The sequence below is a fragment of the Triturus cristatus genome, chromosome 7, assembly GCF_964204655.1.
Source record: "Triturus cristatus chromosome 7, aTriCri1.1, whole genome shotgun sequence".
In the NCBI taxonomy this organism is placed as follows: domain Eukaryota; kingdom Metazoa; phylum Chordata; class Amphibia; order Caudata; family Salamandridae; genus Triturus; species Triturus cristatus.
Window position 1 is genome coordinate 1,068,817,455 of NC_140590.1, and position 72,089 is coordinate 1,068,889,543.

Here is a 72,089-nt window from a genome sequence, read left to right on the forward strand (position 1 = left end):
CCAATGGCATTAAGTCCTTGTACATATGCCCCAAGGGGCGGTGTCAGAAGGGAGTCAGCTTATGGTCTGTCAGTATATTCATTACACTTTATAAACTTGACTCACAAAGAAATTGAAAAGAAGAAACGTGATAGTAAATTTGTTCTGACTTAAGTTGCCGGCTACCGGCGGATTACATTTTAAGTAGCTTGGGAACGTTAGGCCACTTGCCGCAGAGATCTGTGCATATCCTTTAAGTCTCAGAGTATACAATGCGGATAAGATCATTCAGTTGGTAAATTGACTTGCCACTTATATCTGTATGCAGTGCTCTGTTCACAAGTATGATTTATACTAAAATAGCTAAGAAGGTTAATTTGAATGACATAAAGCACTGCCTTTACATTTAGGTCATAGGTTTGTAACATAGCAAGATGTCAATCTTACAGCGTGTCAATGGCTTTAACGCTTGTGAGCTGCTGGTTACAAGTCTTAATCTTGGTTAAGTAGCTCAGTGCTTTATCAACATGCTAAAAACATCTGCATGTGATCTATCAGACATGTTTGAGTTTTTGAAGGATTTACCACAATCTTTTGTCATCTTTCATAATAAAGCGGCTGACGAAAGGAATTCCTCTGAGCTTAGTATTCATTGACAATTAATGGTAAGTGTCAAAAAAGAGACCAGTTTGTATTTTGTCCTACATGAATTGTTATTGGTGGTATATGTTCTGTCCAGTAGCGGTCCAGGGAGGGAGTTCGGTGGGGCAGTAAGGCGGGGCGGGGGAGGGGTAGGGTGGGGAAATGTAAACACCGGAATATGGATGAACGGAGGTAAGTACACATTTAAATAAATAAAACGAATTCCTTTGCGCGTGCTGATTCGTTTTATTTATTTAAATGTTATCAAACCCGGCGGGTGCTCACACGCTTAGAGTGGCTCAGTGTGTTCGGGAGGCCATGGGGGAGTGGGGACTGGTGGATGTCTGGCGGTTGAGGAATGAACGGACATGTCTAGGCACGCACATCACACCGGCCCACAATAGCTGGTCCCGACTGGATTATTGGTTATTGGGAGAGGAAACTAACAGATGGGTGCTCGATGTCCGCAACCTACCACGCACGCTGTCAGATCACAACCCCGTATATCTGCACCTGCGGATTCCGGCGTGCCCCCACCGTCCCTTCACATGGCGCTTTCGCGCGGAGGCACTGCGGGACCCGATATACGCAGACACTATTAGGGAGGCCATCGTCAATTATTTTGCTGAAAACACGGGCTCCGTGGCTAGCCAGGCGTCTCTCTGGGAGGCGTTCAAAGTGACGATCCGGGGGGTCTGCATTGGCACCACCGCGGGCATTCTGAAGGACATACGGGGGCAGCTTGCTAAAATTGAGACTGCTCTTGCTGGGTTGGAGAGGGCCTATGCCGCGGCGCCGTCTGCTGTCACGCTGGCGCGTATACAGGAGCTGCTTGTGGAATATGACAAATGGGCGGACACGGAAGTCAAATACAAGGGGAAGCGACATGTGGCTAGGGCATACGGAGAGGGTGGGCGACCTGGCAGGAATCTGGCCGCTAAATTACAATTTCATGCGCATCATCAACACATAGATAAAATTGTGGATGCTGCTGGCATAGAACACTTCACACCGCAGGCCATTGTAGACCAATTTAAGGATTGTTATCAGACACTTTACACGACGCAGGGGGAGGTGGACGGGTCGGCTCTGGCGGACTACTTGTCGGACATAGCGTGTGCGTGGCTCTGTGACTCCCACCGGGAATATCTATCACTTCCAATAGATGTGCAGGATGTCCGAGAAGCTATTCTTTCTCTTCCCAACAAAAAGGCTCCCGGGCCTGACGGCCTGTCGGCCGAATTCTACAAGACTTATGTCGACCTACTTGCCCCGCATCTACTAGAACTTTACGCTGAGGCGCATGAGGTTGGCGTACTGCCCCCGACTCTGCACCAGGCCATGATTATCACTCTCCTTAAAAAGGATAAGCCGCCCTCCAGTTGCGACTCCTATCGTCCCCTATCGCTGATTAATCTGGACGCAAAAATATTTGCTAAAATTCTGGCCACAAAACTACAGCCGCTAATGACCCGACTGGTGCTCCCCGATCAATCTGGGTTTATACCGGAGCGATCCACCTCTCACAATCTGCGGACTATTTTCTCCATGTTCCATATCCTTAATCCTGAGCTGCCGGCGGCTGCTGTCATGCTGGACGCGGCTAAAGCCTTTGACTCCGTTGAATGGCACTATATGTTTTACATACTGCGTAAGATGGGTTTCCCGGAGGTCATGCTGCAGTGGATTCGGCTTTTGTACACGGACATATCGGCGGTGGTGCGCGTGGGTAACCACACGTCTGGGCCGTTCCGCATTGCGAGGGGTACGAGGCAGGGGTGCCCGCTGTCCCCTTTACTGTTCGCTCTCGTTCTTGAACCGCTGGCTTGTAAGATTCGGCAATGTCACAGGGAGTCTGCCCTCAACTTTAACCATCGGCCAGTTGGAATATCACTATACGCGGATGATATGGTCTTGTTCACCAGGCACCCACAGACACACTTAGCCCCGGTCCTCCGGGAATACATTAAATTTGGTCTGTACTCGGGGCTCACGATAAACTGGGACAAGTCGGTCGTCATTCCACTCACGACGATTACGTCCCAGCCTCACCTGGAATACCCTCTGATCTGGACGTCCGACCCAGTAAAATATCTTGGAGTGTGGGTCCATCGTGATCCCGAGGTAGTGATCAGGGAAAATTACGGTAGGGCTTATGACGCGCTGGTGCAGCAGGTGGACGGTTGGCTGCGTCTCCCCTTGTCCCTAGTGATAAAAATGGTCGTCCTTCCGCGCTTTCTATACTTATATTGCAATATACCGATTAAACTGACTCAGCAATTTTTCACACTGCTGAGTGCCCAACTCCTGCGCTTAATTTGGGGGGGACGACACCCTAGAATTAGCTGGAAAACACTGACCTTGTCGTACGAAAGAGGGGGATTCGCGGCGCCAGACTTCTACGTGTATTATCTCTGCGCACAGGCGCAATACGCGTACTATTGGTATGGACCACATAACTTTATTCCACATGTGGCGGTGGAAGATGGGGATGCCCATCCCACCCCGCTTCGAGGTATGCTCACGCACACTGCCCGACACATGCCACGCGCTGAGATTAACACGCTGGACATGACAATTGCGGCCTGGCAGGCGATAGGCCGTAGGACGCAAAGACTGCCGCTGTATGCGCCGGCCCTGCCATTGGCACACCACGCTGCTCTGTCGGTCACACGAGAGGCGGGTCCTCTAACATCGCTTAAAGAAGCTGGTATCACTCATATGCAAGACTTGTACCCGCAGGGACATTATCTAGAGCAGAATGATCTAGCCTACATACAAAACCCCACGCCGCTATTTGTGTATACATGTCACCGTCTCAAACAGGCCATGAAAGCTCATTACCCCTGTTTCCCAGCAGAGCCCCCCACACTCAAGGCACTGCAATTGCTGTTGGTAGCTCCGTCTAAGAAGAAACTACTTACTAAATTGTACAAAGCTGTACAGGAGGAGACGGTTAACGGCCCTGATACTAGTCTTGCCAAATGGAATGCTATTCTAGATCCCCAGCTCGAGGATGCGGATTGGGAGCGGATTTGCCAGCTGACGGGTCGCCTCACCCCCAATGGCAACCTGCGAATTATCCACTTTAAATTCTTGCACCAAGTATATTACACCCCGGCCCGACTGCACAGAATGGGGTTGAGGGAATCGGCTCAGTGTAGACGATGTGGTCAGGTAGATGCGGATTTTCTACACCTAGCGTGGAGCTGTGGGCCAGTATTTGAGTATTGGGGAGAGGTGCTGACTCACATTCATAAAATGACGGGGGCTTTGCTTCCATGTGTGCCGGCGGTGTGTCTGTTGGCTCATGTACCTCAGCTGAAGGGCGTGGTGGGCAGATTTGTGAGGATCACCCTTCTGCTGGCTAAACGGCGCACTCTGTTTACATGGGACGGTGTGGCCAAACCAACGTTAAGTAAGTGGCTGTCAGACATGGTATATTGCAGGGAAAACTTGGAACTGTATGCAAAGGAGCTGCCCGCCTCATCCCAACCGAAAGATATCTGGGGGCCGCTCAGACACTTCCTTGCTGAGATAACGTTGGCTGATGCTGAGTGAGTGCGGTTGTGTCACGTCTATTTAAAGGGGTAATGCTGTGCTGCTGTTCGTATGGCGGGCCCGCAGTAGGGCGCACGCCGTGTCTCCAAAGTGCACACTGTGATTTATGACTCTGTCCGGAACTGTACTGTTGTTATACTGTTTTGTTCTTCTGTATGCTGCTCACTGATGACTGTGAAACGTACTTTATTTTACCTAATAAACAGATTTAAAAAAAAAAAAAAAAAAAAAAATATTTAAATGTGTTCTTACCTCCGTTCATCCATATTCCGATGTTTACATTTCCCCATCCTGCCCCTCCCCTGCCCCGCCTCACTGCCCCACCGAACTCCCTCCACGGACCGCTACTGGTTCTGTCATAGAACTACATTCCTACATTACACTACATATAATGGCCCGATTCATAAAGGAAAGTCATACATCTGCACACTTACTCGCAGTCTCAGTTTTTCAGGTGTAGTTCTGGCAAAGTCATGTGCTTTTACTGCATATTTATATTTCCTTAATGTGGAATTGTACGCTTAGTACAATTGCAGGTTGGGGTAAGCAGACGCCTATGTGCAATTGCACATTTGTTTTCGTTACCTTCTGTTTATTACAGTGAAAATATTTTTCCTGTGGGGCAACACCTTTCCGTAAACCCAAATAAAATTGTGGGGTTATTCCCTTATGTCAGATTCACTGTTAACTGGTTCCTTCAAAACCCTTGCCATCCATGCACATATCAAGGTAACAACATAGTCATAGTAGGAACCAGTAAAAAACAGGGAAATAGGTGTAAAAAGACATGATTGTGCCCTATGTAAAGGTTTGTCCTAGTCCCAGGGAGTACTATTTGGAGCAGAACAGCTTTGTTCAAGGGAAAATCAGGCTCATCAATGTAACTGATGAATGCTGCTGTACCGAGCACCCAATACAGGGGTGTCGCTTGCATTGGTGCAGCGTGTGAACTGTCGCTGGGCTCAAGAGGCCTGAGGGGCCCTTGAAAATGAGTTATTGCAGTATTTCACCGCGTCCAAAGGGGCCATTTCCTTCCTTGCACTATGGCCCATGGCACACTGTCAATGGCAAGATCCTTGGAACGCCACAAACTCTTGTTGTACCAGAGCTGAGGAGATAAACCGAAAGCAGGATACCCAAATGTATCAGGCATAAGCAACATAAATAGGATAGGGAAGTTAAAGGGAGCCCTAAGCATGAGATGAAAGTGAGAAAACGCTAAACATGGGGGAATGGAAATACTGGGTGCAATCTGCTACAAAGTGGGAACCAATAAGCAACCAAATAAACATTCTCGGACATCTGATCTATGTTGAACTGGCCTTAAATACTAGCTCTACCCACTATGTCTCGCAAGTGCACTATTAACTGAGTAGTGAGTGAGCAACTGCCCATGTCTGTTTTGTTGTCTAGGGTTTGTATGTTTTGAATGTTCACTGCTCTCTTCTCCCTGATTTACATACCCTTCCAGCCCTGTGCATAACCAGATGCCTCTATCATGCATGAGTCCTTACAGGATCCTTTCCTAAAAGTACTAGACCAGGAAGAAGAAGCCAGACCCTGCTTCAGAAGGAGGCATCTTTGAAACCTCCACACCAGGCGAGGGGCATAGACAAAATCAGCAGGTTCCTAAGTTCTCTTTGATGTATTGCCGCCCTTCCAGGAACCAGATACTGCCCCTGAATTCTATGTACTCTGAGAATCCATTATTAGCTTAACTTCACACTCAGGAGTAATGTTCTCCTACTCTCTGGCCTGCAGTATCTTAACATTGAAATTACTGATGTCGTTTTAAACTTGTCATTAGAAAAGCAACCTAATATTGTAGGGCTTAAGTTCTGTTACAGATCATCTCGAATGCGTTAAACCTGTTAGCACTACTAACAATGATGAGAAGAGTGTGTGTAAGTTTTGGGATGCTGAATACATTTTATTAAAGAATTTAATGAGACAAAAGTGAAAAAGAGCAGAAACTCAGATGAAACTAGAGTGGTTGTGTTGCATGAAGAGGCTCAAGAGAAATTTAGACATTCAAAGGTACATCCTAGACAAGAAAGAAAGGAAAGTGAGTGTATGATGTGTGAGAAATATCTTGGTTTGTAAACAAATGAAATGGTTGGAGAGAGTGAACTTAGCTATAACGTTGTGGTTTTTGCAGGGTACATAAATGATATATAGCGGATGTAATTATGTTTGTGATAGAATGGCTTATTTTAACCTAACACAAAATTGAGATGCTAGCTGCTATCTTGCTTTAGTGTTCCCTAGAGTGAACCATGTAAATGCAATGAGTGAAAATTGAATTAAAAAAGTGATTGTGAATATTCCTGGTGTGTTGATACCTCCTTATGGTGTTGCTTTGAATAATGTGAAAATCTAAAAGTTGTCGACTTTGGAAGATTGACCTATGACTAATGCTGCTAAAGCACTAACCAAGATTAACAAAGCAATTATTGCTTTTCTTGCCATTGGGCTTTAACTTTAGATATTCTTCTTGCAAAAGAAGGCAGTGTGTACCTTAAGTTGAAATTGAGACAGTGTTGCACATATATTCATTTTAATAGCAGGCGTATTAATCAGTTTTTTGTTAACATTCCTAATGTTTCACTTGAGGCAAGGGCTCTCAATGAGATTGATGCATGAGAAATGGTTGGTTCATAGTTTAGTATGATTGGGGATGGAACTTCAAAGGGTGGTGAATGACTTGGTGATTTATGTGGTGGAATGTTAAAAAAGGGTCCTAATCTCAATAATTATAATCGTATTTTGAATAGTAGGTTAATCACTTATTCTTAAATTCTTTGGAGTAATATTTTGTAGAAAAGAGTTTCATTGTGGGCCTAAGAAAGAGAGTAGAAATGACATCGGTAAGAAAAGCAAAATGAGTCCATACAAAATGAAGGACATTAAAGCCAAAATGTTTGATGAACTGTGGATATTGGAGAATTCCAGACATGCAGATCAACGTGAATTATGATGTGGTTTTTGTAGTGTGTCTTGTGATGATGATTATCATCTGACAAAGAAAGCATGGGTGCATATACCACAATAAATAATTATGCATTTTTAATTAATACTAGAGAGTCACAAATGGATTTTTTAAAACTGTTTTTCATTATAATGAACATGCTATGCCTGACATTGGTAGGCTTAAGCCTACTTGTGTTTTCAGAATTGCAAATTTCTAATGCGTGCAAGGTGCATTGACTGACAATAACTTTTTTATTTATACGAAATTCAGTTTGCTTTCCACTTTTGCTTGTACTGTAATATTTATTAAAATGTATTATTTTCTGTTCATGATTTCCCTGGAGATCATAACAAACCTTGAGGGGGACCCCCTGCAAAGTACATGGAGGGCCCTCCATGCTGGGCTGGGCACCTGGGAAGCTCTAGGGCCAGGTGCCTGCAGCCTGTGCACAGAGCCGGATTGGGGCCCCCTGGAACTTGGGGGCCCCAGCGTCACAGCTGGGGTTGCGGGGGCTTTAGTTACACCACTGTTGAAGGCCTCTTCCTTAGGTCAAATGGAAGTGTTGTTTATATTTTAGAAGGTGCTTTTGTTTTCTGTTGTAGAGCATAAATTAGTATATAATTATTCAGTAGATGGAGAATACATGTTATTACACCGTTTGATGCGTTTTCTGATTTACAATTGGATGCAGCAATGTTACTTTCTTCATCGTACATCAGTGACTTTACAGTTTCTCTCTCTAAAAGTGTATAAAAAACTGGTAATTTGGAAAACAAACAAGAGTTCTTTCCTGAACTCCTTTGAGGCAGACTTCATGGCAAGCATTTCTCTGATCTAAACGTAGACCAATTTCTATGTTACTGCTCTTCTGGCTTTACTGAGCAGTCTTTGTGACACATATTCCTTGATTTTTACTAGCCTTGTGCTAGACCGTAACTTGGGCTGGCTATGAATTAGATTGATATCTTACAATTATTTAGCATTTTACATATTTTCAATTGACCAATGCCTTTTTGCCGTCTGTGCTAATTTCTAACTTTTAAATAAACCTCCATGGATTGGACTTTCTACCTTGTCCTGTGTGGATTTTCCTGTGTGGGATTTCTTATGTGGTTTCTCAGGGTTTAGATGACTTATGTATAGGGCTCTCATTTTTAAAGACTAACACATAGCCTTGATCCATCAATTGGCCCTTTTAATGCTAAAAAGTGCTGAGATTAACCACAACAATTTACCCAAATATTCCCTCTATTTCGGGGTTTTTACTAGGGGTGGGCGGAATTTGCAAAATTCACTTTCGCAAATTATCGCAAAAATGTTAAAAATCTCCGCAAACATGCGGAAATATCGCGAAGATGCGGAAGTTTTTTTCCCGCCCGTTCGCGGTATTTTCTGCGTGGTCGCGGCTCGCCAACTTACCCATGCGGTTGTTCGCGGGCGCGGCCATCTTGATTTCACTTGTCTCGAGGTGCGTGATCGCGAGAAGAAAGATGTGATCGCGCGACGCATGACGTTACTGCGGGCGCGAACTGTCGCCAGACAGCGCAAATGGCTACCAACAATCCAACATCTCGTGGAGAGCGCGACCGGATCGGGAAAACTTGTCGGCGAACGCGGGGATTCAGGTAAGGCGATCGCACGCACGCGAGAATGTATTATTTTACAGCGCGAGCAAGAAACAAATTATCGCTAAGCTGCGGAATGCGGAAATTTTGACATTTTCGCGCTTTCCGCGGAACGCGAAAATGCCAAATTATCGCAATTTCCGCGAACGGAACGGAATTTTGGCCCAGGCCTAGTTTTTACTCACCCTGGAGTCACCTTTACTAACCCAATTAGCCAAATGTGTCACAACTCACAAGGGCTTTTGTGAGATGACTGACTGCAAACTTTCCTTGCCCTCCAATACAATATTCAACTCCTGTGACTTAAGTGAGATCACTTTTCACAAAACATGGCTTGATCCCTCTCAAAGACCTAACAGATTATGATGTTTGACAAAATTTGAAACAAATCTTCAACAAAACCTCCACCGCACCCATTTGCACACACCGGGCCCCAGGACACAGCAGGCCTTCTTCTAATATCCTCTGTTCCCTGCCTTATGTCACCAACTGCAGAAAATTACCACATTGTAAATACACAGTGCACAAAATGGCCCCTGCCTTGGCTCAAAAGGTTTGCTGCACTATGGTTCGCTCTTGCCATACTATGTTAACAATTGCAGGCAACGATAAACACATACAAAAAAATATGCAAATATAAACACATCCGAAAAAATATGGCTATCTCCTTGACTGGCACCACCTCACTTCCCTTTCCTAATCCCATAAAGTGCAGAAAAAGAAGGCACATTATTAAGAAAAAAACTGGGACACTCTCCCCAGTTCCAAAGCCTACCCACTTTCCCAATTCAGGTCAACAAGCGCAGAAAATGACAAAAAGGTTTTTAAGAATGTGAGCGCCCCAATCCTGTCACAGTCTCACACCATCCCATATCATCAGCTGCAGAATATGAGACAACATACCGTAGGCCACATGCTGCCCATTGTCCTTGCTTCATGTCGCCAGTTCATGATAACACAAAGATCTGTGTTATTGTCAAAGCAGGTAAGCTCTTTTTGATAATTAACACATTTTTCGTGGGGATGTTACCACATAATAAGATATCCTTTTGCACATTAAGGCACTTTTTCTATGTTTTGTTGATGTTTTGCTGTTGGCGAAATTCTGCATTGTGACTGTGGGGCTAGTGCAGTCTAGTGACACCCTTTATTATGGAATGGCAGGAAATCGTATATGTCCTAGTAATCAATGAGAACTAGCTCTGGTTTAAATTGTTTGTATGTCTGCGGGTGGAAAAAAAACTATTAGGTTTTTCATGAAGGCCCTCACCCACCAACCTAGTTGGTGGCATGCTTCATCATTGGGCCCCACCCGAGGTACCGAGTGTACCTCAGGTGTGCTTCGACCCCAGATTACTGCGGAGCGGGTTTTTTGGGTTCGTGAGGGTGCTGTGAGTGTGCTCTGAGTGAGGTTTAAAATACTGTCCTGGGTGTCCCAAAGACTGTTTTAATGGTGGGCCCCAGGCAGTCGATAAAAACAAAGGCTGTGGGACGTGCACGGTTGGCTTATGGCCTCCGACGTCCTGTGCGGTCAACTAGTTTCAGCCAGGCCTTTTCTTCTACTGGCTTTCGTCAGGACCTTATATGTGTGGGGTGTTGCAGGGGTAGTTATGAGTTTGTCAGTGCCCTGTGTGTAAAGCACACGCTACGGTGCTTATATGTGCAAGAGGTGTTTTCTCTCTGGTTGTACACCTGATTGTAGTGAACAACTCAGCATGGAGCTCAGCCTGGGGCCAGGACCATGTGCACTTGCGCGATGTCGCTGGACCCTCAATAAACCTGTTACCGGGCAGAGGCTCCAACATCACAAAACAAGAAAACAGATATAGCAAGTGCTAAACAAAACAAATTCTTCTGCTGTCCATAAACATATGAGTTTGCACTAAACTGCGTTAACACATCAATTTTTCACTGCTGATATTAATATGATATATAAGGAATTTTAAAAAGGATTAACATAGAATGTTGGTTGCCCCTGACATCTTTGTCAATTGACAGTGCCTTGTGGCTGTTTCTGAATTGTTTAGCAATGCCTTTAAGGCTACTACAACTTCAAAGTGTGTTTACAAGCAACTGCCTTAAAGAGATTTGAAGTGCAAGTGAAGCACAGCATACCACAGTGATAGAAACATTTGAAAGAACAATGTGGATCTCATTCTGCAACCATAGGATGTCGAGTTAATTATGAGGGCTCCACAGTTTGTGATGAGTGAATGAATGCAGGAGGATTGCTCTTGTCAAGTGATCAACCCTCCTGCCAAGAAGCAACATGGCGAGAACCTTGTTGTTTATGCCAATCACAAGAAGGTTGGCCTGTATTCTTAGGAAGTGGACCTAAGTAAGTTCAATACCAAACAAAACAATGGTTCCCAAGGACGTTTTTCAATTGATCAAGATTGTGTAATGCATCATCGAACACATAAAGTTCCAGCTAAATAAATTCACTTGTTTAGAATGAAGAAGAATAGAGACAGAAGGGAACTAGTGCTGAAACTTTTTTTTATCAAGAGTAAAACAGATATTGCAATTTTATATAATGTGCGTAGAATTTGTATATTGCATTACTACGTATTAATTAGTATCATACTGTTAGAAATGAGGGTCTCTTGTTGGCAATGGCTGGCCACTGTCCAAGTAGGGACCCTTCTTCCTAAGTCAGAGTAAGCAGACTACACCCTTTGATAACCCCTGCTCAACCCTGTGGTAACTTAGCACGAGCAGCTAGGCTTATCTCAGAGGCAGTGTGTGAAGCATTTATGACCATGCACAGTAACACAGTGAAGAACACTACAAAGGGACACCACACAAGTAGGTATACAAAATAAGTATCTTTATATATAGGCTTAACACAAGACTAATAACAGTAAAAATCCACAATACTAGAAAATTAGGGTTACTCTTAAAATGCTGCAAAAATAGTTCAAGGTGTGCAAAGAGGAGTTCAGTTCAAGGCAGTGGTCTCTGCAACCCTTTTACTCACAAGATACCTGGATTCTGTAGCAAAGCAACCAAAATGTCGCTAAGGAGTTGTAGGGATGATTTTCCTTACGCTAACCAGCGATGCGTTGAATCCTTGCCGCAAGGGAGGATGATGCGCTGATTTGTGCAGGACAAAGCGACAAACTTCTGCACGCTAAGCCAGCGATGCGATGAAATCCTTGCCGCGAAGGGAGGATGATGCGCCGAGCCTGTGGCGTGTGCGATCTTGTTGCGGTGAAAAGAAATGGCGCTCCGCGAGGGAGCGATGATCCTGAGGTGATGCGATGAAAATGGCGATCGCTCGGCGTCCGCGCTGCGATGTTATGAAGCGATGAACTCGATGCGATGATCTTTAGTTAGCGAGCACTTTGAGGCCCGCAAACATGCACTGCGATAATCTTCGGGTTAGCGAGCATTTGGCAGCCCGCAAACGTGTGATGCGATGATCTCCAGTAGCGAGCACTCAGCGGCAGCAGCGTGAAGATTTTCCTTACGCTCTTCAGCTGCGGCGGCTCGCTAACGGGCGTTAGCGACGCTTTTCAGCACTCTCGTCTCCCCAGTAGAACTAGAGGCCCTGGAACTCACAGGAGCCTCACCTGCAGATAGAAATCCTTGCTGGGAGGAAACAGGAGGCTGGTGGTGGAGTCTGATGTGCCTGAGACTCCTGCAGGAGGCTAGCTCTCTTCTAGCCCTTGGGTGATTGCTTAAGCAAAAATAAAAGTTCCTTCAAAGTCCTTTTCCTCTTCTTCCAAATCCAGTAGTAACCACTGCAGGCCAGTCCAAGAAACAGCACACAAGCACAAGGACAGTCCTCTCCTGCAGATTCCTTCAGTTACACGGACAGAGGTTCTTCTTGTTGTCCAGGAGCAATACAAATTGGAGGGGTTTCAGCACAGATATTTATACCCCTAAAGTCTTTGTTCTCAGAAGCTACAAGTCACTGAACCCAGCCAGAACCAGTTCTGCCCAGCCCTGGAGCACTTTGTTTACCAGGCTGCATCCTTCCTTTCAGAAAGAGGTGCTCTGCCATCAGACGCACAGTGGGAGGTGGAGCCAGCATTCACCTTGCAAGGCACAGCCCTATTCAGGTCCAGGAGCTACCCCTCCCTATACTCCAATGCAGATCTCTCTATTCAACCCAGGTCTGACTCAGCCTGCCCTGTCCCCCCAAAACCAGACAGCCAATACACATAACAGCAGAGCATACTGGAAGGTTTAGGCAAGAAAATACCTAATTTCTAAAAGTGGTATTTTCAAACACAGAATATGAAAATAAACTTCACTAAAAGATGTATTTTAATATTCTGAGCTCAGGCATACTAAATTTGATTTTTCTACCATGTTCTGTGGGTCAGTTAGGACTATAGAATGTAATAGCCAAACCTCCCATTCTGGCCTATGGAGAACAGGTAGCCTTACAGTAGTGAAAAACGAAATTAGGTGTAATTCACTACCAGGACATGCTACACACATCAGAGCATGTCCTACCTACACATACAATGCACCCTAACATAGGGGTGGCTTACATGATGCCAAGGGAAGGTTCAGGGGCTGGGAAGTGGGTGCACTTCACAGCCAAGATGGCAGTTCTAGACTGCACACAGACACTGCAGTGGCAGGTCTGAGACACACTTTACAAGCTGCTTCTGTGGGTGGCGCAAACCAGCGCTGCAGGCCCACCAGCAGCATTTGGTTTACCAGCCCTGGGCACACACAGGCCACGCTACTAGGGACTAACAGGCAAACCAAATAAGCCAATCATGGATATGCCAATTCACATGTCATCTTTACACAGGGAGCTTTCGCGCTGTGGCACTAAATGGCAGTGGCACAGCACCCAGAGCATCTATTACCAGCAAAAACAGAGGAGAAAACAGCGTAAAATGGAAGGGAGACCCACGCGAATGGTGACAGGTCTAACACGCGTCCCCTCCAGCTGAAATGTGGAGAGAACTACCCATTCCCTTGGAAGCTCTCATCACTAAGGCGTAAAAATCTGGACAGACCATCAGCATTGGCGTGTTCTGTACCAGGGCGATGTTCCACCGTGAAGTCCATACCCTGTAGGGAAATGGACCACCTCAACAACTTGGGATTCTCACCCCTCATATGCATCAACCATCTGAGTGGCCTGTGGTCTGTCTGAACCCGGAAGTGAGTCCCAAACAGGTATGGTCTCAGCTTCTTCAGTGCCCAGACCACAGCAAATGCCTCACGCTCAATTGCACTCCACCTTTGTTCCTGTGGAAGTAGCCTCCTACTGATGAAGGCTACAGCTTGGTCTAGTCCCTCCTTATTCATCTGTGACAGAACAGCACCCGACCCGTGCTTTGAAGCGTTTGTCTGGACAATAAATTCCTTAGCAAAATTGGGGGCATGGAGTACGGGTGCTGTACACATGGCAGTCTTGAGGGCATCAAAAGCTTTCTGACAGGTGTCAGTCCAGTTCACAATCTTTGGCCGCTTCTTGGAAGTCAGCTCAGTCAAGGGTGCAACAATGTTGCCATACCCCTTGACAAACCTCCTGTAGTAACCTGTGAGTCCTAAGAAGGCCCTCACCTGGGTCTGGGTCCTTGGGGGCTCCCAAGCCAGGATGGTTTCAATCCAGGGCTGCAGGGGTGCCACCTGGCCACTCCCCACCTGATGTCCCAAGTGCACCACAGAACCTTGCCCAATCTGGCACTTACTGGCCTTGATTGTGAGGCCTGCTCTGCGCAGCACCATCAACACTTCCCAGAGGTGGTGCAAGTGGTCCTCCTAGGAGGAACTAAACACTGCAATGTCATCCAGGTAGGCGGCACTGAAATCCTACAGCCCAGCCAACACCTGGTTGACCAACCACTTAAAGGTGGTAGGGGCATTCTTCATCCCAAAGGGCATCACATGGAACTGGTAGTGCCCATCTGGTGTGGAAAATGCTGACCTCTCCTTTGCCCCATCAGTTAAGGCGATCTGCCAGTACCCAGATGTTAGATCAAACGTGCTGAGGTACCGGGCAGCCCCTAACCGATCTATGAGCTCATCAGCTCTGGGGATGGGGTGCGCGTCGGTCCTCGTGATAGCATTGAGACCTCGGTAGTCCACACAGAACCTAAGTTCAGGAGTGTCACCAGGCGCTGCAAGTTTTGGTACCAAGACCACGGGGCAGGACCAAGGGCTGCTAGAGGACTCAATCACCCCTAGGGCAAACATTTTAGAGACCTCCTCCTTAATGTAGGCCCTGACCCTGTCAGTCACTCTGTACGCCTTGTGCTTGACAGGAGGACTGTCCCCGGTGTCTACCTCATGGACGCACCAATCGGTGACACCAGTCACCAGGGAAAACAAATCAGGAAATTGCCCCAACAGCTGGTGACAATCTTTCTGCTGCTCAGGGGTCAGTGTGGGGGAGAGGACCACACCCTCCACTGACCCATCCTTCTCTCCTGCACACAGCAGGTCAGGAAGAGGCTCACTCTCCTCCTCCATCCAAGCATCTGTGTAAATAAGCATGCCCACTTCAGACTTCTCAAAGTGGGGCTTCAGGCGGTTCACATGCAGGACCGACTGGGGGTTCCTGGGAGACTTAAAGTCCACCAAGTAGGTAACTGGACTTTTGCGCTCCACCACCTCAAATGGACCGGTCCACTTATCTTGGAGCGCACAAGGCTCCACTGGGGCCAATACCCAAACCTTCTGACCAGGTTGAAACTCGACCAGAGTGGCATTCTGGTCGTGCCAATGTTTCATCTCCTCCTGGCTGGCTTCCAGATTTGCCTCAGCAATTTTTCTGAAATGCCGAGTCTGGTTCCTGAAGGCCAACATGTAGCTAAATACATCTTGGGGAGGTTTCCTGGGAAATTGCTCCCAGCCTTCCTTGACCAGAATCAGAGGCCCTCTTACCAGATGGCCATAGAACAGTTCAAAGTGACTGAACCCTAAGGACTTCTGTGGCACCTCACGGTATGCACACAACAGGCATGGTAAGAGGACGTCCCACTTACGCCTCAGGGGCTCTTCTAGGCCCATGATCATGCCCTTCAAGGTCCGGTTGAACCTTTCAACCAGACCATTACCTTGGGGGTGGTAAGGAGTGGTGAACTTATAAGTTACCCCACACTCCTTCCACAGAGACTTCATTTACTGGGAGATGAAGTTGGTTCCCCTGTCGGACACCACCCCTCTGGGGAACCCCACACGGGAGAAGATCCCCATCAGTGCACGTCCCACCACGGGGGCTGTCACTGTCCTGAACGGGATGGCTTCAGGGTACCGGGTGGCATGGTCCACCAAGACCAGGATGTACCTGTTGCCCATGGCTGTCTTGGGGTCCAGAGGCCCCACAATGTCAATGCCCACTCGCTCGAATGGGGTACTAACAACTGGAAAGGGCTGGAGTGGGGCTTTGATCTTCCCCCCCACTCTTCCCACTTGCCTGGCAAGTCACACAGGTTCTTCAATAAGTATCTGAGCTCTTGCGCATCTGGGGCCAATAAAAGTGGGTTGTCAGCCTCTGAAAGGTCTTGGTCCGCCCATGGAATGTCATGAGCCAACCCCAGTAGGAAGGCTCTGAAGCACTCGGGTACCACCAGCACACGGGCTGATTCCGGCTCAGCAGCCTTAGGCTCGCTATATAGGAGACTGTTCTCCCAATAAATCAGATGTGAACCAGACATGTTACCTGCTGTCTGGGCTGCAGCCTGTCGCCGCATACCCTCAAGAGAAGGGCAAACTCTTTGCTGCTCAGAAAACTCCTCCCTGGTGGGCCCTCCTTCCTGCGGCCAATGGGTCAGCTCAGGCAGGTCCCTCAGGTTGGCACTCTGCTCCCCGGTAGGCTCCAGGGCATCCCCCTCAGGGTCTGCTCCCTCCTGGGCTGTGAGAACCAAGGGGGCCGGCATCCTGCACCCCCTGCCCCTTCTCTCTAAGGCAGGGACCTGGGCCATACTCTCAGACTCCAGGTCTTTCTCAACACCCTCTTTGGCTGCCATGGACCGAGTGGTAGCACACGCCCACTCAGGCAGACCCAACATTTCCAAGTGAGATTTCGTCTCCAGCGTAGCCCATGGGGAGTTCTCTAAATCATTGCCCAACAGACAGTCTACAGGCATGGCGGGCCTCACAGCCACCTGAAGAGTTCCTGAGACCGCCCCCCCACTCAAAGGGAACCTGAGCCACCTCACATTGGCTCTCTGAGTTGTCTGCGGACACTACTGGGTAGAATGCATGGGGAACAACCTGCTCTTTGGACACCAACCGGGAGCTGACAGCAGTTACACTGGCTCCTGTGTCCCTTAGAGCCTCCACTCTATGGCAATTGATGGTCACCCACTGCCTGTACTTTTTAGTGTTATCAGGCAGTGCAGGCTTAGGGACCATCTCAAAGTCTCCTAGTGAGACAAGGGTCAATTCTACGGGATCCCACCCACCTTAGGCACCCATCTACTCCCCTCCCAGGGCTACACTAGCAAGCTGGCGGGGTGGTGCACGGGGTGGTGCAGGAGCATCCCTTTGAGGACACTGTGGATCAAAGTATCTGTGGCCCACTTGACCACACTTAAAACAAGTAAGGGCACCCTCTGAACAGGCCTACCTGTCGGGGGCACTGGCTTCTTATCTTGGAGAGGCTGGGACACCACTGCTTGGTTCCCTTGGGAATTACTTTGGGGCCCTCTGTGGAACTCCCTTGGTTTACCCCGTCCCCCCACCTCTCTGCTGGGGACCCTGCCCACCTTTGGCAAAGTCTCCCACTAGACCCTTGCGAACCCGGGTGCTCACCCAGCTGTCCGCCTCCTCAGCAAGCTTCCTAGGGGTAGTTAGCTTGCAATCAATCAGGTGCTGGTGTAGCTCAGGAAAACAATTACTAGATAAATGCTCCCATGCAATCAAATCATAAAGTTGCTCAAAAGTTTCTACTTTGCTATCTTTTACCCAGCGCTCCATTCCTCTGCAAAAAAAAAAACATATTCAACCCATGTGGTACCCTCTAGCTTCTTGCAGGTCCTAAATGTCTGCCTATACATCTCAGGGGTCAAACCATAGCGGGTAATCAAAGCTTCTTTCATGTGGGCAGAAACCATCCCACTTTCTGGGGGCAGGTCAAACAAGGTATCCCTCTCCTCACTCACAAAGCGTCCCCACAACCCCGCTCCCCAATCCTTCTCAGGGACCCGGTGGGACACCATGGCTAATTCATAAGCGGCAAACCATTGCCCAATATCTTCACTTTTATGGAAATCCTTAATAACCTCCTTAGGTATATACACTCTACACTCAGTATGCACTACTGGTATGCTGCCACAAGAGGGGGAGATCTCTATACTCTTTGCTTTAATCTCCAACTCGCTCAATATTCTCTCATGCTCAAGTTTCACTTTCATAATTTCAAATTCTAACTTCTTATTCTCTAGGTCCCTCTGACCATCCATTTTAAGCTTAGCCATCTCCATATTATGCCGCCTATCTCTCTCCCTGTCCTCCATCTCTTCTGGAGTCAGACCCCTTGAGGACACACTAGTGCCTGGGCTGGAAACTGCTTTATCTCCCACCAAATCTACCATTTCATCCTGCTGATCTCCTGCATTCTCTTCCCCCTCCACAGGCTCTTCCATATTCCTAGGGGCATCCCTGGCTTCTAACAAGGCCTTCAGCGCCTTGTAATACGCTTCCCTTCTAGTGAGACCTGTGATAGGGACTGTGAGGCGTTTGCAAAAATATTTGAGCTGCTTGGCATTGTAGGTTTCTAATTTCTCTTCTTCCCAGGAGAGATCCTCAGAGGCATTGGATCTGGGCTTGCCCATTGTAGCAATAACTGGCAATTTCAATCAAAAATAGAACAAAAACCTCAAAAACGTACGTGGTTATGTTATGGTCTGCACTCACCAGTAGTGTACACTATAATTACTGTATGCAATCATAAATGCAAGTCCAGAGCCTCACCGCTGACCACCAATGTTAGAAATGGGGGTCTCTAGTTGGCAATGGCCGGCCACTGTCCAAGTAGGGACCCTTCTTCCCAAGTCAGAGTAAGCAGACTACACTCTTTGATAACCCCTGCTCAACCCTGTGGTAACGTAGCACGAGCAGCTAGGCTTATCTCAGAGGCAGTGTGTGAAGAATTTATGACCATACACAGTAACACAGTGAAGAACACTACAAAGGGACACCACACAAGTAGTTATAAAAAATAACTATCTTTATATATAGGCTTAACACAAGACCAATAACAGTAAAAATCCACAATACTAGAAAATTAGGGTTACTCTTAAAATGCTACAAAAATAGTTCAAGGTGTGCAAAGAGGAGTTCAGTTCAAGGCAGTGGTCTCTGCAACCCTTTTACTCACAAGATACCTGGATTCTGTAGCAAAGCAACCAAAATGTCGCTAAGGAGTTGTAGCGATGATTTTCCTTACGCTAACCAGCGATGCGTTGAATCCTTGCCGCAAGGGAGGATGAAGCGCTGATTTGTGTGCAGGACAAAGTGACAAACTTCTACACGCTAAGCCGGCGATGCGTTGAAATCCTTGCCGCGAAGGGAGGATGATGTGCCGAGCCTGTGGCGTGTGCGATCTTTTTGCGATGAAAACAAGGGAGCGTCGATCCTGAGGCGATGCGATGAAAATGTCGAACGCTCGGCGTCCGCGCTGCGATGTCGTGAAGCGATGAACTCGATGCGATGATCTTTGGTTAGCGAGCACTTTGAGGCCCGCAAACATGCAATGCGATAAACTTCGGGTTAGGGAGCATTTGGCAGCCCGCAATCGTGTGATGCGATGATCTCCGGTAGCGAGCACTCAGCAGCAGCAGCGCAATGATTTTCCTTACGCTCTTCAGCTGCGGCGGCTCGCTAGCGGGCGTTAGCGACGATTTTCAGCACTCTCTTCTCCCCAGTAGAACTAGAGGCCCTGGAACTCAAAGGAGCCTCACCTAGAGCAATACAAATTGTAGGGGTTTCAGCACAGATATTTATACCCCAAAAGTCTTTGTTCTCAGAAGCTACAAGTCACTGAACCCAGCCAGAACCAGTTCTGTCCAGCCCTGGAGCACTTTGTTTACCAGGCTGCATCCTTCCTTTCAGAAAGAGGGGCTGTGCCATCAAGACGCACAGTGGGAGGTGGAGCCAGCATTCACCTTGCCAGGCACAGCCCTATTCAGGTCCAGGAGCTACCCCTACCCATACTCCAATGCAGATCTCTCTATTCAACCCAGGTCTGACTCAGCCTGCCCTGTCCCTCCAAAACCAGACAGCCAATACACATAACAGCAGAGCACACGGGAAGGTTTGGGCAAGAAAATACCTACTTTCTAAAAGTGGTATTTTCAAACACAGAATATAAAAATAAACTTCACTAAAAGATGCATTTTAATATTCTGAGCTCAGGCATACTAAATGTGTTTTTCTACCATGTTCTGTAGCTCAGTTAGGACTATAGAATGTAATAGCCAAACCTCCCATTCTGGCCTATGGAGAACAGGTAGCCTTACAGTAGTGAAAAACGAAAATGGGTGTAATTCAATATCAGAACATGCTACACATATCAGAGCATGTCCTGCCTTACACATACAATGCACCCTACCATAGGGGTGGCTTACATGATGCCAAGGGAAGGTTCAGGGGCTGGGAAGTGGGTGCACTTCACAGCCAAGATGGCAGTTCTAGACTGCACACAGACACTGCAGTGGCAGGTCTGAGACACACTTTACAAGCTGCTGCTGTGGGTGGCGCAAACCAGCCCTGCAGGCCCACCAGCAGCATTTGGTTTACCAGCCCTGGGCACACACAGGCCACGCTACTAGGGACTAACAGGCAAACTAAATAAGCCAATCATGGGTATACCAATTCACATGTCATCTTTACACAGGGAGCATTCGCGCTGTGGCACTGAATGGCAGTGGCACAGCACCCAGAGCATCAATTACCAGCAAAAACAGAGGAGACAACAGCGAAAAATGGAAGGGAGAACCACGCCAATGGTGCCAGGTCTAACACATACCAATCATTCACATACAATCAAAGGGGTTATATTATTGCTAATGTATGTGATTTCAGCAGTTTAAGCAGAACACAATCCTTGCTAAACACGGCTTCAGATGAGACATTGCTCGTTTGTAATTTGATGTATTGAGTCCAGGTCAGTCAACACTACAGCCCTTCAGATAAATTCAATGGGTCTTCAAAAGGTTGGGAATTAAGTAGTTGTGAATTGCACCACATACACTGATGGAAATAAAAAATGAAGCAATCCCAGAATTATAGCTTGAGGATTAACATTCTTACAAAATAGGAGGGTCTATTAAAGAAACATTACTGATTTTATTATTAATGCAGAATTGGCTGTATACTCCGGGTCACCCTTTCTAATTCTTCCATGAGAAATGGAAACAAGTAGGTAGAGCGGTGCTTGAATCCATCAGTGCTGCTATTCACAATTCCCGGCTCCATGAGCAGTTCTTAAATAGGAGAACTGGCCACCATTGGGCAACCAGGCTGGAGCTGCCAGAGATTTTGTTCCAGAGTGTTCTGGCCCACCCACCTCTACTCTGTGGCTCTCTCACGTCTCACCTGAGTGATGAGTCTCTAGAGTCAAAGACTCATCTTAAAGTTCATGGAGCGTTTCTCTCATACACTGCTCTGACCCTTTCTGTGCCTTCACTGTATGGTTGGCGGTGAAGTGGCGGCCGGCACAGATCGGGGTTTGGGGGGTGGCAGGGGAGGGGCTGGGGGAGAGTTAAAGAAAAAGACAATTAAACTTACCTCCTGGCCACGCCTCTCCTTTGTCATCCCTCTGCTCCAGCCGGGACAGGAAGCACACTGAAGCTCCCCTAAGCCAATCACAACACTGGAATGCAGTGTTGTGATTAGTCCGAGTGCTGTGGTTCAGTGCTCAGACGGGGACTGACGGCCTGGGTATGTGCTCTACCCAGGCTGTAATTCAGCCTGGGTGGAGAACATGCAAAGTAGTGCACATGACTGTTTGGCTGGCCTGAGATGGCCGGCCAAACATTCATGCACACAAACAGAGTGCCCACCACTCCTCCCCTGCTCCTCTGTCAACAGAGCAGCCCCGCGCCACCCGCAAAGCTTCAGCGGCAGGAACAAATAAAATGATAATAACATTGACATGTTATCATTTTATTTTTCCTTTATTTCCACTGCTATAAAAGCAGTGGGGCAACACTCCCCCTTAGCAGATTCAAGCTAGCCTAGCTGATGAGGGCTGTTAGCTCGAAACCGGTCCTAGGATGCTTGTTTCCAGTCCAGGGAAGACATGGCTTGGCAATTCGGGCTGGACTGTTCCCATGAGGCACAGGGTCAAGACTGATTTGCATATAGCTGTGTCTGAACTGGGGTGGCAAAGTGAGCTAAAGAACGATAAAGGATTCAACCCAGATCTGTGGCTGGGGGTGAGTGTCTGAAATGTTTCAGCGCTCCATCCATCATCTCCTTGTGTTTGCTTTGTTCACCCTAAGTTGGCAGGGTATGCCCAGACCTGGGTCCCTTGCTCACTTTGCCACTGGATTCAAGCTAGCTTGGTTGATGAGGGCTGTTAGCCCGAAACCGGTCCCAGGATGCTTGTTTTCGGTCCAGGGAAGACATGGCTTGGTAGTTCAGGCTGGACTGTTCCCATGAGGCACAGTGTCAAGACTGCTTTGCATAAAGCTGTCAGAACTGGGGTGACCATGTGAGCTAAAGAACGATGATGGATTCAACCCAGATCGTGACTGGGGGTGCGTGTCTGAAAATTTTAAGCGCTTTGTCCATCATCTCCTTGTGGTTGCTTTGTTCGCCCTAAGTTGGCAGGGTATGTCCAGACGTGGGTCCCTTGCTCACTTTGCCACTGGATTCAAGCTTGCTTGGTTGATGGGGGCTGTTAGCCAGAAACCGGTCCCAGGATGCTTGTTTCCGGTCCAGGGAAGACATGGCTTGGCAGTTTTGGCTGGACTGTTCCCCTGAGGCACAGGGTCAAGACTGATTTGCATATAGTTGTGTCTGAACTAGGGTGACGAAGTGAGCTAAAGAACAATAATGGATTCAACACAGATCTGTGACTGGGGGTGAGTGTCTGAAAAGTCTCAGCGCTCCGTCCATCATCTCCTTGTGTTTGCTTTCGCAGAGGAGCCACCACTGTGGTGGTGGGATCCTTCACCACAATATTTGCCCGTAAGCTGCATGAGCTTGCAAAGGATGCAACTCCCAATGTATAGATACTGGCGGGCAGTCAGAGTAGATTTCAATATCCACAGAAGTTGTGTTTCGATATCAAAGAAATCTGTTGAGCAAAACAAGAGATCCAGAAATAACTGAGCAAATGCACCTCTCAATTGTAAGAAAACGATGTGTGGCGAGGGAGTTTGGTTCACAGGTCACTGCAAGGATGGGCAAGTTGGAAACAGACATGACAAGGGTAGAAGCAGAATGCCTCGCTCTCGTCATGGGTGCCAGATGCACCCTCTACTATGCATGTTCCCCAAACATCCATGCCTGCGTTATGAGAACTTTCGCATCAACTCCTGCAACCGCCTACAAAAAAAACTGTAACGCAACCAAGTGCTACATCTCTTTTAATTGGGGATGTACCTCCCACCCCCCTTCCAAGATGGGAAAAACGGTATTTATGTTAAATTAACCCAACACAGCATTTTACCATCAGTGCAAGCCATGGAAACCTCATTTTGGGAAAGAAAGAATATATGATGCATACCACCATGATTTATTGCCTAGTGGGAGTAAACTGCCACCAAGATTAATGCAAAAACTGTTGTTGGATTCGCACAATAAGGTGAGCCTCAGTAAACTCCACTTGGGAGAGGATGTGGTCTTACGGCCACACTGCCGACTTTGGAGCTGGGAAACCAAGGTTCGAGCCTCCTCGGGGCCGACTCCACAACCTGTGATTCTGGGCAAATCACTTAAGCTCCCCGTGCCTACCAAGAAAATGAATGTGCCTACCAAAAAAATTAATGTGTCCTTGTGTAATGTAACTGGTGCTCATGTAAAGTGCTCCAATACCTTCAGGTCGAGTTTGCGCTATATAAATCTGGGTCATAAGGAGTGCTGAGAGCTGAAGGTGTGCATTATAGTAGTTTTGGAAGGGATCTTTCTTTCCAGCATTATCAGAAAATTATGTTAACGACTACAATGCTAAATGTTTCCCACTGCCCTCTCCTTTTGCAACATCAAACAGGTTTAACTTAATCTATAGCTGTGTTCTGCTCCTCCCATCCTCAGATGCTTCTTCCACATCATTGTTCTTTTTTAGGTCTGTCTTAGAGACAGCTTTAGTGCTCATTGCCTCATGTAATATAAAATAATAAGTGAATGTTACATACCTACAACCATGCGCAGAGTCAGCCCTCTTTGTCTTTTGTTTTGTTCAACAGTCATTCACATTTTGTAGTTGACCATCAAAGTTTACATATGGTGCAATGAGTCAGCCAACTTTAGCCATAGGCTTTCTTGCACTGTGAGGTATGGCATGTGGCTTATTGACGTGCATATCCACCTACAAAGTGCACGTAGTTGTCAGGTGTGGTGGGTAAATATATAGCTTTGACAATTCTTTTTTCTTTCCATTATTTATTATTGTTTTACTGTTTTTTGACACACGTGTGTTTGAACCATATGTTCAAGCCGGAGTCATTCAAAGTCAATTAGTACCCTTTTTTGAAGCCGCCAACAAGAATATCACCCTGTAATATGTATTAAAGCTATACTTGCTCTAAATACGCCTGCCTGCTACAGAATACACGGCGTTCAATTAAAAATGTATGTAATTTTTTGGGGGGAATTTACATTGTTTTAATCACTCCGCTCATGTAGGCATCAGCATGTTTTTCGTGCTAAAACCAGACCTATTGGATTTGCAAATGTTTGTTGCGATTATGCATTTTCACGTTTGCCAACTCGCACTCGCTATTGCCTAGGAGATTCCCCTATCAAAACTAGCAGAGTTTTGCACCACCCTCCTTTTTTACCATTCTAGCATATTCTATTTTGGCTAATTTCTTTCCACGCTCTACCCAGTGCTTAATTTGCGCGGGTAGTTGGCTGCGGGGGCCAACGGCACTCATTTTTTGGGACTGACGTTTATTGTTTGGCATCAAACATTGAAAAAGTGCAAGGGAGGGAAAACGTACAAAACGGAGACATACAAAAACCGTCAAAAAGAGAGAAAGCAGGAACCTGCAATAGTGAGGCCTAGGAGATGGGAGTGTCGGGTAATGGATTAAAGAGGCATGAAGTGGATTCAAGACTATGCAGCCTTGGTATTTGGCGCGCTGACATTTAAAAGTGCCAGCCATGGGCTTCTAAGCAGGGCTTTTGCCACCAGCACTCTTTCTCTTACAAATTAACCACTGGCTTTACCAGATAAAGTCACCAGGTCTAGCCCAGATGCTATACTGAAAACAAGAGGATGAACTCAGGGGACACCAGAAGCTTCTTCCCTGCCAGTGGCTGACTAACACTCACGCCATCTCGATATCCCACATAATGTGTTTGCTCCCACAAGGAGGAGCAGACATTGTAGGAAACGGTGACATCATCTGCCCCCATGAAATTCCTCCCCGTCATTTCCTACTCTATTTCCATCTTTCATTTGCTTTTGCATTCGGCTCTATGCTGAGAGGGACCGCGTACCTTCTCAGTTTGAGGGTGATCGTGGGCACCTCACAATTTACATGGATTTCAAATGTCTAAAAAATATTGTATATTGGGCTGTTTTTACACAAAAACTTGGGACGACATCTTGGCAACCCTAACTTTTACAGTGCTCCTCTTGGGGTGGTTGGATTCCAACACAGGAATGTCTCAGTGGCTGCAAATGCTGGGGTTGACGTCAGCATAGGTGTATAGTGTGTCTCCAGTTCCTGCCCCTCTTCTTGTTGTGACACTTGTTCCCTCGAAGACTCCATATGTCAAATCCTTTTGAATGGGCCAGTTCCCAGTCGGACGAGGACATTCACGTGACTTGTGCGATCCATAACAAACATCAATAACATGTGTTCAACCTTTTAAAGGTTATGGGATTTTCCTGTTTGCACCTGTAGAGTCTGTGGCGATTTTGGACAGGGTGGAATGCATGAATATTGAATCAAACACCCCACCCTATCCACTGCGTTTAGGGATCAAATGATCAATTGTACAGCACAAGTTTTCAAAATGTAATTGCAAAAAAACATATATTCCCCCAAGAAATTCTAATTAGAACTTGTGAAATAATCCAATAGCTTAGGGTCTGGCACATTACACACGAACATTCCGTCTTCTTCACGGCAACTTCTGTTTGTGGTTGTAATAAAATGTTGGGTTTTTCCCACAGGGTTGCTTTCAGGGCTTCCCACAGGGTTGCTTTCAGGGATAAAGTGCGGAGGACACTGTCCAGTGGTGGTCTGGTCATTAACCTTACTGGGTTAGTGCCCTCAGTCCTTCCAAGGCTAGTCCCTAGTGATTCACAGAGGCATTGCAACATGTGGACCTCACTCACCCTTCATTCTTGCGGCAAGCAACTGGGATGACGGCCACGGACAATACAGTAATACTTTATTATGATGACTAATGATTTATGTATTGCATACATGCAGATGACAACTTCTGGGCTGCAGGAGCGAGCTCCCTCACAGAGTCTCCCTTTTTAGCAGTGCAGACCATCTCCAGGCACATGTACACCGCCAGGACAGTGGCAGATGTTTGTGTGATCTGAGCAAAAATGTTGAGCCCTCCTTCCCACCGTCAGCATCCTTTCTGATGCGCCACCTTTCTGCTGTCTGACCCCTGATCCAGCCCACCACTGACTTTGTCTCTAAATTCCCACACCCAAAATACACCATGCCGTTGTTAAGAGTTGGTAAATTACCACCTTTATTTTAGGCACTGGGCATTGCATCATCTCTAATCACATTAATGTTCTAAAACAGAATCCTCTGGTATATTCAGTGCTCTTCAGAAAGTCTATTGCACCCTGTTGCATTCTTTTTCTCCAAACTGTTAATTCTCTGTAAGTTATTTTACCAAGCCCTGCAGTTCTCATGGTGCTGTGGGGCCCCAAGCTCTCATCGGGCCATGGCTCAGCATTTCGTCCCCTGAGTACCAGACTTTGGAAGCAAGCCAAACCCAAACTGCTAATAGCACTAAGGGGGTCATTTAGAGTTTGCTGGAGAGGGAGCACTGATGTGAATTGGGGAGAAGGGTTTCTGTCCCACCAGACTTGTGGCACATTTGCTCTATTTAGCATCAGGTTAAACACTGGGTTTAGATTGGTGGGGCTTCAGCTGACTCTGCTTGTGTAAAACATTGACCTGATGGTACATCTGATACAAGGCCGCCATGTCACAGTGGTGCTCTTCCTACTCATTTTCCCCACCCGTCACCACCATATTTGCATGGCTAGCTGGTTTGCAAAAGACATCTTGGGGACAGTCAGAAAGATGATCTAGGAATGCATTCCGCTGCCTGCTTATCTTTGGCTTTGTGGTCTGTGACTCACATTTTCTTGCTTTCTATTTGCTGGTTTTATTTGTTTTAGGCTGTCCAACTTGAGTAAGTCCATCCCGTGGAGCATAACATGTTTAATATATTCCTCCACACTGCTCACTTTCTATAAAGAGGTCTTTAAATTGTGTTCTTATCTTGTCACATTTGCTGTGCCATCAAAGACAGAGGTCAAATGCCAGGCTTTATCTGCTGAGGGATCATGGTGTTTACTTTTCTTCCTCTCACTTTAAAGTGAGAAGAGAGGTTTTGTCTGACAATCTGGGGAGTGTGAAAGGGGGTGGCTTTTTTTCCGTTTGATTCTGTGTAGGGTTTCTCATCTTTTTCATTTGCTCTCCCTGCCTCTGTAACAGCTTCTGGTAGCCCCATGACACCTTTAGGTACTTTGTGCTCTTCAAATTTATTTTACTTAATAACTAAAGTTTTTTTTTCTAGTACACCAAAACATTGAAATGTCTGTAAACGAACTATGTAAATAGTTCAAAATATATCAAAATTAAGAAAGCACAATTGAAGCACAATTTTCGTAATTCTGAAGTGTGCTGGAAACAAAAACCTGAATACGATCAAAACAAATCAATACACTAGGTGATGTAATTCCCACACATAATAGTTTGTCCGCTATATAGTTTTATCAGGAAAACTGTATGTCTGTGCAAATGTAATGGTCATTTCAATTGAAAATGTGTTGCCTGCAGTGGCAGTGCACTACCACACCATGCATACTACACACTATGACAATCCACTCTACAACACTTTACTCATCTCTATGCCACTCCATATCCCTCCCCTCTATGCCACTCTCCTCTATGCCACTCTACTCTGTGCCACTCTACTCTACTCTAGGCCACTCCTCTGTACTCCACTCCACTCTACAGCACACTACTCGGCTCCATCTACAACACTCTACTCTATTCCACTCTACACCAGTCTAGGCCACTCTATTCCAAAATATGACTCTCAACTCTCTCACAGTGCACTCTATCCCATTCCACTCCACTCTTCGCCACTCTACTCTACAACACTCTATTCCTCACTCTATGCCACGGCACTCTACCTCACCCTACTTTACAACACTCTACACCACTTCAGTCTAGGTCACTCTACTCCTCCCTATGACACTTCACTGTACTTACTTACTAAAGGCTTTTTCTAGCACGCAACATTTAAATGACTGTAAATGAACTGTGCAAATATTTCAGAATATATTAGAACTAGAAAAGCACAAATGAAGCACCTTTTTTTTGTAATTCTGAAGTGTGCTGGAATCACAAATCTGAAAATGATCAAAACAAATTAATATACTTAGTGATGCCATTTCCACATATTATCGTTTGTGCGCTGTATAGTCTAATCAGTAAAACTGTGTGTCTGTGCAAATGCAATGGTCACTTCAATTGGAAATGTGTTGCCTCTAATGGCAGTGCACTACCCCTCCATGCATTTTATCAATGTATTCAATCTAAATAAATAAGACCATAAAAGCACATCAAAAAAGATACATATCAAATACAATACAATAAAAGTCCCATTTCATTATTAAAAAATCGTATTGTAAAACAATTCATTTAATATCAGATTAAATATTCATCAGTACCTCATTGTGCTCACCCCCACTAACATTCTATACGTGCAATCAAAGATATGTGAACAGGAGTGTAAAAACCTCAAAACTGGGTCCGCCAAACATTCCTATTCTACTCTGTTATATTGTTACATATCTTGAAATTTTCCATATAAAGAGACAAATGATTTATCAGCGCATATCATTTGATCACTTGTCCATCGTCAAGCAGAATTATTCATGTCGTAATATTTAAAATGTTCTTCCGGGCATAAAAGACACTCTATAAAAAGGATGACATTCTTACACAAATTTCAATGATGGGCAGTGGCTGTAAAAAAAGATTCATCGGATGACATTGGGTAAACAATAAAGGCTTTAAAAGGCTTAAAATATAGTGTTTCCTCCACTTTTTATAAAATTTACAAAAGAGTACAACATGCATTGTACTCTGTGTCGAGATACAATCACAAGGGCATTTACATAAATTTGTAGACCAATCATTAGGGTCTGGGAAGCTAACGATGAAAGGTGTCCATTCTGAAGCGTGTCAAACTGTATCTGTCCTTTTGATTCAGGACAATTCTCAGGTGTTGCTGCATATTGTAACTAGTTAGGATAAGCTGATTTCTTAAAACAGTGGGCTTTAGTAGTTTGGCAGAACCTTATATTCTCTAAGTGCATTATATAATCGTTTTTTTAATCTTTTCTGCTAATTTCCACTAGGGATTCAGGGTTGGTAAAATAGTTTGGGTGCCCCAGATCCTGACAAAAACGCTTTATATATGTCAACCTTGACATGCGTGTGTATAGGGTTGATTTCAAACAATCCTCTATAATAGAGCGGTTTAGAGCCATATATTGAGATGCCCAGACTTTGTGTCACAGTAAAATAGGTGGTATCTTAAGTAAATCAGTGAGAAACAGTACTCCCAGATCTGCATGGCACACGAACGTAGGAGCACTTTTAGATGTGGCAAGCAAATACCTCAGAAACTCGCTTTCCACAAGTTGCAATGCCATACAATTTGCATACCCCCAAATGCTCACCCCATATAGGGCCCGATTCTGATGCGTTTAGGAAATCTTCCCGATTGAATCGGTTTGGAAATGGTTTCTGACCGACTCCGATTGGGAGAGTCCAACCGACCGAGTATGATGCATCCGGATGCTTCCAGATACAATTTGGTTGGACTCCCATTTACTTCTATGGGAGCCTATGTTCCTAACCGCATCGTAATCTGGCCCTCGGTCAGGAAGACACATTCCCGATCTGATTTGGAAGGAGCAAATGCCGTTAGGAGGCTTTCCTAACCGCATCGTAATCGGGCCCTAGGTGGGAATGCTTTCCTAACCGCATCAGAATCTGACCCATAGTGTCTTACTGACACATTTAGCCTTAAAAATAGTGAGCATCTCTCGAGGGGGATTTGAACCTAATCTGGTGGCAAATGTTCGTAGTGCCATACAGGCGCTTCATAATAGTATTGCCCTGGTCTTAATGGCGTGATTCCAAGTGCCATCTTTGTCAAATATAACCCCCAGATACTAGAAGTTATTAGTGAATTCTATAGTAGTATCCAGGATTTTAATGGCACAGCAATTACCAGTTTTCTTGCTGCACTGCATTATGAATGTTTTTGTTTGATTCACATTCAAATCAAGATCCTGCATATAGTCGACAAAATTGTTAAGTACAGACTGCATTGCAATAGGGGTGCCGGCCATTAAAATAGCGGCATCCGCATAGAGGAGGGCAGGCAAGGGGCGATGACCCACCTGAGTGAGATCTTTTGTATGTAAGGTCAGAGCAGAACCTACATTACTTATATAAAGCTAAAAGAGAAAGAGTGCAAGAACGCAGCCCTGTCTCACCCCTCTCTTTACACTGAAAGGCTGCGTACGTTCACCCCGATCCCATACCTGGCCCTAGCTTTTGTACCCGTGTACAAGTCCCTCAAAAAGGAGATGATTGGAGGTCTACTCCCATGTTGACCATAATTCCCATAACTTTGAGTGATTGACACAGTCAAAAGCGGAGAACAGGCCTACAAAACCCAGGTATAAATTCCCACCCTTTATCTTGGTATATTTCCCCAATAACATGCTCAAGTTTAGGTTCTGTTCAATAGACCTAACTCCAGTACGAAACCCGTGTTGGAGATCAGACAAAATACCCCTAGGTTCAGCCCACTCTTGGAGCCTATTTTATATAATTTGGCCCGCTATCTTCACTAGAGAGTCAAGCAATGAAATTGGCCTATAACAAGCAGGGTTATACCGGTCTCCTTTCTTATAGATCGGATCCATTATGGATTGCATACTCCACTCTATGCCACTCTACTCTACGACACTCTACTTCACTCTATGCTACTAGAAACCCTTTCACTCTATGCCACTCTGCACCATTCTTCTATACTCCACATTAGGCTACTCTACTCCCCTCCACTCTACACTCCACTTATGAAAAAAATGTTTATTGCCACTTACCCCGTGTCCTCCCCCGTTTCCTCCCACCTACCTCCCGCGTCCTACCCCCTTCCACCCCCACACCCCTACCTCCGATCTTTGCCGGCTGCCGCTGATGGCAGGTCAGCACCAGCATCCCACCTTTACCAAAATAATATCCTAGACATTGAAAAGGGATGACAACTCAACTTAAAACAAATTTGATACATATAGAGCCTGTGAGCAGCCCTTCAACCCGATGTTGGCAGAAGTCTTTGTTTCTTCACTCTTGGAGGAGGACTGCCTGCCGTACTTGTGGATCGATGCTTGCCAGGCGGTGGTGATCTGTGATAAAAGCGCACCTGTCAGTGCGATGGGTGCATTTTGAATGCAGTGCAGGGAGCCATGTTGAAGGTGCCTGCTCAGCTTCTCATTTGTAGTGAAACAACACACTTGCACAGCATAGTGTATACTCTTTGGGCATTACGAACATTTGAAAACGTTCCTTCCAAGGACCAGTGGCTCTCCTAAAAATGTAAAATCAGAACCAATCTGGCTGAGGCGGCTGCCACTGTGACCCTGTCCAGTGGTGGACGGACTGCTGGGTCAAGGATTTTAACTAACAGAGACAGTGGCGTAGCAAGGGGGATGGGTGGTCCGCGTCAGGCGCCACAAGTTTTGGGGTGGTGGACTCCCTCCCCCTCTCTCTTTCCAGCAGCCCCCTGCTCATACATATGGCCGCGGGGCAGCCGCTGCAACTAGTCTATCTACGCCACTGTGCAGAGATAGCGGAAGCTCTTCCAATAGAAATCTAGTGTTTCTCACTCTTCTAATGGGGAGGGGACCCCCTAGTTTGGCGGGGTGGGACCACCACCAATTTATGTCAGTGCTCCCCCTCTACCAAGCTCTAAATGACCCCCTAATTTGTCTGTTAAACACAAGGCATGTATTATTTTTCCTCTAAGGAACCATCTATATTTCAGCGGTAAATATTCAACTAGCATGAGCTATTTCTATAGTTCACCTGACTAGCAGTTTCTCTCTTGTGAGGAGAGCAATATTTATTGGTTCAAGAACAGAAATGTGGATAGGAGCATGCTTTTTTCCCTTACACCAGATAATGTTTATACACATAAATTTTACCTTGCTATTAATTATGTTCTGAGTGGAACTTCTTGTACTTAGACATCGTTTAATTTAAATTGGAATTTTTATGATAAAATTACTATAAATGCAAAAAGAAAGCACTGATTAATTAAATGATGACAAAGCTGACATGTAGTGGGATTTGGGCCAGCCTGCATCAGCGAGTGGCTTATTTGGCTCAGAAACCTTCAGCCAGTTTCCTTGAGACATTGTTAATCACATCATAAATTAGCCCACGGAGTTATTTTAGTCTCACTTTCTTTCTATTGGCTGTTTAGGGGTAGCATGTACCTCCGTTGGGACGCATTAAGGAATATTTTACATCAGAAATCTGTGATCAGTCATCACACACTCAAAATGTTATGTCTTTCATTCATGTTTGCTACAAGCAATATGTTTTGTGACTACAACGGGATTATTTTAGACTATATTTGTCAGTGCTAGAGTGCGAGCTTGACATTAACCGGGACTTTCGGCAGGTAACATCTCCACTTTGGGCAGCCATTTTAGTATCTGGCTTGTACTTGATTTTTGTATGAATAGAATCTAAGTTTGACACACAAAATCGAATTCTTCGTGTTTTTTTGTTTTCCTTTTGTCACTGCTAAAAAGGTTTCCCAGAAGCTCCTTTCCCCTGTTGCTAGTCTGCTTTTCACACAGTTAGTGTGCCTGGAGGAACATCTTTCCTGGCGCAGATGTACTCCTTCGCTGTCGCGCCCCTGCATCATACAAACACACCTGGCAGCTTTGCTGTGATCCATCAGTTGGGCTGTTGCAGCTGTTCTTCTCGCCCAGAGGGTGCCTGCTACTGACAAAATTTTGAACACCAATGTGTCGGGCTTGTAAATCACAAAGTGAGCCAGGCCTATTTCCCAGTGCTCATTTCTAACAAGCATTTACAATGCAATGGTCTCGGCATTGTTAAAGTTAGAGCTATTGGCATTGCTCATGACATTATTTTTGTTTTTAAAACATTTAACCCCTTCGCTGCGGCGCGAATTCCGCCGCAGTGCTGGGGGGGTTTGGGGGGTTTGCGGCGCCGCTATGCTCATGACGGAACCACGCCGTCATGAGTCACGGGCGAGCTGTGCTCATGACGGCGTGGTTCCGTCATGACTCCACCCACTGCGCTAATCGCCCGCACAGGCGTGGAATTAGCGCTGCGTGGGAGGAGCGGCCGCCAACGGCCGCAGCATGACGGAACCACTCCGTCATGAGCACACGGCGCCCGAGGCTCATGACGGAGTGGTTCCGTCAAGGGCATGCAAGGGGTTAAAGAAACGGCATTGTTATTTACAATGTCAATAGCTTAATCACTCTCAAATACGAGACATATTACATTTGCACCCACACACAGAGCCACACACACAAAGCCACCCACACACACAGAGCCACTCACATAGCCACCTACACACACACACACACACAGAGTTACCCACACACAGACAGAGCCACCATGCATAGAGCCACCTACAAAAAAAGCCACCCACACAGAGCCACACACACAGAGCCTCCCACACACACACAGAGCCACCCACACACACACAGAGCCACCCAAAAATGTCATGAGCAGTGCCAATAGCTCTAACTTTAACAATGCCGAGACCATTGCATTGTAAATGCTTGTTCCACCTGGAGACTGAGCTGCCTCATTGACTGCTGGGTTTAACGCATCTGTGCTCCCTCAGCCGGCTTGTGACTGTATTGTAGCCGGAGACTGAGCTCCCTCTATCTGCTGGCGCCCTTCGCTGTTGCACCGATGGAGGCCTCAGATGCTGCGTTAGCCTGAGTCAGCACAATGTTGTCCTTGGACGACTGCGAGGGGAAACCCTGGACGCTACAATGTGCTGCCGGGGAATTGAATCTTTTCACTCCGACTGTAAAGGTCTCATGTGGAAAGACTTTACACTAGGCCTGGGCGAAGCACTACGCTACGCTCGCGTAGTTTGCGAAGTTCGCGCTACTTCGCACTACGCGAACTGCACGTAGCACAGTGCGAACACGCGTAGCGTAGTGTTGCGTAGTGCTGCGGTCATTTTTTGCTTGCTCGCGGTCCTCAACGTCAAGTTGGCGACCGCGAGCAAGCAAAATGACATCCTGGCGAGACTTTTTCCTTGTTCGCGATCGCGAGCATGGAAAATAAACCTCCCGGCGAGATTCACAACGCGAGAAGGTCAGGTTTCTCATTGCGAGGGGTCGCGTATGCTCGCGACCGCTCGCGATGAGAAACTACCAGTTCGCGTTGAGAAAGCTGCAGCTCGAGGAAAAATCTACTCGAGCAGCAGAAAACTACAGCTCGCACTGTGCAAGATGCCATTTTCAATGATTGCACAGTGCCGGTTGCTTGTCCGCACTGTGCAATCATTGAAAACAACATCTTGCACAGTGCGAACATGTTACTTCGCAGTTCGCGAAGTGCTACGCGTAGCTCGCGTAGTGCGAACTTCACTTTGCGTAGCTTCGCGAAGTGCTACTTCGCGAACTACGCCCACCCTTACTTTACACCAAGGGTGACTATGCCAACAAAGGCCCACTGTCCGTGGACTCTGTGCTTCCCATTCCCAACTTACAAACATATCACTGCACCAGCAGGAGCACAATTAAACAGAATAAACCAGCCCAAAAAAAAGTAGCAATTGCACACCATGGCATTATGGGTATGCAAATCAGCCCAGGAACGGCTGTTTCGTTCTCCACATTGCAGTATGTGACCTGTAAGAAGTGAAGCCAACATTACAAGTGTAGTGGGAAAAAAAGGACAATTTTGCAGTGAATCTCGCGTTTATTCAGACAGTTAAATAAGTCTCGGCACACTTTCTTTGAGATTTTCAGGGCAGGCGCAAAGTACAATTTAGTGTCAAAATTACATTCTGTTCGTTTTTCACAAGTAGACGTCCTCCACTGGTATTCATTCACCTTGACCCATCCCCGAGATGACTGAGCTGCCTTCAGTGACTGCTAGGTTCCAGCAGCTGCCAGGATTGCTGTGGGAATTTAACCCAGTTACCCGCCAGTAACTGGAAACCCTAGATTGAAATGCTTCTACTGACTTCTGGGTTCTAGCGGCTACTAGCAACGATGGAAATGTCACCCAGTTTCCCCGGGTAACTCGAGAATGAGCTGCCTCCACCCACTGCAGGATTCTAGCAGCTACCAGCAGCTGTGGAAATATCACCCAGTTACCCCAATGAGCTGCTCCTCAGACTTCACTCACCCCGAGACTAGCGGCTACCGGGGCTGAATGGCTTCAATGCACTGCAGGCAGAATGGAAACAACAGGAGATCATAGCACCGCCGTGCATAAACGCCTCATCTGGAAAGCCGCGGTATATGAACCCCTCATCTAGAAAGATCTGAAAGTCAGAGTGAGGAACTTCGATTTTCGATCACGATCGAATCGACCCGCCATTTTGTGGCCCGCCGCCATTTTGTGTTGCCATCACTCAGGCAGCACGGCGAACGAAGTCTATTCTGCTTTTTCCGTAGCTTGGTGTCGAAATACGTCCTCGGCCTTATTTGCGAAGCTGGTGTTTGGACTAGCCGAGTACACTAATCCTTGTCTGGCTTTCCTAAACCCTGTTTCAACTATCTGTAGGCTCACACTATTCTTTCCTGATCATATCTTATCGACTGGCCTTCACTGTCTCCTGCTAGCATTCTCTCGTGTCATGACTGTCCTCCAAACCACACAAGCGTATCTCACCACCTGCAAGTTAGTTATAATCTGTTAATGAATTAGTTCGGGGGTGGGATGACAAACACAGTTGGAGGAGAGGTCTCTTCGAGTCATCTGATATTTCTGTTTTCGAACCTTTCTTATTGGTTCTACTTTGTTTTTCCACTTACCCTATTGGCTCTTTCCTTCTATGCTTGGGGAGTGTGTCTCGTTAATGATTATGTATTGTATAGTATTTAATCTGATGCGCCACAGAGTGAAGGGGCAGTCTCCTGAGAACCTACTTTGTGTACTTCTAGGATAACTGTACTAGCTGCAGCTAAATAAATCCAATCTTCTAATGCCGACAGAGTGTCCCGTGTCTCTGTGTAGCGAAGCAGGTGAACTCCGGAGACAGAGGGCGTACCCTGCGCCGCCAGGTCCAAAGAGTTCTGGTTCTTCAATTGGCGCCCAACGTGGGGTGGCTTCGGTGGTACCGGTTCTGCTCGAAGGTCGTGAGGAACCCCGCAAGAAAATTCCGGAGGGTTCGCGAGCCACACTAAGCGACCCCTGTATGTCGAAAGTGGTCCGAAGGTCTTTTGCAGCGCGGTTACTCCTTCCTGACGGCTACTGATGACCGCTGCCCTGACTGCCGCCCTGCTTTGGCCCATTCCTTTGATGATGTATGGTAAGGCGAGACGATAGACGGGCCTCTGTTGGTGGAAGAAGACGTCCTTAGTTAAGTATTTTCGTGGGTCGCGCCCACAATTTGGTTCTTTGTTTTATGTCCTTAGGTTTCTTAAATTTAGCGTTTGCAAAGGCTAAAACCGAGGGTAAGTGCATTTGTACTGCGTAAACTGAGTTTTACTCCCTTGAAGTTTGTGAACAGTCCAGAAGCATTTCGAAATGCCTGGTCTGACTAAGTTTGGAAGAATTTGTTGTCTTGGTTGTAATAGGGACTCCCGACTTGAGGACTCTTGTCCGATTCCTTCGGTTGGAACTCCCACATATGAGCTCTATTCGAAACATGGTATCGGCCCCATTGCCTTTAACGAGACATGGACTCGATACACGAAGAAAGATGGTGTTCTCAAATGGCCAGAGAACGGTAGTTTTGAACCTGATGTGCTAGACAATTTGGAAGCAGTATTATTTAAAAGAAAAGCCCGGCCAGCAATGTTTGACTCTTTCCGCCTTTGGCGTAAGGAAGCCAAACAGAAAGAAATTAAACAAGCAAAACGAGATAGGAAAGCACAGGGTATGACAATTATACAGGCTGCTCAACAGTTCAAAAATGATGAAATTGACAAAGCGACTGAAATTTCAGAAAGACAACATCGTATGGCGATAGATAAATGCTATCCGGTGTTGTCTGTTTCTCCTTCTGATAATAAGAAAGATATAGAAGAGGATCCCCTAATGTCTCATTTATTAAGGTTGCCTCCACCCTATGCGCAAAATGCCAATGTGCCTCAGCCATTACAGCCTGCCCAGCTGCTGGTAGTACCTCCGCCGGTTCCGGCTCTTCAGCATTTGCCTCCTCCAGTACTACCGCCCTTGCCGGTTGTACCATTAGTCTCAACTTCTTTGCCTTCATCTCCTGATCTTAGCTCTCCCTTGCCTTCTGCTCCTCCTGCAATCTCTAGTTCTTCTCCTGTTTGTTCTCCTAATACTCTGTCTCCAGTTCTAATGTCTAATTCACCATCTGTGCGTAAGCGTCTCACAGATTCAGTCACTAGTATTCTATCTCCTTTCTTTGGAGCTTTTAATGTGTCTCCGGCTTTTGCTCGAAGACAATCTCGTAGTCAGTTTCCAAATTTTGAGGAACGAGAGAAGCTAGACTCTCTTGCACGAAGATGGATCAAGAAGGGTCCACAATATAGTATGCTTGATATTTTGCCTACCTTTTTGCAATGGAATGCACCTACGCAGAGATATGTTTTTGATGTAATGTGCGACATTCTCATTAAAGAATGGAAAGATGTGAGTAGGAGTCCGATCTCACAAGATTTGTTAGATGTTCAAGCTGATTTTGAGAAAGGACTTATTGTAGGTTCCAAAGTCGAGGAAGCTGTAAGGACACTTATCTCTCATAGATCCTTATTGTTTTCTCAGATTTTTCTTGATTCCGATCCGTCGGTTAAACTGACGTCGAAAAATTATCCTATGAGAGAGGTTCCTCCAGTATGGAAGGAAGAGGTTGCGGGAGTAGGTGCTAATCCAGCTATTCCTGCTCATTTTCAGCGTATATGGGTACATGTGTCATGGAAGAGATCTGAAGTTTGGGCTCTTAAGCAGACTCTACCAGATCCTCGTAAGAACCCTGCAGGTTATTACAAAGAATTATCGCAGACAATCGATGCTTGTGTTATGAATTTAGCAGACATCGATATGTTGATGGGTAATGTTGTCCCACAGACAATATGGGCTAAGATTCGTAGAGAGGATCACGCACAGGAACTAGGTGCTACTTGGAATGTTATAGCTGATACAGATAGAGACCAAGTGGGTGGCGCAAAGCCTGACGCTTTGATCTCGGAACTTCCTGGTAGAATCATTACGTTAATGAAAACTATGATGCCTGCACTGAGAGTTAATTGGGATAAGTTAGCAGCATGTAAACAAAAGAAAGATGAAAGTGTCTCTGACTTCTTTACTCGTTTCGAGGAGACACTTATCGATCACAGTGGTCAGGACATGGCTACCGAGGGTGGACAGCGATTATTCGTGGATAAATTTGTATTCAATTTGCTTCCCGAGCTGTCACACAAATTAAAATATTCAGAGAGTTCTTGGGCTGTTTCTTCTTCTGCTCAGATATTGGCTACTGCACAATATTATGAGAATAGGGATAAAGAAGAAAAAGAAAAACAAGAGAAAAAGACGAAAGATTTAAAGACGAAGGTTCTCTTGCAGCAAGCTTATCCTCCACGTTATGTTCAGCCTCAGACTCAACAGCCACCGCAGCTTCAGAGGTTGTATCAGAAACCTGAGCCATACATTCCGCGACCTTTGTTAGGTCCTAATCAATGTGCCTATTGTAGAGAGGAAGGTCATTTTAAGAGTAGTTGTCCGATTTTATTGCAGCGCAATGGAGCGTTATCTGCTCCACGAGGTCGTGCTGGCCTCCAGTCAGCAAACAGAGGTAGAGGTCGACGTGTGTTAACTCAAGAACAGCGTGCCCTTCCTTCTCCCAATTCCATGAACTACTTTGATCAGCAGAATGTGAGATCTACTCAGTATTATAATGAAGACCATTATGTTGAAAGCGAGAATGAGAGTCTTCATGCCAACTAGGACAGGCCAGGACAAAGTAGGGGAGTTGTGCCAATCCCAGTAGATCAAAATGGTCCTTATGTTAACGTCACTACAATGGGTGTATCAGAGCCATTTCTTCTGGATACTGGAGCAATGAGAAGTTCTATCATTCATTCTAAACTCCCTGGGGCACCTTTGTCTGGCTTAACGAATGTTTCTGTAGTATTCTCTGGCGCCCCTGTTCGAAATCCGGTTTCTTGCCCTTTGCCTATATCAGTTGGTCCTTACGATTTGGAAGCTCCACTTCTGTTGACGAATGATTGCGGTGAGAATCTGTTGGGTCTAGACCTATTGAAAAGAATGCATGCTACAATATATTGTTCACCTTCTGGTGTACATCTCACTCTAGGTCAGAAGTTGATCTCTCCAATATATCTGTCCAAAGATCAGTTTCCTCCTGAGTTGCTTTCTCTTCCAACAGCACTTTGGGCCACGGGTCCGAATGATGTGGGTTGTCTTGAGATACCACCTTATGTTGTTACTCTCAAACCCAATGTTGAATTACTATGCATCCCACAGTATAGAATTTCTGCTGAAGGTGAGAAAGCGCTTTTGGAAATCATTCATGACTTAATTCGGAAGGATGTGGTTGAAGAAACGAGAGGTAACACATGCAATAGTCCTATCCTTCCTGTTCTTGAACGTACTGATCCTTCTCAGCCTCCTGTGTACCGGTTTGTGATTGATCTGCGAGAAGTAAACAAAATTGTGATTCCACAATTCCCTGTTGTTCCAGATATCACTGCCTTGTTGACTATGATACCTTCCACAGCGACTTGGTTTTCTGTTATTGATCTAAAGAATGCTTTCTTCAGTATTCCCATTGCAGAAGAGAGTAGGGTCATTTTTGGTTTTTCTCTTGGAGGCCGAAGCTTCCGATTTAAGCGCGCACCCCAAGGCTATTGTGAAAGTCCCTCCATTTATAGCCAAGCTTTGAAATGTCATCTTGATACTTTTCATTTGCCGTCTGGTGCTGCTCTCATCCAGTATATGGATGACTTGTTAGTAGCCGCTGATTCAGAAGAGATTTGTAAAGATGTCACTGTTGCACTATTACGCCATTTGTTTAAGCTGAATCACAAGGTATCACCTTCCAAACTACAGTATGTTTGTCGAGAGGTTACCTACTTGGGTCATCTCCTATCAAAGGAGGGACGGCGACTAACGCCAGAACGAATTCAAGCGATTGCACGAATGTCCGTACCATCCACACAAAGGGAAGTACGTGCCTTTCTGGGTATCACTTCTTATTGTAGACAGTGGATCCCTAACTTCTCTTTGATCGCCAAACCTATATTAGCACTCACTTTAAAAGATACGCCTCAGCCCCTTCCTTGGACCGATGAGTGCCAAAAGAGTTTCACTGATTTACGCACTGCTCTCTGTTCTGCTCCTGTACTAGGCACTCCAGATTACACTAAGCCTTTTACGCTGTATGTTCACGAGAGAGAAGGTTGTGCGTTGTCGGTCTTGACACAGCAATTTGGAGACAGACAGCGGCCATGTTCTTATTTTTCGGCTACATTAGATCCCTTAGCTAAAGCATTACCCAGTTGTCTCAAAGCCACAGCAGCCGCAGCAATTTCTATCCGACAGTCTGCTGGAATGGTGTTAGATAACGCTCTCATTGTCATGGTGCCACATGCAGTAGATACTTTGCTAAACAGAACAAAAAACACAGCATCTTACGAGTGCACGTTTAACTGGTTACGAGCTGACGCTTTTGGCTAGTCACGTACACATCAAACGATGTAATACCCTGAATCCAGCTACTTTGTTGCCCCTTCCAAATGAGGAGAGTGTTGAGGATCAGCATGATTGTTTCTTCCGTACTGAGGAAGAGACAAAAGGAAGAATTGACCTGAGAGACACACCGTTAGAGAATCCAGATGGGACTCTATGGGTAGATGGTTCTTGTTTCAAAATGCCTAATGGGATACGGTTTCAGCCTATGCTGTAACTACTTTACATACAATTGTGGAAACTGCACGGATTAGACACAATTCAGCCCAAGCAGCAGAGTTAATAGCACTGACGAGAGCTTGTGTATTATCGAAAGGAAAAAGAGTGAACGTGTACACTGACAGTCAGTACGCCTTTGGTGTAGCGTTCAGTTTTGGGCATCTCTGGAAGGAAAGGGGATTCCTAACTTCACATGGCACCAAAATACAGCATGGTCAGTTAGTGACTGATCTCCTTGAGTCACTTGTTTTACCCATCCAAATAGCGATAGTGAAGTGTAGTGCACACAAGAAGATTATGGATGATGTTGGATGAGGAAATGCATTTGCTGATGAAACAGCAAAGAAAACAACGCGAGATTCAACGAGTCGAATGTATATGGCAGGTCCTGCAAATTGGGTCAGAGAGAGAGGAATGTGTGAGAATACAGTGGAAAGCGTGAAAGCGATTCAGAAAGAGGCTTCAGAAAGAGAGTTGAGCAAGTGGAAAGAAAGTACGGGAATGTTGGATGAGATGGGTTGTTGGATAGACTTATCCGAACATCAACGTTGGCTGTTACCAGATGCTTATGTACTTCCAGTGGTTACTATGGCTCATGGTCCAGCTCATCTTAGTGCAAAAGGCATTTGTAAGCTTTTGGCCCCAGTGTGGCAAAACGAGAACATCCCAAAATGTGCAGACAATGTAGTAAAGCATTGTATTATTTGTCTAATGTATAATCCAGGAAAGGGAACCCCAACTCCAGCAGGTCACTTTGCTCCTCCGACATACCCATTTGAAGTCTTGCAAATCGATTACATTCATATGGACCGATGCAACAACCTCAAATATGTTCTGGTGGTAGTATGTGCTTTTTCGAGGTGGATAGAAGCATACTCTTTGAAAGATAATACAGCTTTATCCACAGCTAAAATCCTACTAAAAGAGTTCTTTCCCAGGTTTGGTTTGCCGCGCATTGTCTGGAGTGACAATGGGAGTGAATTTGTTGGCCAAGTCATGCAGAAAGTTTGTGCAGGTCTTGGAATAAAACAAAAGTTCCACGCGGCAAATCATCCACAATCAGCGGGTTTAGTAGAGTGTTACAATGGAACTTTGAAGTTGAAATTAGCGAAGATTCAAGCAAGTACGGGACTTAATTGGCCTGATGCTTTGCCGTTAGCTCTGCTATCCACCAGAACTGCAGTACACTCTCGTTTGGGACTTAGCCCTTATGAAGTGGTATTTGGACGTCCGGCCAACGTATGGGGAATACCTCGCCCTAAAAAATTCTCCGACTTGCCCTATCCAATGTTGATTGATTATCTGCATGACCTTACAACTAAATTGCGTGTTCTCCATCAACAGGTTCAGAGTGCTCTGCCAGAGGCCTCCGCAGACCCAGGTCATTCCATCCGACCAGGTGCATGGGTCTGTGTGAAGAATTTTCAGAGGTCCAGCAATCTGCAGCCCAGGTGGCGGGAGCCTCGGATGGTCCTTTTAACAAGAAGGACAGCAGTTAACGTTGAAGGAAAGAAAAATTGGATTCACGGTGTGCATTGCAAGAAAGTACATTTGCCTTTGCCTTTTGATCAGTGGGTTCGTAGAGGGAACTAAGCGACATGTGACTGTGAAGGCGAAACAGTTCCACGATTTGTACCCTTTAGCGATGCACACCTGAATGGGACATTGTCTGAGAAAGAGGACGACGACATTTTACAAAAAGCAATTCCATCGCATCGTCGCTTGAATACGACTGAACCAAGAACATTGTTTCAAGATCAGAGTGTTCTGGGGAAAGAACGTTACAACCTCAGGCCCAGACAAAAGAACAGTTGAGACTTTCTTCTCCCTTGTGTAGTGTTCTGTTTAGGTTGCAGGGTCATGGTAGGAGTCTAGGTCACGACCTGAGTAGTGACAATAGGTCTGCTATTTAAGGAATGCATTTCAAAAAGAAAAATCAACAGTTTTCTTACCATTTTTAGGTCGAGCTGGGCCAGCGAGTCATGCTGTATTGGAGTATGTACTTGAAGCCCCACCCACTCTCTGCCCATATTTGTTATTGGCTTGTGTCATTATCCTTGGTAAATGCTGGCTTCTGATTTGTAAATAGGCTTGTTAGTCCCTCCTTAGTACCGCCTTATATTAATTTGTGACCTCCCATGAGGATTTGCCCTTTTACTTCAGTTGTTACACGGTATGTCTTATTTAGTCTGTAAGCACTATTTTCTTTAATGAGTTTCTCTTACTTCAGTGACGACATGCATTCATGCAACATTCAGCGCCATGCATTTTTTCAAGGGGAGCTTTTAACTAAAAATAGCATTTGGTTGTCAACTTGGCAAACAAATGCTTTTTTTGGTAAAAGCGCCCCACACCGCGCTTTCACTTTAATAGTGGACGTTGATCTTTCTTTAGTCAGGGCTTGTCTAAAGGAAGGGGCTTGGCCTCTATTAACGTGAAAGCGCAGCATGGGGCGCTTGTAAACAACAAGCATTTGCAATGCAATAAGTCTTGCATTTTAGAAACTTTGGCCTATTGGTATTGTTAAGGCCGATGCCTTTTATTATTGCAAGTTTTTTAAACACATAAATAAAAGGCATTGTCATTTACAATGCCAATAGTTCAAAATCTCGCAATTGTGAGACCTATTGCATAGCAAATGCTTGTTTAACAGTAGGCAGTGGTCTGTGGGTTCACTGCCTGCTCTTAAAAAAGTATTTAACAAACATTCATAAAGGGCAAGGGGTACCTTCGGGACCCCTACTTATTTATGAATGGGTTACCACCTACTTGAAGTAGGCGGTAAAATGCAAACCTTTTGTGACCACATTTTGGTTACAAAACATTCACATATACCACTGAGTGTTCAGTATTAGGAAGGGACGCCCTCAACATACCTCTTCATAATAACGAAACGCAGACTCTATTTACGACTCGGTAATAGGTTACCGAATCGGAAATAGGGCTTGGTACATTTAAAAAAGCCTTTTCTTGTTCGCATATGGCTCGATTTGAAGAATCCAGCTGTTTGAGAACGAAAAATAGCTGTGTATATCTGGCCCTTTGTTATTCAGTAATAGGTTACTGCATCGCAAATAAGGGCTATGTACATTAAAAAATGCTTTTTGCGGTTGCAAATGACCTGATTATGCGCATTGGGACGTTTGTGACCTGAAAAAGCCTACATACTTCTGGTCCTAAAATCCTTTATGTATGTGCCACTTAGGTGGCATTGTCACGTGAGACGATAGAGGTATGGTATGTGTTTTGATACCGGAGATACTGAGGGCCATATTCTCAATGAAGTGCCAGTTAGCCTTCTTGGCTTAACGCCTCTCTCCACCACTTTGGAAATGCGAGGCTGCACCCTATTCTCAAGGATATGGTGCAGCCTTGCGTTTCCCCCTGCGATGGCGCTAAGTTTCACAACTTAGCGCCAACGTAGGCACCCTTGCATCAGAGTGCAAGGGTGTCTGCAAGCAGGGAGGTTTGTTTATGTACAGGAAATTGTCCCTTCCTGCACATAAACAAACCTAAAACGCCAGTTTGTAACTTGCATGTGTGCTGCTTCGTGCAGCACACATGTAAGTTAAAATACGGCATTTTTTTAAAAGGTTTGTTTATGTAGAGGAAGGGACACCTTCCTGTACATACACAAACCATGGCATTTTGATTTTTCCATGTGTGCTTCACAAGGCAGCACACATGGAAAAAGCAAAAACGAGGAGAAATAAAGCATTTCTCCTTGTTTCACCACCTTAAGACCAGATTTTTCCTGGTCTTAATTTTGGCGCTACCTCCTATTTACGCTGCCTTTGAGAATAGGAGGTAGCGTCAAACTCAACACCCACTGCATGCCCCTTTCGGATCGCACGACAGCCCCTTTCACACTAAAACAGCATGAAGGGGGCCCTATTCACAAGGCAGTGTTAAGCCGTGTTAAAACACTTAGGGGCATATCAGCAACAACCGGCGATAATTATCGCTAAGTGCACTTAGCGCTAGGATAATTATCGCCGGCTAGTGTGGATTTTTATCGCTGAGATAGCGTGCTATTAGCAACGCTCATCTCAAAAGCGATAAAAATCCTAGAGCTAACTGCCAAACATGAGATTATCGCTGGAAACCCAGCGATAATCTCACGAAGTTTGGCGTTAGGTTGATGATAGGGCCTCACATACTTAGCCATGATATCCACCTTCCATAGGATATCATTGCTAAGTCAGTCCTGAAGCAGTCGTAAGGAAAGTAGCGATAACAGAGGTTATCGCTACTTTTCTTGCCGCTATGCTTCATAACGTGGGGCTTGATGATAGGAGAAATGTCGCTTAGCGACATTTCTCCAGTCATGTCAGGTCAGGAACGCCCACTTTGCATCTCATTAGAGATGCAAAGCTGAGAGTTAAAAACTCGTGCACTAATGTAAGGTTTCACGCGATAGCGTGACCTTGCTGATTAGGCGATAAAATTATCGCTGGTTTTCGGCCGAAAACAGCCGCAAATGCAGTGATAATTTTCTATCACCACCTTGTAGATATGCCCCCCAACGTGACTTAACGCTGCCTTGTGAACAGGGCTAAGCCCCTATCGCCACGATAGGGGCTTGAGAATATGCCCGAGTGTGATATCGCAGTCCACTCTTTTCACTGCCATCTCACCTATGAGAGAGGGGCACTAAGACCACCCATCACCATGACGGCTGAACCAATGTTGCTGTTTTTTGAGAAACGGTAAACAATTAAGATCTAACACCAAATGAAAAAACTGAAACACACCACTTAAAACAGCACTGCGCACTAAACAAAAAAGAAAAACTATAGGTAAAACAATATTTTTAAGAATTAAATAAGGCTAGCACGGTCCTAGTTCAAACTTAACCAATACGGAATCCAAATAAGTACTTACTGAAGTCAACCGCGCATGACGCATGCCAGTAGAGGGCGCTGTCATAACACGGAGAAACCTTTCTTATTGAGCTGTGACTTTGAGGGGGGCGAAATTTCCCTTCACCTCGAGTAGCCAAATCTTTGCAGGAGCTCTAGCACTTTGAAGCTCTGAGCTGTGTAGGCCTTGATTCCTCACTTGTACAACGCCGCTGGGCAGATTAAGCTGCAAAACACCGCCACCTTCATGGTTTCTTTTTCAACCGCACAGGATCAAACATTTTAATAAGCGGCGACCTGCTTGAGTAAGAGCCAGCGGTGGCTTGCTCGCGCATGGGGCCGAGGGGAAAGGTCTGCAAACTTCTCAGAATCCTGCCCAGCTGGCAGGCGATGCAAGTCCGCGCAGGAGGAAAGCGCTACAGTCCAGCGGAAAAAGGACATTTATACCCACCAGAGGCATCATGGATGCAGCCATTCCCGCGGGGTTGTTTGCTGTTTGCAGGATTAAGTTAATCTCTTTGCTTTATTATCTATGTACTGTCAGCAAGGCCTGTAATACAGAGGAGGGGTTGTTTCCACGTTAAAACGTCGGACTGATGTACAAGGCACTCTAGTATTTATTTTGCTTTAAAGCGCTACATATGTGCAGAATGCACCTGAATGTAAATATCTCCCTATATGGGTAGCTAGTTACACCCAGTACATATGCCTATGTCTCCCTTTGTTTCTATAGCTAACTATCTGTCTGCCTATCTATGTTTCTGTTGCTATTGCAGTCTCTGTCTTTGTCTCTAGCTATGTATATGTATATATGTATTGGTATGTGTATGTGTATGTATATTCACTGAAATAACACAGTTAAAATCTGAATTAGGATTCTGACTCAAATGCAGAAACCCAGTGAAATTCAGCAGTTAATGGTATGCGGCACATACAATGCACATTATAACTCACATCACCCCGATGCACTAAACACCTATTTGCATTGGGCATTGGAAAAAGGCAGCCAAGCAAGAGATAAACATGGCGAGTATCGTGAGTTCTCGTGGGTTTTGTGTACATGCATCTGCAGCCTGGCCCAGCCTAAAGTGTTCTCCTCAAAGCACTTCTTGGTAGCTAATCTCAATCCACTGCTGAAGAAACCTGGCCTTGATTTCTGTGGCACGGTTAACTTCAGACCAATTTTGAGGGGATGCCTCATGCAACCATCTGTCTGCATTCGTTGAAGAAGCAGCATGACACACGTTAACTTTCTGTGGTGTGGACTGAATTCATATTACATGTTAGTACTACTTGCACCCACACTTCTTCAATGTTTGAGGCTTATCTAGGGAGATATGAAAACAGTCATTGATTTTATTGTTTTCTGTGTGTAATTGTATTATTCTTTTATTTCACACATTTTCACCCCTACTCATTGTGCAGATTCACTTATGGTTTTATAGCACCCTAAGTGTGTTTATTCATATGACATCACATAATACATGTATGCAGCGAGATGTGATTTGTTTTGTATCCCTGATATTACATCATGCAATGTTTTCGATACAGTCTGGTTGGAATCACGTCCTGATTGACACATCCCCTTTGGGCTTAATGCCTGCGCCTGTCCATGCACACAATTATCTATTTGTTATTTAGAGTAAACTACTCTCTTTGGGACATATTATCAAGAAACAGCGTTATAATAATCACCGCTTTAGCGGCAGGAAACTGCCGCTATAGCGGCGATAATGGGCTTGATAATATGCCCTTAAGAATTCCCATAGAAGCCCATGTTCTGGTGTCAACATGGGCTTCTATTGGAATTCTCTGCGGCATATTATCAAGCCCATTATCGCCGCTTTAGAGGCAGTTTTCTGCCGCTAATGCGGCGATAATTTTAATGCCGCGCTTGATAATATGCCCCCTTGAGTTTTTATTATACTTACCTCAGTGGCCAGGGGGTAAAGATCTATTACAACACTGGCATTACATCGTAGTGCCTTTACAATGCAGTCAGCACCACTTCTGTGATGTCGACAAGAGTTCCATTACAAAGCAAGTCATTTTAACGACTTCCTTTAGGGAATGCGGTGTTGGACTGGTGTTGGATTTTAAGTCCAACACCTTCCCTACTAATGCACTGACTAGCGTTGGAATAGTAATTTAAACTATTCCAAAGTGCAGCACTTCCCTAAAGCAAAGCGTTGTAATGACTTGCGTTGTAATGGAACTCGTGGTAACGACACAGTCGTGGTTTTAACTGCCTTGTTAAGCCATGCGTAGTTTTGACATGCATGGTAACAGATGCTATTTGTTGCCAGGGATGTAGGGTATTCCCTTGTTGGTTAATATCCATTTAGAATGGACAGTGCTGTGACTGGCAAGCATGGAGTTTGTGGGCTACCTCCTCTTTTCAACCTTTTGCGCCTGCGTTTTCTTTGATGGTTGTTGTTCACCCGCAATGGTTAAGATTTTCAAATCTCAGCATGCTGGTTAGAGTTCCAGTCTCGCTAGTTCGCTATGGTCATGGGACTGCTTGGCGGTCTAATCTCTCCTACAAGGTCTTTTGATATCCAGTTTCTGGCCTATAAACGTTCTCTTGATCAGCCTGGTGTTCTCGACTGGTGCTGAAGTCCTAGAATGACTGGCAGTGCTGCTCAAGGCTTGATGCGTCACACCTACAAATGGAGTCACGAGTAGGTCATCCGTTCGAGTCCCACCGGGATTTACTCATTTTACAGAGATCCAGCTGATGTCAGGATATTCAGCACCGTTTCATTACCTGGTCCATGGACTCCAATGGGGTCCCTTCAATGATCTCTGTATACACATGTCCCTCTGTGTTTTTTTGGCATTGGCCTCTTGTATACCTGTATCACTTGTGCCCCGCTGATGGTCTCTGTACCTCAACTTGAGGTTTCATCACATAACAATGTCATGAAGCCTCTGTAGACTTCTGTCCACCGTCAGTCTTTGCTTCGGAGCTTTTTGACTTGTGCTGGTGTCACCTGGGCGCCATTCTCCTTTCTTGTGTTGCCACAGTTTGCAAAGGCCTCTGCTGGGTTCTGGTTCCTGCAGGATCTTTTTCTAGTCAAAGGGAATTATCTTCACTCCTGTCTTCCTTTGTGGTTCACTCTCGAGCATCTTTGTTCCTCCTCCTTTTCTGCATTCGTCTGTTTGGCTTGAGATTCCCATCAGTTGTGATATTTTTCGTATCGGCTAGTACTAATTGTCTAAGACCTTTTGGTTGATTTTTGACTGGGAACTCTGGTTGATGCTCTGCCATAACTCCTGCTTTTGCTGTCTTCCACTGAATTCATGGCATTTGCTGCTGTTTTTCATCAGATTGACTCTGTTTTGTTCGCGGCTTCCTCGGATCCTGTAGGTTTCTGCATCTTGTCCATGGAGCGTGCAGGTCTTGTGCATCCCAGTTTGCTTGAAATGGACTCTGCCCCTGACACTGATGATGGTCCTGTCATGCTTTCTATCAGCAACAATGACTTGGGTCTATGGCCACGCCCTCTGATTCCTTGGTTGAAGGTCAGCAATAAATTGGGCCACGGATTTGACTTTGGAGGATGGTAAAATGTTTGCAGTTCTGGATATTACTTTAGGCGATCCCCATTTTAAGGGGAGCCCCTCAGTGGCGAATGTAGAGGGTGCATTTACAAAATCATTACCATTTTTTGCAGAGGCATAATTGATCTACCTTCTTCTGGGTTTTACCTTCTCTGAGACTCCTCTTCTGGGGGCATATGTATCAAACGATTTTGGATTCGCAAACGCTGCGATTCGCAAAAAAACAGCGTTTGCGAATACAAAATCGCAAAATGAGATGTATTTGCCATTTTTGCATCGCAATATTAAGACATCTCTAATTTTGCGATTTCTTAATAGTGCGTAAGCATTTAAGGAATCGCAAATTGCGATTCCTTAAATGCTATGTAACACGCACCCAAGTTGTGCGATTTCTCCTTAAGAAATCACAAATTACCACCAACTTCAAGTTGGTGGTAATTAGCGATTTCTTTGAAATATGCACTTTTGGGCATTTTTCTAAGTGCCATGTGGCACACATACATGCCCTTAGGGCATGTATGTGCGCCATATGCGCACACATGCTAATTTCAGGGGTGCATCAGGGTGTCATCATGACACCCTTGCACCTTTGAAATTATTCGCAATTTGCGATTAGCAAATTGCGATTAGCAATTTGAGAAAGACTTCCCATTCATTGCTATGGGCCTCCTGGCCCATAGGAATGAATGGGAAGGTATTCCTTAATTGCGATTTCGCAATTTGCTAATCGCAATTAAGGAATTTTAAGAATTCGCAAAATATGTGCGAATTTTTAAATACAAATCCGTTTTACAATTCTCAAATAGCGATTCTCAAAAAATCGCTATTTGAGAATCGCAAATGGAGATTTTGATACATATGCCCCTCGGTCACTAGGTGGGAGAGAAAATTTCGCTGTGCTTTCTGGGGCTTTTGGCTAGTGTGTTCATTAGCTCTTTCTCCATGACCACCTTGTTGATTCTGACTATCAACTGGTGTCTCCCAGCAGATTTTCTTCTTGTATTTTACGCATTGCGGCTGGTTTTATTATCAGTTTGCTCGGTGTTCAAAATGATCTATCGGAAACATTTTTGACTGTCTAGAAGATTCTGTTTGCTTCCTGTTTGTGTTTGCTCTTTCGAGCAGTTTGGAGGAGCTCTCTGCCCTAGCTGTGATTTTCCATTCAGCTTCGCATGAAGTGTATTGACATGTTCACCCCATGTTCTAGTGGGGCTCTCAGTGAGTGGGATAAAGGGTATTCTCTGTTTCCATCTCCAGGTGGTCAAACTCTGTTTCTTTATTGACTCACTGTTGCCTTCCATTCCTCTGATTCTCCTGTTTGGACAGCTTAGGCTAAAGTTTGCAGAGTTTTGCCATCTCCCTTGTTTATCTTCCTTGGACCTTCACTTGGACTTTGTACAGTGCTCTTAAACGTCACATGGTTCTGGCTGCATTTTGTTTGCATCGTTTTATGCCTATGACTAGCTTCTTAATGACACCTGCTCTTTACAAGCTACGAGTCCCAGTCTCAGTAGTTGGTCCCAGTTGTTTCAGAGCTAAGTCTGTTTTAGTTTCCCCATCTTTTGTACCACTCGACACAAGGCTTTTTTGCACAGTCAGCGATTCTACTTCATAGGATTGTTTCCCATCTTTCTTTTTTACTGGACTGGTTGGACTTTGGGTTGATTAGAGTCTGGAGACCCGATTTCCAGTCTCCTCCACAAGACCTTGTCTTGGTGTTTTCTGTAAAAGCCCTGGTTTGAGAGATCTTTCTGGTTCTCCAAATTCTGGTCCTGTTTGCCCATGAACACGCCAGATGAGGATTACTAGGGTGTCCTTGAATAAGTATCTCGATTGAGAGTCTGTAATCACTGGTAGTTCTGTTCGGATCTTCATCCTGATTTCATCTTTAATTTCCCCTGCAGTCCTTGGTTACAGTAGCATGATTGTTGCTCCTCGGTTCTCTTTGGATTTGTTTTCCAACACTTCTGTATAAACTGGCAGATTCCTTCTCTGAGGGTTACTTGTTTTTTTAGGTGTTATTTTCTTTTGCTGAAGCTTCGATGTTCTCTTCTTGGGATTCACTCGTCAAAGAGCTGTTACCTTGTTCCCCTGTTGGTTCTTGATTGAAAGTGTTGGTGGCCATTCCTTCTTCTTTGTTTACCATTTCTCTCCTTCACCATGTCTGAGCCCTGCTCCAATGACGTTGGTTGATGCCATCGTTGGTTCACGCCAGGGCTTATCTTAGTGCCAGGGTCTAAATGTTTCTGCTGCTTAGCTATCATCGCTGTCTTCTGTTCTTTTCCTGGGATCTCCTGGAGTTTCCTTTTCGAAGTCTGTGAGTAGAGAGACTGTAGTCCATGGACTTGACTGACATTTTGCTCTTGAAGTTTTGGCCCTTGGTGTCCTGTTTCCATTTCTCTCTGTAGTCTCCTCTGGATTTTGAGCAATATTTTGCTTAGTGGAGGATCCCTGCTCAGATCTGCACCTTTCATGTGTTGTGGTGGGCCTTCCCCATTGCTAGTATTCCTTGGGCTGCTTCCAACGGGTTGTCTCTCTGGCTGGCCGTCTCTTGCAAGCATTCCTGGTTCTGTTCTCACTTTAGTGTGCACTGCTGGTCTTGAGCTCTCTCTTCTGCACAATCCTCCATTTTGTCAGTTTGAGTTGGTTTTATTAGGCTCCTCCTTCTTGCAGTTCTAGTCTTTTGGGCCATCTTTTGGGCTAACAGTTTAGGGTGTCAGGTCTCCCTGGGTGGGCTCCTCTCAGTTTTCTGCTTGATCACTTGAGATAATGCCGTTCTCTGGACTGTTCCACAGCCAAGTTCTCCGTTTACCTTCTTGGGGTTTGTACGGACAAATTTTCATGAATTTCAAGGGGTGCTCTATTCTTTTTCTGAAAGCGCATCAGACTACTGTCCTTTACTGAATCTTCCCTACATCCTTTAATCTTTATGACTGTAGCTTGTTGTGAATGGCCTGGCTCGACTTGACCTCTTGCCATTTGTGCTCTGCTGCTGTTGGCATTCCACCTTGTCATCTTCATGGTGTGTCCCTGGCATGTGATGGTTTTGGGACGTTTGGGATTGTGCTAAAACTTGAGCTGCAGCTATGGCTGGCTCTGATGCTGCTTTAATTTGATTTGTCTCTGTCTTTATTCTCTCTCCCATTCACTTTTGTCTGTTTCATGTAGACTTTACAACTGTTGCTGGTGCTCAGTAGCTGCACGTTTGTAGCGTACATGCTGGCCACCTTCTGTGGTGTTTTTTTTTTCTGGACAGCATGTAATTCTCCGTGGATATTTACTCAAAATTAGTAAAGGCTGAGACGGGACAGGGATAACGAGGTAATGAGTGAACCACTTGCTAGTAATCCAGTTTTTCCATCTTCCTTATCCAAAACCTTATGGTAAGGGTGGACGTACGTCTCCATCTGCGTGCAGCTGGGGTAGTCTACGCAGGAGTTGTGGCTGGGCCTGCTCTACATATGAGGGGCCTGGAAAAGGAGCCCTCCTCCGTCACAAATTGAGGTTCCAGGGAAGTTTTTGTCTTTTATATGGGCAATGGGGCGCCTGCCTATGAGATGCAACAGTCTAAACATTTGGGGGACAGCAGGTCCTGAGCCTGGCTTGGGGACACCGGCCACACGATGGCCCTAAGATGGCCCCAGAAGTAGACCCCCCACTATTGAGCCTCAACTCAGCAAGACTTAAGTGCATGAAGCTTTGGGAAAGTTTCAGGGGGGCAGCTAGACAACACACAAGGGCGCGCTGCGAACCCCACAAAGGAGAGATACGGTGGGGGGGTGAACTGAAGAGAAGGAGACAACCACTTCTATGCCATGACATAAGCTCGCCCAGCGGAGCTTTTGAGAGCGGTACGGCTGCTGGAGTATACAGGGAGACTGCTCTGGATAAGGTAGGAGAGGAGTACTCCGAAGCACCCAGGGTTCCCCTACCACTTGGATCCTGCTCAAATGCCCAACACTCACCACTGCTGCTGGGAATGGGGAAGATCTACGAATTTTGGAACTTTCCCATCTACCTCTCCTCTTTCCACTCTTGACCTTGGGGCGAGCTGGAGGATGAGGCTGACGGCGTTTACCAGCAACACCGTGACTGGTGCTCTTGATGGATCTTTAACAATGCCCCCTGGGTGGAAACCAAATCTGTCTGTACTTACCGCGGTGCCTTAGCAACTTTGGCTGATGCCTGGTGGAGCTGTCATATGCAGCTATAGAGGAGTTTGGCTCTGGTTCACCCCTCGGCCGGCACCTACCCAGCCGGACATCGGACATTGCTTTCCTCGCCTCCCGGTTGTGTTTTCCTACCTGCATTCCCTACCCCCATTTACCATTCCCCCTCTTCCTCTTCACTCCTCATAAGATGTGTGTACGCGCAAATCTCTAATTATTGTGTAATCTCGTGTTTTTTCTTTTCTCCTATGTCTATACTTGTCTATGTAATTATGGAACCTGTAACTCACTGATCCTCATGTAAAGCGCTCTGATACCTCCGGGTCTAGCCAGCGCTATATAAACCTTTGCAAATAAATAAAATAAAAAAATCAGATGCACACAGCCCATATTAGTAGTGAAGATGGAATCAAAGTAATGGAACTATAGGTAAGTAATTAAAGCATTCACAAATGTAACGGCTTAGTGGTACATGAACACTGCCTTGAATGCAGTGATCTGCCGTTACATGTCAAGTAGTGCCAACCTTGCTTGGCACTGTACCACCCAGGTTCAAATTTATTGCACCCTCATAATTATCTCTGAGTCCTGTGAACGCCACTATAGGACAATCCGCTTACTCGTCAGGCTGTCCGGAGCCTTCTTTAATATGCTGGTCTGAAGCATCTTGGTATACAAAAACAAAGCAAAAATTGCTCCTGCAAACATATATACCAGCAGGTTCAGGGGAAATATACCAATGTACAAATAAAGCAAACCCTGCCTGGTAACTAAATATTAACAATGTATAGGATAATATATGAAAAAAAGCAAAAAGTCGCAAAAGAGCCCAAAATATTAGAATCTCCACAAATCTCATAACTCAATTATTCTCATGAAACTGAACATTTCACATCGATTTAATTTTGGTTACATTTAATATTTTCATGAGAATAATTGAGTTACGAGATTTGTGAGGATTCTAATCTTGTGGGCAGTTTTGTGATTTTTTGCTCTTTTTTTATATATATATAATTCTTTACATTGTTTTTATTTAGTTACCAGGCAGGGTTTGTTCTGTTTGTACACTGAAGCATCATAGTGACAAATAGCCAGCTGGCAGCAGGTTGATGTAAAGATGCCGCTGGCACGAAATGTTCGAACCGGAAACAAAATCATCTGGCCAGAGGATTGAGATGCATTTCAAGTTCTTTTGTTGCAAGCAGTGCCAATGGCACGGGTCCCATTTCTGTGCTTTATTTTGCAGTGCCAAAGACTTCGCCTTAGAAGCACATCCTGTGGAAGAGCAATGTTCAGCATATTCAGGGATTTCATTCTGCACATTATTTTTCCCACTGTCTCTTTTCTTGTACAGGGTAGTGGCAGAAGGCACCCAAAAGGCACCTCCGACCAGCTGACCTCTCTCTGGCCACCGTTCCACTCATCTACAAGACCAGAACGGGAAGAAAGTCCTTCTTCTACCTCACAGCCAAGGCCTGGAATGACCTTCCCCTCCACCTCCAGCAAGCTCTCACACTGCTCCAGTTAAGGATGGACCTCAAGATCCAGCTCTTCGGATGACCCCAGCAGTCAACAGAGCCGGCCCCCCTCGCCCCCAGTGCCTTGAGACGCTCGCGGGTGAGTAGTTGCGCTTTACCAACCCCTGGTTGATTGATTGATGGTTTTAACGTCCCGCACATGCACGTAGCTTCTCGCCCTTCTAGTGCTTTCAAGATTGTTATTGCAGTTGCTGTGCAGTGGTGAGATCCCACGTTTTGCTTTTCGGCAGACCTTTAATGATGTGCTGGTTGTGGTTGAAAATGTAGCAACATAATACAATAACAAGCGTGGCACAACACATCAACACAAAACATAAGTGGTCGCAAAGAGAACAAATAAAGTGCAACACAACAGCACCAGATTGCAACGATATACCACAAAATCACTACAGCATAAAAAACAACGGGGCATATCACCACAAATTCCACTCAAGAAGCGTACCAAAACATTCTTGTCTCATATTGCTACCCCCAGAAACCTACTTCATAATATGGTGGTAAAACTTGTTCGCACCAGGCACTGCCTTTACTTGCCACCAAGGACATGAAATAGCACCAGTCAAAAACTGTTATGTAAAAGGGTTCAGTAACTTGAAGTAAAGCAATCAACTGTTGCAATTTTATTTGAAAAATGTTTATCCAAAATTGCTTAGTAATATTTATAAAAAAAGATTAAATGATGGATCCAATGTCAACAATTAACAGAAAACCATTTTGGTTGTTTTTAAGAACTAATTTGAAAAATTCCTATTAAACAACATTAACAATGCAAACAGTGACCAGAGCCTAAGCTAAGGAGCCTACTCTTCAAGGAAATCTCCTCCATATGGGACCTGATTACGACTTTTGGCGGTGGTGGGGCTGGTGGCCCGCATCTGCCATGCCCCCGCACCACAAAGAGTTGCTGCCACTCACCTGCCAGATTACAAGTTTGTAGCCTGGTGGCAGGCGGCATGGCTGTTCCCGCTGCAGTGCCTCTTTCAAAGGAGGCAGTGAAAAAGGCACCTCAATGGGAATGCCTCACAAGGTTCCTGCATGGCATGGACTGTAACATCCATGCCATGCAGTTACTGGTGTACGTGCATGTGCCCCCCCGTGTGCATACACAAGGTGCAGCGGCACAAGGGGACTCTGTAGGGCCTTCTTTTTTTCCTCTCCACCACGGTTTTCATGGCGGTTCCACCGCCATGAAAACTCTGGTTGACAGGAAACTCGTACTATGCTTGGTGGGACCATGGCAGTCACGCCAAGCAAATTGCAGCCTCTGACCACTGCGCCACCGCCAGGAAACTGCTGTTCGTCCACCTAATAATATATCGTACACCTGGAAAGCTCTGGTTGTAAGAAACAACTGTGTAAATGTCAATGTAGCGAAATGCATTATTCAGAGCAGCAGTTTAGCCAATCACGGAGTGGACTTTGTGATGGACACTTGTAAGCAGAGACCTGGTGTGATTTCAGGTTGGTTTCTGCGAGGTAAATAAATGTAAGCTGGTGATCTCCAATGGATGTTATTCTTCAATCTGATTTGTATTTGATTATTAGTTTAAATCCATTGTGTCCTTTTTAAATGAAACCCTGCTGTAGGTCGGGTTCTAATGCCCAAGTGATCCTTTTCCATGACAGCTGAATCCCTTTGCCACCACTTGTGTCCAACTCATGGAGCTGACAAAAAATGAGCGTAGAGCTACTTTTTGGCAGATTAAAAAATAAAAGTCCTCAATGGCTCACCTGACTAACTTTGACCCAATGCGCGGAGTTCATCATGCAGTATAGTCGGGCAGGCGTATGGGCCACTCTGGTAAGACAGTTTCTGAGACACATTTGTCCTATCCCAGCAAAAACCTGACAAAAGAGGAGAAAAGGCCCTGAGAAATTGAATCTGACTGTGTTGTGGGCCCTTGAACACCGTCATATGTTCCTCTTTGGAAAACTATTCTGATTGTGACAGACCATCAAGCCCTGCTGATGATTGATGGTAATCCTTGAGTCAAGATGCCATCCAGAATTGTATGGTAGGGCATGCGTCTCATGCAGTGTGATTTCAGAGTCACTCTCAAGCCTGGGAAGGTTGCAATCCAAAGGACTACATTTCATGCCATCCACTCCCGAAAACAATAGTTTGCAACCACTCAATGAACCATGCAGAACTTTTTATGAGACAATCCACTCCAGAGAGAACTGCTGAAGGGATACTTGTGAGGATGTCTCAAGAGGATGTGACACTGACTGTCATGAGAAGGGTCATTTCACAGCAACGATTGAGGCATATCAGAAGTGCAATCTGATGGTTAGTGAGTGTCAGAAAGGGGAAGTTTACGGCTTTCAATCAAGTTCCCAGTGTTCTACCTGTCTCCAGCAGTTCATTGGGAGGTACAACATAATATCCCAACCTCTACATTGCATGTACTAGGCACTACCCTTGGAAGCCGCTGGGAATTCCTCTGCAAAAAGGTTCCTAGGAAAATCATTTGGGGCATATTTACAAGGAAATAATGCTGCGAGGTGCAGCAAGCTATTTGGCTGCGCCATGCTGTGTTACTTCCGAAGCAAAGGGATGTGTCATATTTACAACAATAGAACCTAACCTTGAGCTCTCCTGTGCGCCTGCGTTGTGGAGATGATTGTTTTGAGCAAGAAAGGACACCTTCCTGCACAAAAACAATCATGAGAGGTGTTTTCCTCTTTCTATGTGTGTGAGAAATAAAAGTATTTCTCCTCGTTGCGCCTCCTTACGCCTCCCCTGGGGAGGCGTAGGATTCTGATGCATTCCCGCTGTAAATCTGGGAATGTGGCAGAATCCATGGGTGTTGTGTGGAAACACCCAGAGCAACACCCATGGAACGCCCCTTTCACGCAAAGTTCTGCATGTAAAGGGGCCATATTTACAAGGACATGAAAAGCTACGCAGGGTGACTTTACATGTCCTTGTAAATATTGAGCACCACACTATGCCGCCGGTGCGTCAGAACAAGTGACGCACCGGCGGCGCGTAAGGGGCTTGTAAATATGCCCCATGGAATCTTAGGACTCAATACCTTGGTTGATATACTGATACAGACATGCCCTTGGTGTGGGAATGTTGTCATAATCCCACTGCTTGAAAAGATGACAATGTCAGTCATTCCTGAATCTGCCTGATCTGCATTGGCCGTGGACTTCTAGGAGACACTTTCCTCAGTATATGATCTTCTGATAGTGATTGACGAATGTGGCACTTTCCAAAAGTTTGACAACTGTGTTCTACATCAACAGCTATGTTACTTCATGCTTTGGATGGCGTCACCATATAGAGCATTCCATCGACTTTGAAATGAGACAATAATCCCCCCCACTCAATAGGAAAACACTCTATCAATTCTTGAGCTATATGGGCATTGCACACAAAAGATTATGCCGTGGTGGCCGCAGGCAAAATCATAGCCTAAATAACACTTTTTAAGGTGCAAAGCTGATGCAACTATCAAAAACAAGCATTGTTTCAGAAGATCACATACTCCACAAACCACTGGCTCATGACTACTGAGATAATAATTGGGCCAGCAGGTCAAATGTACGAACCTAAAGTGACCAAACCCCTCCCCCCATACTGTGAGGTGGTTGATCCCAATGGCTAGGAGGCAAAAATCAAGTTGATGAAAATTGCCCCATTATTTGACCCACCTCTGCGTGTGACACGTGTTAGGAACTATGCTATTGACCCATGTGTCCTTTAGTTAAGGGCATTACATTTTGTGACATTAATCCTCCGACTCCCAGTACCTGTCGCCATAACTGAATTCCAGGAACCCTTCCTTATTTGATTTCCAGCTATGTGTAGCCTTTCTTTTGCTATGGTAATGTTTGTTTACCGCCAGCCGCATGCACTGCATCGTATAGGGTTAGGGATGCATTCCTCTTCTGTTCAGGCACCACTTCCATACCATGTCAAGCTGGAAAGAGAGCTGAATACGATTGCTGCTCACGTCTGCTGTGAAGTGCAAGTCATAAACTGGGCCACTGGAATTATGAGGCAGGGGAGAGACAAATTATGCAGAGGGGTTGGGTGAATAATGCGAAAGAAAAGGCAAATTATGCAGCATTATGCGGAACATTTTGAGATAGTATTACTTCATTATTTTGTCATTTTGAAACTTGTTAATACTGTCTGGGCATTAGGTGCAACCCTTAGTACCAGTTTAACACCAAAACACAGCAATAAGCTACAGAAAGACGACCAGTCAACCTTTGCAAATGGCCTTCCACTGCACAACACGTATTGCTGCATTTTTAGTAACTTCTAATCCGATTGATTTAGAAAGAAAACATTTTTTTGTTAAATCTGCAGATTAAGCAGCAGATGATGGAGTATGCAGCAAATGTGGCAATTGTATAGTATTGCGAAAATCGCCGTAGCCATGCAGTTACATAATTATAGTAGCCCTGGTCATGAGTTTGAGTCCCGGCAGGGTCAAGTCAGCCTTCGGATGTTATTAAATTTAGCACCATTACACGGGGTAATTTTAATATATTGATTACAGCACTCACAGGTGGCTACACCACTGTTTAAAGTGCAAGTAAAAAAAGGTCTCTGATTGGGTTTACACAGATTTCTAAACCCTTATTATAGTAGTTTACTTATAAGCTAACGTTGATTTATAATTTAATGTGTATATGTCATAGCTTAATTTGAGCCAGTGGTTTCCGATGCTTACCACGGCACTTAATTGCTTCCTGGTGCTCGTCACCTGCGCTTAATTGTCAACACCACACTTATGACAGTCTGATACACATGGTTGCGCAGCTCATCAAATTTAGAGATGAGCAGAAAAACTGTTGTTTATGAATACAATGTACATTAAAAATTACTACTACGTGCCTCCCAGCCATTCTTTTAGCTTTGGGGACCTGGAATAATGTGAACTGTTGCACTTGCAGACGAGAGATATAGTTAGTAATTATTTTGGCAGCGATGACAGGGGCGACGGGTGGTACAAGTTGCAGTGGCATCCTGGTCAGGGCCCTGGCACTTAATATTTTACAAATTAAGCACTGGTGTATGTGCATAGTTCTATGATACAATTATAATAGCACACACACCAAAACAAAATAATTGGGTGACATTGAACAGGAAAAACCATTATGATGGGGGCTCTCCTAGACAACAAAACAACAAGTGCACAGTACAAAGTGACAGACTCTAAAGTCAGGGTTTAATTATATTGCACCAAAGATGATGAACAGGAGGACAAGCAATGCATTTATGCCACTGAAAAAGTCCTCATTCGGGCCACATTTAGAAAATACAGACATATTTTTGGACATGTACATAAAAAATAGAATTTGTGAAATCAATATTATTTGAATTAGTAAATGAAAATAGATATGTTGTGTTTGGGGTGTTTTTCCCCTCGAAAACAGGACTGAAAGAGTTTAACTACTACGAATTTGTTAGGTGCAAGAGGCTCAGATTTCTTTTCAGGCTATGCTTGATGTAAGTTTTGGCAATCTGTTTTTGTATTTGCCTTTTTTGTTAGCTGAAAATTCCCATTGGCTGCTCTTATCTAGTTAGATGTCAGCTGGTATCAGCAGATTTTTTTTTTAACTTACCATTATTTAGCCCCCTACATATGCTGCCTACATTTATCATTTTAGGACGTTTGGAGCAATTCATGATGTAATAAACATCGCCTCACTGTTCCTCCACCAGTCCAAAACAAAATAGAAAAAAGGGTCAATTTTATCTTTAAAAAGACGCTTCTTTAAACTTTACTGCACGCTTAGCAGCCAAGAAAATGACGAATTAAGTATCTGGAGACAGCATGTTCCTTGACTCAGTTTCTAAACACGCTTTCTGCCGCTTGGATGAAAAGCCCATTAAACACTGTTAGGTCCACTAACTGCAATGAAAAGAAAAAGAAAACAGATACCACTTCACTGAAGCAATCTTGGACAAAACGTTGGTAAGATCTTTTTTTATTCCCGCCTTGGTTCAGACACCTATAAATAACTTCAGCTACAGCATGACTCACACCTGATGCCTTAATGATAAGTTAATTCAAAAGACATCTGTTGGTAATTACATTTGCGACATGAAACCAGAAGTGCAGTAGTGGAGTGCCTTATTTCTTTGCTTAAGGCTGTTCTTGACTCAAGGATATAATAAAGTTAATATTTACCATCTACGCAGGGCGCTGAACTGAGTTATTTCTTGACACTTTAAAAATAGATATGTTTATCATTCAACTCAGTGCTGCACTTTTTACCGACCTCAGAATCATAAAGGTCGAATTGACTCTTTTAAGAATGAAGCCTGTTGTCTGAGAATTACACACAGTGGACTGCAAGAGGTGAAGGCCCAGGCCAGCTCTCATGCTGGATGAATCCTCTTGCCACTGGCTGATCTACATTTAGGGACATTTTTAGATGTCATGACACACCAGTTAAGCATCACCATTCCACCAACAGCCTCAATTGTCTGACAGTTACAACCAGGCCAGCTAAGACGGTGCCTTAGCAAAATTCAATAGGCATGGATGGGAATGCACAAAACCCTACCCTGAGGTCAAGGTCCACAGTAACAGCTCCGTCATTCCCTTTTTGGTCTGCAGGGGGCACAAGCCATCTGCATGCTGAAACTAATAATGTGGAGATCTAAAGACTTTTCAGGGGAGATTTTCTAAGTTTTTTGCTGTATTTGCGTCACAAAAGTGATAGTGAGGCATATTGGAGCAAAAACATTTTCCCAATTTACTTTCCAGTGCTAAACTTGTTTAGCGCTGGAAATAACGTAAAAGTAATGTGAAGCAGTGCATAGCGCTGTTTTGCATTACTTTGCGCCATGGGGCGTACCAAGGGTGGTGTATGGGTATTCCCATGCAACCATCCAAGGTTTCTCACGCTAAACCCAATTTACTAAATAAAGTAGATTGGGCTTAGCGTGAGAAAACTGCGCCAGGCGCAAAACTTGCGTAGGTGCAAGGAAGGAGAAATGCTTTCATTTCTCCTTCCTTTTCCGACTTTGCATGTGTGCTGCACTGTACAGCATGCATACAAATAGGGAAAGTGGTTATAGTGAGTCTGTGCATAGTTTTTTGTACTGGAAGGGTTCCATCCAGTTCAAAACCTATGCTAGACTCACAGAGACACCCTTTCACCATGGCGCAAAGGTGTCCCCGTGGTGCACGGCGCTAATGAGGGGGGAGGAGAGTGCCTTGTTTTAGTAAATAGGGAGCTCTCCTCCTCTCTCCTTTTCATGTAGCACAGATCAGCATTTGTGGCTGCTGCAGTACACTACATAAAAAAGTAAATCAACCCCATCGTGTCTCAGGCACTAACTGGACGGATCGTGGTGGTAGACGCTTTTGATAGCGGGTTGGTGTGTCTGTCTGTGAAGGTTGTTCCTTTCAGCTTGGTGAAGGGCATATATGAACACAGCAACAAAGAGTCTACCACCTACATGCATTTGCACTAGAGTTCAGTAACGAATGAACATTCTCTACCGTTCCCCGCATGCCTGAGTCATTTTAGCACACAATATCAGCTAGTCCAAGGTCATCAAGTGCTAATCCATTACTTATATTTACTTTGTTGTTAGTAATGATTTGCTGTAATTCATCTCTTGACTCTCTGCGAGAGATATCCATGAAGAAGAAATTGTATGTCTGGAATGTAGTTCACTTTGTTTGTTCAGCAACCAGGGCAGCTGTTACGTCACTCTAATTTGTGATTTGAAGGATCTGCATAGAGAAGGTACACTTTCTGATATAACCCCGGATATGGGTATCCAACCAAGAGTAGACATGCCAGGCTTAACGGGTTGCAAACCAAAGTCTACTTTTAATCCCATTTTGCTGCATGACAACATCGATGTGTACAATGATTTAGTGACCACCCAATTTAAGAGATTACACACTGTAACCCAGCAGGCCCAAAACAAGTGTCGCAAACAAAACAACTGTTATGGGAGCCTGATGAAGAAGTTACAGAGCAGCAATAATGTAATAATACGACAATCGGACAAAGGTGGTAACATCGTCTTGTGTTCCAGGTCGATGTATATGGAAGAAGTGATGCAACATCTAAATGATCGACAATGCTACAGACGCAGCGACTGGCAAACAGTCAAATCAGCCTGGAAAAATTTTAACACCAAATTATTGTCTTGGAAGAGTGCAGGATTATTAAGAAGCGATGAGTTTAAGTTCTTAAAAACAAATCATCCAGTCATTCCTGTTTTCTACTTGATCCCAAAGGTTCATAAAAATCCTAAAAAACCTCCGGGAAAACCGATTATTTCTGCAAAGAACAGTATCATGGAGAACACTTCGCGCTATATCAATTTTTTTCTCCAGGAGCATGTTAAAAAGTTACCATCTTATCTACAGGATACGGGTGATTTTTTAAGAAAGCTTGAATCAGTATCTTGGCAGGATGATTATTTGTTGGTTACTTTGGATGTCACTGCTCTGTACACTAGCATACACCATCTAGATGGAATTAGAGCAGTGGAATTCTTTTTACGAACCAGACCTGTAAATATGCTGCAACACAACAGGATGTTAGTAGATATGATTCACACTTGTCTACATCATAATTACTTTCTGTTTCAGAGTCAGGTGTTTCAGCCGATGCGAGGTGTGGCTATGGGGGCTTGCTTCTCCCCTAGCTGCGCTTGCCTACATATGGGTTTTTGGGAGGAGCAAGTCCTCAAGGCCCAGTTTGGTCACATCCTCACAAATCACATTATAGCTTGGTATCGCTATATTGATGATTTATTTTTCATTTGGCATGGTTCAGAGTCATCAGCCAATTTGTTTATTGAGGATATTAATGAAAACAATCTTAACCTCGAATTTACAGGTCAGGTGAGTAGAACATCTGTAAACTTTCTAGATGTAGAAGTGTATATCAGCAACAACAATCTGGAAACTCGGTTACACCGCAAAACAACTGCAGGTAACACGGTTCTACATGCTACCAGTTACCATCCAGATCATCTGATACGCAGTATCCCCTATGGCGAGATGCTGCGCATCAGACGTATTTGTAGCATGGAATCTGAATGCAGAGAGACACAGGTGTCAAGCAGGGAAAGGTTTTTGGGCAGAGGTTACTCGGTTGAGGTGATTGATACAGCAATCAGGAAAGCCAACTCCGTCCCCCGCTTGGCTACACTAGGTTATGTCAGTGATCAAGCTAGCCCCTTGGTGGTGCCCACAGCAACTACAGAACCGCTCAGACTGATAACCACTTACAATCGCCAACACTAACAACTGCGCATGATTTTTAATGAGAACTGCCCGGTTGTTCAAAATGATTCTATCATTGGTCATCTCTTAACAAAAAATCCTGAGATAACGTTTCGCAGGGCACGATCTATGAACGATATGCTTGTTAAAAGCAGTCCTGAAATCTGTACTAACAGTACCTGGTTGCAAACTACCAAAGGCTATATTAAATGTGCTTCATGTAAAGCCTGCAAACTCGGTAGGAACAAAACATCTTACAAAATTCCTTTCAGTGATGTTCCTGTGCCAATATCCAAGAAATTGACATGCAAATCTGACTTTGCGGTATATGTGCTGGAGTGTACGTGTGGCCTGCAATATGTTGGTAGTACCAAGTTGCAGGTTCACAAACGTATACTCCAGCGCATGAGGGCCATCAATAACAACGATGTTGCCTATCCAGTCGCTAAACATTTTAAAGAGATACACGGCAGCTGTCTAGATTTTTTAAGCTATTTTGTGGTGGACATGGTCCCACAACTGCGCCGAGGGGGTGACCGCGAATCTCAGCTCAGACAGCTTGAAACTAGGTACATTCTCGAGCTAGATCCCAAAGCCCCAAATGGATTGAACTCGAGTGAAGATCTCTTTACATGTCTTTAAGTAGTGATATAACAGTGTTCAATATTGGCAGGTTACGCAATATCAAGTTTTATGAATATATCCCTATACCTATCAATTAGACCTTACATGAGAATTTGAGCTCTCACTAGGGTCTTATTATATTTATATATATATATTCTAGGTTTCAAAATAACTTTTTGTTCTTCCTCTTTTTCACCTCACTCCTCTTTTATTGTATTTTATATTGGTGACCAATTAGGGCAGATTAGATATATATAAAATATATAGCATCTGGTTATCTTAGCAGGGCAAACATGTTTCTTTTAAGAGTGCATTTAGGCACGTACATGTAGTTGATATTACGAGATTCCACAGCATACAAATAGGATTTGGACCGAAATATTTATGATGTAATGATTATTTATTTTTTATCAGATTTATGCCATGGTAGAGCTTGCTCGCCTTCTCGAATAGTGGGACTCGTAAGTGGTGGTCACTGTGTCCTGTAGCCAAATGTGGGGTTTTATGGCAACAGTTCTAATTATGGGATTCTCAATGGATAGGCTTGGCATTTAGCTAAAGCAGGTGGTTGCAACACAATAGTGTGTTTAGCAGATTTACTATACAGATGGTGAGCAGATGGGGTAACGTGCTATTGAGGCCTATATTGCACTTTTTGCTTAAATCAAACAGGCGGAAGGTCATTTTAGTCCATACAGTTTTTAATTATCATGTTTTATAAACTGTTATTAGATTGATAATATGGTTTCTTTACAGTGTAGACAGGGGTATTTATCAATGGTTTTGCTTATTTTTTGCACTTGCATAAATTTGCACATTTATGAATTTTGTACCAATAGCCAATTATGGAATATAATGTATTTACTGGCATTATGTGTCTTATGTCTGCAATACCATCAATGCTTAGTGGCCCATTTACGGCGAATATCGATCTTTTGCTAAAGTTTGCACAAATATTAGATTTTGCACTCTTGCTTTTTGTTTTACATTTATGAAATTTATTTCAAATGTATTTTAGCCAGTCTTGAATGAGATCCCTGTATTTCAGTTGTAGCATTTTGAGTTGCCATTTGCTATTGAAACATGTCTTTTATGTCTATTGGCCCATTGGTCACCTGATTTGCACTATAGCACTTTAAATTCATTGGCTGCCTGTACCAGCGTCATGTGATCAAGACCTTTCTGAGGCCGAAACGCGTCATGGCGGTGCACGACACACTTCTGGATTAAAAAATATATTTGCACTAAATTATTGGGTCCGCTTCGTCCTTTCTGATAAGTTCTGATGGTGTGATGAAGTTCCTGCATATATATGTATATATATATATATATATATATATATATATATATATATATATGTCACCAAGAATCGCCTCCTCAAACACGCAGCTTCGATGCGCAGAGACGAACACGGACCCAAAGTAAGTGCTGTAAGTCTTTATTCGGACAAGAACTTTACACAACCGCCATGACGCGTTTCGGCCTACAGGAGGCCTTGATCACATGACGCTGCTGTCAGAAGCCTGACCTTTTAAAGTGCAAGTGCATACAAAATCAAATGACGTCATAGCAATGGACATAGAAAACAGCTTGGGGATAGCGCTGTGGGAAAAATCATCGTGCCAAATACCCAAACAACTATATATTCGTTGTATAAATTAATCCTGCTTATACATGTAAAATACGTCATAATTCCAGGATCAGACCACAATCAGAAAACAAATTTCATATGTAAATACATTGTTATTATTCCCCTACTGTTTAGAGTTGTATGGGGCAACATACTGGAACCCCAAAAGGCCAAGTCTGGTTATATTTGTGCATAATTACAAAATTAAACCTGAACATCGACCTAGCCATAAGTGCCAAGTAGCATCACCCCACTAATAAACTTTAAATTAAATGGGAGGAGGAGCCGGCTGACAAAGTCTATTGTAATGGACTTATGCAAATTAGGGTAGCTCTATATATCTGGTTAAATCCAGTGCCAAATCACCCGCATCATGCCCCATGGTTAACCTGACTGATCATCAAGGTTTTTTAATACCAACTAATGGATTCATAATTAATTTTGACTAATAATGTTAATGCTAATGCGTTGGAATAATTGTTATACACAAAGATTAATTTATGTGTGTAACTCACAAAAGTCTGTTTTCTAGCTCCATAGTTGTTTTGACAGCACTATGGTCCTTTTTCTTTTTCTTGTAAATACACTTTAAAATGGTGGATCTGTAACTTGCAAAATTGGCTTGTGAAGAAGAGCGTCTGCTCGAAACACATCGCCAATAACAAAATCAGTTGAAACACGAACCCTGGTGTGCGAATCTTTTTCTGTGTGCTACTGCTCGTGGAATTTCGGAACATTTCAAGCCGGGTCCCGACACCCGGAAGTCGCACCAAGCCCGAGAGGAGTGGAGCTGGACAAGTCGGGAAACTCTCTTTATATATATATATATATATATATATATATATATATATATATTCACTGAAAAAACCATAGGTCATCAGCAGTGGATTGTGGTCGCGTGAGTTATAGTTCCCTTTACTAACTATAACGGGGGAATTTCATTGTTTTTTTATGAGGGAAATGTCCAGCTAACTATAACATGTGTGAAACCTATGGTTTTTTAAGTGAATTTGCAAGGTTTTTTAAATGCTAATTCCTAACTATAACATGTGTGAAACCTATGGTTTTTTCAGTGAATTTGTATGGTTTTTTAAATGCTAAGTTATGTATTTATTATTTATTTATTTATTTATTTTTTACGGTTTTTCACCGTGCGGCGTACCGTGCGCGCACGGTGCGCTTCGCACACCGTGCGCCCACGTTACACCGTTCGCGTAATTTTCCCGTTTCTACCGTGCACGCACGGTAAGCGCTCTCCGCGATTTTTCGTAAAAATATTAAAAACATTTATGGCCCTTGGGGGTCCTTTGGAGACCCCCTGACAATGGCTAGGGGGTCAGGAACTGTCCACCCTGCCCCCTTTTCATGTTCTCCACCTTTATTTTTCACCTCCCTCGGACTGCGAGAGACAAAATGGCGTCCGACACTGGTTTCGACCGATTCGAATGTTTACTAAGATCTAACAACCAATCAGAATTGCGCTCGCGCACGGCAGGGTGCGCTTACCGTACGCGCACGGTGCGCGCCTATAGATATATATATGCTTTTAAATGCTATTTTCTCAGAAAATACTGAACAGATTTACACCAGACCTGCAAAAGGCAAATCCCTGACCTGAGGTCTACCTCTCTGCCAAATTTCAAGGTTTTCTGTTCAGCCGTTCGGGCTGCAGCGCGGACTAAAGGTCCTATGGGAAAATGCATGGGGAAAACGCATTTTGGGACCCCCCCTTTTTCTCAGCCCGCGCTTGATGAATTCACCTGAGACTTTCAGGGAAGGAGCGGAGCGGAGCGCCCCACCTATTTTGAAAATTTCACGAGGATTCGTCAATCGACGCAAAAGTTATTCCAAATAGAATGTTGCGGATTTCCTATGGAAACACGGTCCTAACTATAACTATCTACTGGCGACCGCCAGTAGATAATATATATATATATACATATATATTCACTTAAAAAACCATAGGATTCACACATGTTATAGTTAGCTGGACATTTCCCTCGTAAAAAACCAATGAAATTCCCCCGTTATAGTTAGTGCAGGCAACTATAACTCACGCGACCGCAATCCTCTGCTGATGACGTCAGATATTATATCACTGTATTTAGACACCTATTTACCCATGTCTTCTTCCATTAATCTTTAGCTATACATATATTACAAATATTTATTTTTCAGAAAGACACATATGTAATCAGTGATGTAATATCTGACGTCATCAGCAGAGGATTGCGGTCGCATGAGTTATAGTTGCCTGCACTAACTATAACGGGGGAATTCCATTGGTTTTTTACGAGGGAAATGTCCAGCTAACTATAACATGTGTGAATCCTATGGTTTTTTAAGTGAATTTGCAAGGTTTTTTAAATGCTAATTCCTAACTATAACGTGTGTGAAACCTATGGTTTTTTAAGTGAATTTGTACGGTTTTTTAAATGCTAAGTTATGTATTTATTAATATTTTTTTTTCAGGTTTTTCACCGTGCGCGCGTATAGATATTGACATGGTTTTAAATGCTATTTTCTCAGGAAATCCTGAACAGATTTACACGAGACCTTCAAAAGGCACTTCCTTGACCTTATGGCTACCTCTCTGCCAAATTTCAAGTAATTCTGTTCAGCCGTTCGGGCTGTACCTTCGACTAAAGGTACTATGGAAAAATGCATGGGGAAAACGCGTTTTGGGACCCCCTTTTTTCTCGGCCCCCGCTTGACTAATCACCCCGAGACTTTCAGGGTAGGAGCGGAGCGGAGCGCCCCACCTATTTTGAAAAATTCGCGAGGATTTGTCAACCGGCGCCAAAGTTATTCAAAATAGAATTTCCAGATTTCCTATGGAAACACGGTATAACTATCTCACGGCTCCCACCCTGTCATTGCAAACTGCTTTGCTTCATTGAAGCGAGAGCAGGTTTCCCTTCAATGAAGCAAAGCTGATTGCTTTTCCACATGGGAAGCAGCATGTTAGCTGCTCCCCATGTCGAAAAGCAATGCCGGCAGAAAAGATCGGGATCGGGCCGGAGGCCACGCCCCCTCCTTACACCACTCCGCAAACGCGCCCCCTGGCGCGTTTGCAGAGGGGGAACTAATTCCCCTTGAATACTGGGGGTCCCTGGGGGACAACTAGCCCACCAGGAACCTCCAGTGTGCGCCAGGGGGCTGAGTTGCAGAGAGGTGTAATGAGGCCACACCCCTTTTTACACCTCTCTGCAACGCAGCACCTTGGCACTTACTGGAGGTACCTGGTGGCCTAGTTGGCCGCTAGGGGACCTCAGGATTCAAGGGGACTTAATCCCCCAAATTAAAACGCGCCACAGGGTGTGTTTGCACAGTGGTGAAGGTAGGGGGCGGGGCCTGAGGTGATACTATGCAAACACGCCCTGTGGCGCGTTTTAAGTTGGGGAATTCATTCCTCTTCAATCGAGAGGTCCCCTAGGGGTCAACTAGCCCACCAGGTACCTCCAGTAAGCGCCACGGAGCTGCGTTGCAGAGTGTTGCAAAAAGGGGCATGGCCTCTGAACCCCTCTCTGCAATGCAGCTCCCTGGAGCATACTGGAGGTACCTGGTGGGCAAGATGGCCGCCAGGGAACCTCAGGATTCAAGGGAACTTAATCCCCCAACTTAAAACATGCCACAGGGCGCGTTTGCACAGTGATGAAGGTAGGGGCGGGGCCTGAGGTGATATGTGTGCAAACACGCCCTGTGGCGCGTTTTAATTTAGGGAATTAATTCCTCTTCAATCCAGAGGTCCCCTAGGGGCCAACTAGCCCGCCAGGTACCTCCTGGAAGCGCCACGGAGCTGCGTTGCAGAGTGTTGTAAAAAGGGGCGTGGCCTCTGAACACCTCTCTGCAATGCAGCCCCCTGGCGCATACTGGAGGTACCTGGTGGGCTAGTTGGCCCCCAGGGGACCGCAGGATTGAAGAGGAATTAATTCCCCAACTTAAAACGCGCCACAGGGCGGGTTTGCACACGTCACCTCAGGCCCCACCCCCTTCCTTTACCATTGTACAAATATTCCTCTAAAATCAGCTGAACTACGAATTCCGATTTACTCACCTGTTATCAGGAAAGAACCCAGGGCTGCATCTTTTAGCCCACCACTGACCCTGAAAAATAATTATAAGCGTACTTACCAGTAACTTGTATTTCCTTCCATAGGAATCCATTGTGTGGTTTTCAGCAGAAAAGTTTCTAAGTGTCCATTTTTGAAACGTACAAATATTCCTCTAAAATCAGCCGAACTACGAATTCCGATTTACTCACCTGTAATCAGGAGAGAACCCACTGCTGCATCTTTTAGCCCAGCACTGACCCTGAAAAGTAATACTCAGCGTACTTACCAGTAACTTGTATTTCCTTCCATAGGAATCCATTGTGTGGTTTTCAGCAGAAAATTTTCTAAGTGTCAATTTTGAAACGTACAAATATTCCTCTAAAATCAGCCGAACTACGAATTCCGATCTACTCACCTGTTATCAGGAGAGAACCCAGGGCTACATCTTTTAGCCCAGCACTGACCCTGAAGAGTAATTCTAAGCGTACTTACCAGTAACTTGTATTTCCTTCCATAGGAATCCATTGTGTGGTTTTCACCACAAAATTTTCAGTGTCCATTTTTGAAACGTACAAATATTCCTCTAAAATCAGCCGAACTACGAATTCCGATTTACTCACCTGTTATCAGGAGAGAACCCAGGGCTGCGTCTTTTAGCCCAGCACTGACCCGGAAGAGTAATTCTAAGCGTACTTACCAGTAACTTGTATTTCCTTCCATAGGAATCCATTGTGTGGTTTTCACCAGAAAAGTTTCTAAGTGTCTATTTTCACAAACTAAAAATATTCCTAAAAATCGTCTGTATGACTTAAACACATTCTTTCAACTGTTTACAGGAGGTTGGCCAGTGCTGGATCCAGGATCCACCACTGAGTAAGAAATAGTAATGATAACACTACTTACCTGCTAAGTGAATTGTCTGCCATAGGATAACATTGGTGATTCTATGTGAAAAAATTTCTAAGTGTCAACTTTTAAAATACAATAATATTCCTTAAAAATTACTACTGTAACCAAAGCGCTTTTACTCAACTGTTTACAGGAGATGTCCAAGGACTGAATCTAGGATCCAGTCCTGTGGTTAGAAAAGTAATCCATA